This window comes from Elephas maximus, chromosome 11 (assembly GCF_024166365.1).
Source record: "Elephas maximus indicus isolate mEleMax1 chromosome 11, mEleMax1 primary haplotype, whole genome shotgun sequence".
Classification (NCBI taxonomy): Eukaryota; Metazoa; Chordata; class Mammalia; order Proboscidea; family Elephantidae; genus Elephas; species Elephas maximus.
Window position 1 is genome coordinate 91203808 of NC_064829.1, and position 72089 is coordinate 91275896.

At 39.1% G+C, this 72089-nt stretch overlaps 1 long non-coding RNA gene across 1 annotated transcript; it reads right to left on the reverse strand.

The window, feature by feature from the left end:
* Nucleotides 1-18995: 18995 nt before the first annotated feature.
* Nucleotides 18996-53674, reverse strand: LOC126085636 (uncharacterized). Its single transcript, XR_007519317.1, has 3 exons — nucleotides 53581-53674; nucleotides 31149-31319; nucleotides 18996-19080 (listed from the first exon to the last, which is right to left on the reverse strand). It is a non-coding gene; the product is annotated as an uncharacterized LOC126085636 (long non-coding RNA).
* Between the last annotated feature and the right edge of the window lie 18415 nt (nucleotides 53675-72089).

A 72089-nucleotide genomic window follows, 5' to 3' on the forward strand; every position in this document is an offset into this window, starting at 1 on the left:
GCTTAACTACACTTGCATTTTTTATGGCAAATTGGACAAAAGATCTTTTTTATTGTACTTTAGATGAAGGTTTACAGAACAAACTGGTTTCTCATTAAACAATTAGTACACATATTGTTTTATGACATTGGTTAACAACCCCACGACATGCCAACACTCACCCTTCTCAACCCCGGTTTCCCTATAACCAGGTTTCCTGACCCTTCTGCCTTCTAGTCCTTGCCCCTGGGCTGGTATGCCCCTTTAGTCTAGTTTTGTTTTATGGGCCTGTCTAATCTTTGGCTAAAGGGTGAACCTCAGGAGTGATCTCATTACTGAGCTAAAAGGGTGTCCAGAGGGCATACTCTCAGAGTTTCTCCAGTCTCTGTCAGGCTAGTAAGTCTGGTCTTTCTTTGTGAGTTAGAATTTTGTTCTATATTTTTCTCCAGCTCTGCCTGGGACCCTCTATTGTGATCAGAGCAGTCAATGGTGGTAGCCAGGTACCATCTAGTTGTACTGGACTCAGTCTGGTGGAGGCCGTGGTAGTTGTGGTTCATTAGTCCTTTGGACTAATCTTTCCCTTGTATGTTTAGTTTTCTTCATTCTCCCTTTAAAGGGGCACACCAGCCCTGGGGCAGGGACTGGAAGGCAGGAGGGAACAGGAAAGCTATTAATAGGGAACCCAGGGTTGAGAAGGAGAGTATTGACATGTTGTGGGTTTGTTAACCAATGTCATAGGACGTTGTTTGACAAGAAACTAGTTTGTTATGTAAACCTTTATCTAAAGTACAATAAAAAAAATTATGCCAATTGAGCTAGATGTTCCCCAAGACCATGGTCCCCACAGCCCTCAGCCCAGCAATTCGGTCCCTCAGGGAGTTTGGATGTGTCTATGGAGCTTCCATGACCTTGCTTTGTACAAGTTGTGCTGGCTTCCCCCAATATTGAGTACTGTCTTACCCTTCACCAAAGTTACCGCTTATTTATTGTCTATTCAGTGTTTTTCCATTCCCTCCCGCTGCCCCCGTAACTATCAAAGATTGATTCTTTTTGTGTGTCAACCTTTTCATGATATTTTATACTAGTGGTCTCATACATTTTTTGTCCTTTTGTGATTGACTTATTTCACTCAGCATAATGCCCTCCAGATTCATCCATGTTATGAGATGCTTCACAGATTCATCGTTGTTCTTTATCGTTGCGTAATACTCCATTGTGTGTATACACCACAACTTGTTTATCCATTCATCTGTTGATGGGCATCTAGGTTGTTTCTATCTTTTTGCTATTGTGAACAATGCTGCAATGAACATGAGTGTGCATGTCTATCCTTGTGACGACTCTTATTTGTCTAGGAGGATTTCATTTTACTTGGATCCACAATCAACACCCACGGAAGCAGCAGTCAAGAAATCAAATGACGCATTGCATTGGGCAAATCTGCTGCGAAAGACCTCTTTAAAGTGTTGAAAAGCAAAGATGTCACCTTGAAGACTAGGGTGTGTCTGACCAAGGCCATGGTGTTTTCAATGGCCTCCTGTGTGTGTGAAAGCTGGACAATGAATAAGGAAGACCAAAGAAGAATTGACGCCTTTCAGTTGTTGTGTTGGAGAAGAATATTGACTATACCATAGACTGCCAAAAGAATGAACAAATCTGTCTTGGAAGGAGTATAACCAAAATTCTCCTTAGAAGCAAGGATGGCGAGACTATATTTTACCTACTTTGGACATGTTGTCAGGAGGGATCAGTCCCTAGAGAAGGACATCACACTTGGTAAAGTAGAGGGTCAGAAAAAAAGAGGAAGACTCTCAATGAGATGGATTGACACTGTGGCTGCAACAATGGGCTTAAGCATAGCAAGGATTGTGAAGATGGCACAGGACCCGACAATGTTTCATTCTGTAGTACATAGGGTCACTCTGAGTTGGAACCAGCTTGATGGCACCTAACAACAACATATGACTATTTCTAGCTGTCTTTTTTTTTTTTTTTTTAAGGAAGCACCACATCGTTTTCCAAAATGGTTGTATCATTTTGCATTCCCACCAGCAGTGCATAACATTTCCAATCTCCCCACAGCCTCTCCAACATTTCTTTTTTTCTGTTTTGTTTTTTTTTCATATTCCTGCCAGTAATGCCAGGGTGATATGGTATCTCATTGTGGTTTTCATTTACATTTCTCTAATGGCTAGAGATCGCAAGCATTTCCTCATGTGTCTGTTACCAGCTTTAATGTCTTCTTTGATGAAGGGTCTGTTCATTTCCTTTGCCCATTTTTTATTTGGATTATTTGTCTTTTTGTTGTAGAGGCATTGGATTTTCCTGAAGATTTTAGAGATTAGACCTTTGTCTGATTTTTAATAGCCAAAAACTTTTTCCAATATGTAGGTTCTCTTTTTACCCTTTTGGTGAATTCTGTTGATGAACATAAGTGTTTAATTTTTAGAAGATCCCAATTATATAGCTTATCTTCTGGAGTTTCTGTGTTGTTGGTTATGGTTTGTATCCCGTTAATACTGCGTATTAGGGCCTCTAGCATTGATCCTATTTTTTCTTCTATGATCTTCATAGATTTGGTTTTATATTTAGGCCTTTGATCCATTTTAAATTAGTTTTTGTGTATGGTATGAAGTATGTATGGGTCCTGTTTCATTTTTTCTGCTGATGGACATCCAGCTTTGCCAGCACCATTTGCTGAAAAGACTGTCTTTTCCCCATTTGATGGACTTTGGGCCCTTATAAAAGATCGGGTGACCACACGTGGATGGATTTAAATCTGGGTTCTCAGTTCTGTTCCATTGGTCAATGTGTCTGTCATTGTACCAGTACCAGGCAGTTTTGACTACCATAGCTGTATAGTAGGTTCTGAGGTCAAGTAGTGTGAGTCCTCCTACTTTATCCTTCTTCCTCAATAGTACTTTACTTATCGGGGGCTTCTTCCCTTTCCAAATAAAGTTAATGATAAGTTTTTCCATCTCTTTAAAGAATGTTGTTGGTATTTGGACCAGTATTGCCTTGTATTTGTAAATTGCTTTGAGTAGAATTGTCATTTTCACAATGTTGAGTCTATCTATTATGGGCATGGTACGTTTTTCCATTTATGTAGATCTCTTGGAAACCGTGATGGGGCTGTGGTTAAGTGCTACGGCTGCTAACTGAAAGGTTGGCAGTTTAAATACACCAGGCGGTCCTTGGAAACTCTATGGGGCAGTTCTACTCTGTCCTATAGGGTCACTATGAGTAAGAATCGACTCAATGGCAACGGGTTTGGGTTTTTTTTTTTTTTTGTAGATGTCTTTTGGTTTCTTGCAGTAGTGTTTTGTAGTTTTCTTCATATAGGTCTTTTACATCCCTGGTTAGATTTATTCCTGCATTTTTTTTAGGGGCTATTATAAATGTTATTGTTTTCCTGATTTCCTTTTCATTGTTCTCTTTATTGGTGTTTAGTAATCCAACTAATTTTTTTATGTTTATCTTATATCCTGTTATTCTGCTGGATCTTTCTATTAGTTCCAATAGTTTTCTCATGAAGTCTTTTGGGTTTTCTATGTATAATATCTTAACACCCATAAATAGGGACAGTTTAACTTCTTCATTACCAAATTCAGATGCCCTTTATTTCTTTTTCTTGCCTTATTGCTCTAGCTAGGACTTCCAGCACAATGTTAAATAGGAGTGGTGATAAAGGGCATCCTTGTCTTGTTCCTGTTCTCAAGGGGAATGTTTTCAGCCTCTCTCCATTAAGAATGATGTTGGCCATTGGTTTTGCATAGATGCCCTTTATTATGTTGAGGAATTTCCCTTCTATACCTATTTTATTGAGAGTTTTTATCAGGAGTGGGTGTTGGACTTTGTCAAATGCCTTTTCTGCATCTATTGAGATGATCATGTGATTCTTTTCTTTCCTTTTATTTATGTAATGGATTATGTTGATTGGTTTTCTAATGTCGAACCATTCTTGAATACCTGTTATGGATCCTACTTGGTTGTGGTATATTATTTTTTTGATATGATACTGAATTATATTGGCTAGAATTTTGTTGAGAATTTTTGCAACTGGGTTTTTATTATGAAAGGTATTGGTCTGTAACTTTCTTTTTTTGAGGCGTCTATTTTTTTTTTGGAAACCCTGGTGGCATAGTGGTTAAGTGCTATGGCTGCTAACCAAGAAGCCAGTAGTTCGAATCTACCGGGTGCTCCTTGGAAACTCTATGGGGAAGTTCTACTCTGTCCTATAGGGTCGCTGTGAGTTGGTTTGGCTTATACCTGGTTTTAGTATCAGGGTTATACTAGCTTCATAGAATGAATTCAGAAGTATTTCTTCCTCTTCTATGTTCTTAAATAGTTTGAGTACTACTGATGTAAGCTCTTCTCTGAATGTTGGTAGAATTCTCCAGCAAAGTCATCTGGGCCAGGGCTGTTTTTGTTGGGAGTTTTTTTTGTTTGTTTTTTTTTTACCTTTTGAATCTCTTCTCTTGTTATAGGTCTGTTCAGATTTTCAACATCATTTTATGTTAGTTTGGGTAAGTAGTGTGTTTCTAGAAATTTGTCCATTTCCCCTAGGTTTTCAAATTTGTTGGAGTATAGCTCTTCATAATACTCCGTTATAATCCTTTTTTCTTCATTTAGATCTGTTGTAATGTCCCCCATTTCATTTATATGCATCCTCTCCTGTTTTTCTTTTGTGAGTTTGGCCAGTGGTTTGTTGATTTGGTTGATTCTTTTAAAGAACCAGTTTTTGGTTTTGTTGATTCTTTCTATCGTTTCTCTATTCTCCATTTATTTCTGCTCTGATCTTTATTATTTCCTTTTTCTGTTGGCTGTGGGCTTCTTTTGCTGTTCCTTTCTATTTGTTCAAGTTGTATAGCTAATGTTTTGATTTTGTCTCTTTCTTCTTTTTTGATGTGTGCATCTATTGCTATAAATTGACCTCTGAGGACTGCCTTTGCTGAGTCTCAAAGGTTTTGGTATGATGTGTTTTCATTCTCATTTGATTCTAGGAACTTTTTTTGTCCCATCTCTGATTTCTTCTATTACCCAGTGGTTTTTATGCAAGGTGTTATTAACTTTTCATGTAATTGATTTTTTTTTCCCTTGCTCTTCTTGTTGTTAATTTCTACTTTGATGGTGTTGTGATCAGAGAAGATACTTTGTATTATCTCAGTGTTTTGGATTTTGTTGAGAATTCCTCTGTGGCCTAAGACGTGGTCTATTCTGGAGAACATTCTACGTGTGCTGGAAAAGAATGTCTACTTTGCACCTGTTGGATGGAATGTTCTATATATGTCTATGAGGACAAGTTGGTTGATTGTGCCCTTTAGCTTTTCTGTGTCTTTGCTGAGTTTCTTTCTTGATGTTCTGTCCTTTACCGAAAGAGGTGTGTTGAAGTCTCCTACTATTATTGTGGAACTGTCAATTTCTCTTTTCAGTGCTTTTAGAGTTTGTTTTATGTTTGGGTGTGTAGATGTTTATTAAAGTTATGTCTTCATGATGGATCGTCACTTTAATCATTATATAGTGCCCTTCTTTATCTTTTATGGTGGATTTTGTTTTAAAGTTTATTTTATCTGAGATTAATATTGCTACCCCTGCTATTTTTGGTAGCTGTTTGCTTGATATATTTTTTTTCCATCCTTTGATTTTTAATAAATGTATGTCTTTGTTTCTAAGGTGTGTCTCTTGTAGACAGCATATTGATGGGTCCTGTTTTTTTTTTTTTTTCTTTTTTTTTTTATCCATTCTGTCACTGTCTTTTTATGGGTGCATTTAGGCCATTTATGTTCATCATAATTACTGATAGGTGTGAGTTTATTGCTCTTATTTTGTAGTGCTTTTTTTGTGGTGCTAACATTTTTCTTGTTCCTCTTACTCTCCTGTGTGGAATTCCTTTTGTTTGTGGATTTTTTTTCTTTTGTTTTGTTTTTGTAGATTTTGTTTTTACTGAGACTTTATGTTTTTCTTCTTTATTTTGATGAGGAGGTTTGTTAACTTTCTTTGTGGTTATCTTGAAATTTACGTTTATCTCCATAGGTTTGAACCAGTCTATTATTACTTGGTATCACCTTGCCTTCCTCTCCATTGGAAAGTTCTATACCTGCACTGTTTGTTACCTCTTTTGTTCTGACGTTGTTGTCATTTACAGATTAACCTCTGTGGTTTCCTGTTGTAATTCTTTTGGTTTTGGACAGTCCTTTAGAGTTCATTTCTTAGCTTAGTATCTGCCTAGTACGATCTTGCATCCTAGATTTAGGCTGTGGTCTGATGTTTGTTCTCAAAGTGAAGGACTCCCTTTAATAATTCTTGTAAGTTTGGTTTGTTTTTGTACATATTCCCTTAATTCCTGTTTATCTGGAAATGTCCTCATTTCACCGTCATATTCGAACAAGAGTTTTGTATGAAATACTATTCTTGGTTGGCAATTTTTTTCTTTCAAGGTTTAAATATGTTGTCCCATTGCCTTCTTGCCTGCATGGTTTCTGCCAAATAATCTGAGCTTAGTCTTATTGTTTTCCTTCTGTCTGTGACTTTTTGGAAACCCTAGTGGTGTAGTGATTAAGTGCTATGGCTGCTAACCCAAGGGTTGGCAGTTCAAATCCACCAGGCGCCCCTTGGAAACTCTATGGGGCAGTTCTACTCTGTCCTACAGGGTCGCTATGAGTTGAAATCGGGTTTTTTTTTTGTTCTTTTTTTGTTTTTTGGTTTATGTGACTTTTCATTTTTCTCTAGCTGCTCTCAGGATTCTTTCTTTGGTTTTAACAAGTGCGATTATGATATGCCTTGGTGATTTTCTTTTGGGGTCTATCCTATATGCGGTTTTTTGAGATTCTTGGATGGTCAGCTTTTCATCTTACATGATATTAGGGAAGTTTTCTGTCAGCAATTCTTCAATGATCCTCTCCGTGTTTTCTGTTTTCTTCCCCTGTTCTGGAACTCCAATCACTCGTAAATTTTTGCTTTCAATTGCATCCCACATAATTTTCAGGATTTCTTCATTTTTCTTTGTTCTTTTTTCTGACTTTTCCTCAAACAAAGTTGTATCCAAGTGTTTGTCTTCAATTTCGCTGTTCATGTCTTTCATTGCTTCAAACCTGTTCCTCAGCCCTTCTACAACACTGTCCACTTCTGAAATCTTGTTGTTTATCTTTTGGATTTCTAACTGTTGTTTTTGTACGATTTTCAGTCATGAATTTATTTTGGTTTTTTGTTCCTGTATTATTTTCCTGAATTCTTTCATCTTTTTGTCCGTACTTTCCAAGAATTTGTCTGTCTTTTCCGTGAATTTCTCTATTTTTTCCTCATTTTTATCTGTTTTTTGCTTCGACTCTTGGATAGCTCTGAATATTAGAGATTTGAATTCCCTATCAGGTGGTTCTAGTGCCTTTTCTTCTACTGGAAATTCATTTGGTGTTTTATTTTGGGTGCCTATTTTTTTTTTTTTTAATGTTTTGATATAGTCTGCTGTCTTTGGGATATTCAGTAATTATTTTCTTCATTTTTTTATTATAGATTTGTTTATTTTGTCCTGCTTTTTGTTTTATTTGGTTATATCTGAGCAGGCAGGCTGTGTGTTCTTTGTTGTTTACTCATCTGACAGCACCATATTTTTCACCTCCTTGCCCAGTAGGGAGGGCCGGTCGCTCACCTATGGTGCAGCAGGGCAGGTCCAGCTGAAGGGGAGGGGCTGGGGTGGTTTGTTTATGGCATATACTAGGGCCGACAGGGTGGGTCAGAAGTCAGTGCAGGGTAGGTTTCAGTAGACAGTGCCTGTGCTGCTTGGGGGTGTGATGTTCACTGCACAGTGCAGGTAGGCAAGAAGAAGGCGAGACACTGTGATGTGTGGAGCTAAGATGGGTATGAGAAAGAAGAGAGAAAGGGGAGAGAAACAGGGGCCAAAATAAAAACAGAAAAAGTGCTAAGAGAGCTTGCCGTTGGAGTGAAGAGACAAGAAACTGAGAAATGGATAAAAATGAAAATAAATAAATAAATATTAGAAAAAAAGAAAAGCCTCCCAGGGATCCCACTGTTGAGGCTTTATAGACCAGGGAAGTGGCTCCCAGGCTGCACAGTACAGCCAGGCTAGAAGGGGCAGAGATGTCACACAGTGCCAGGTACTCAGGAGACAGGAAAAGAAGGTAAGTGTGTAGAGCGACAAAAAACAGAAATGAAGAAAGACAAAAAGAAAAAAAAAAGGAAATGCCACCAGGGATTCCAAGAATGCGGCTGCGCAAACCGGGGTAGTGGCTCCCAAGTTGAACAGTACAGCCTGGCTAGAAGAGGTTCCCAAGCTGAGGAAAGAAAAAGAAAACTAACAAACAGAACAAAACAAAAGGCCCTGGGATCCCACCAACATGGCAGTGCAGAGCTGGGAGGCAGTTCTCCAGCCAAGCAGCGCTTCACAGCCTTTCAAGAAGATGCAGAGATGGCACACTGAGGCAAACATTTGAGAGAAAGAAGGGAGAGGAAGTGAGAGGCAGGGAAGAAACCAAAAGAAGCGGGGAAAAAAGCGACACCAGCAACAAAAAAATAGCACTGAGGGAGCCAGCCTGTGTGGCCGGGGTGAGTCCAAGTGGCACAGAATTGGAGCCAGTGCCTGCCAGCCAAGAGACTGCAGCCAGCAGGAAGAAGCAGAGGCCAAGTTGGGGGCAAAAGGATGGGGGAATGGGAAAGTATATATCACTGGTTACTGGGTCCTCTGTTTCCTGCTGGGAGCTCCATGAAGCTGCTTTCCCATATTGCCTGTCCACCAGTCTCCGACAGGAGTCCAACATGGCGAATCCATCCTGTGTTAGTTGATAGGGGAACTGTGTTCATCTCTCTCCTTGCTCTCCATTCTCTATCAGTTTCTTATTCCATTCTGTTCTTGGCTGAATTCTTCATCTCTTCATTTAATGCTTAGGGTTCCAGGATTGACATTTGTCTCTATTTTACTTAGTTTTTCAGGTCTTTGCTGTGGAGGGACAACATAGTCCCTATCTATAGCGCCACGTTGGCTCTGCCTTTTTTTTTTTTTTTTTTTAACATTAATGCAATGCGATTAACATAGCCAGAACCCCCGTTGAAAGTTGAGTGCAGATCATAGGCAGATGGTTCAAATTTATTTTGGAAAACAAGTTGTAAAAATTTATGTAGGCATTTCCACCACATTTAAAAAATCAAGGAAATCCAATCCTAACAAATCACTGTTAATTTTAAAGTAAGAAAATTTGAAATAATTAGGAATAGATAGAAATATTGAAAGAATAGTACCAAGACTCTCACTTTCCCATTACTCAGGTACCCCAGCTCTTCACATGTTACCTCATTTGCTCCATCACCTTTGTTCTCCATCTGGTATTCCCATTATTGTTAGTCATTTTCTGGGCCACCTGAGAGCAGGCTGCTTGACATGGTATACACCATCCCTACATTCTCCAGTGAAATTTTCCCTACAACAATTACATTCTCCTACTAAACAACTGTATTGTCCTTCAAATCAGACAACCAAAATTAATAAAACATGGAGGCTCAATTCACAGATCCTGTTCAAATTTTAAAACTGACACATAATGTATCATTTTCCTTTCATGTCCAGGGTCCCCATTCAGAGACATGTACTGCATTTAATTCTCAAAACTCTTCATTCTCCACTCTCAAACTTCTTCCATCACTTTTTGACTTTATGTTCTCGAACTTCTACGTTCTGTACAAGATCTTCCAAATGGTTTTGTCTGATATTTCCTCATAACTAGACCTAGTTCCTGCTTTTTGGTCAGGAAGACCCCAGAGATGATGCTGCGCTCTTCTTAGTGTGGGATAGTAAGAACCACACTGTGTCTACCTGTCCCATCACTTGTCAGGCTAACTTGGATAACCTCATTGTGTTGGCATCTGCCAAGTCTCTCCACATTAAATTTACCATTGCATCTTTATAATGTATTAGTACTTCATGGGGAGATACTCTGAGATGATGTTACTATGCTGTTCATTATATTCCCTAATCAGCGTTAACGTCTATTGGCGATTTTCATCTGAATCAACCAACCCCAGGGTGGTTGCCTAATGGCGGCCCTCAACTTTGATTAGTTGGCAACTACCTTCCATTATTCCCATTTATTTATTTGTTCTTATTATTAAATAAGTACATATCATAAAATGGCTGCATTCTAATACAATCTTTATTTATTTTCATAGTCACGTTGTCCCAGATTTGGCCAGTAGCAAACCTGTAAGTCTCCCGTATTCTTATACAAGATTTCCCAGGCTCATCTAGTACCAAGCCACATGCAGGCTTGGTATCAGCCATTTCACCAAGGACCCTGATTTCTTCCAGTGGAGATAAGTACGTGGAAAGAGCTTGAGCTGCATATAATGATGTCAGGATTGGCAAAAAGCTTGGAGAGGAGGTTTGTCTGACCTCTGCCTCATAGGAATCAGCATTGAGCTGTTGATCTTGATTCTTCTTCACCCCAGTAAAGTTAGATGAGGTCAGATACCTCTGCCATGCCATTTTTACACTGACAAAATAAGATAAAAATGAAGATTCCATTAAAAAAAAAAAAAAGCAGTATCCTTTGACTGGATTTCAACTCTTGGCAATCCCCTGTTTTCCAGAGTACGATTGTACTCCATATTGTTTTCAAGGCTAGTTTTTCAGAAGGAGATAACCAGGCTTTACTTCCTGGGTGTCAAGATAAACTTGAACCTTCAACCTTCTTTTGGCAGCTGAGCACTTAAGTAGTAAAGGGGGGCACAATTTGCCATCTCCTTGAACAGCACACTCCAACGAAAGTGCAATGCAAGGCATATTTATAATTTCAAATTTTCAAATAAGCGTATTAAACAAGAAAACAAAAAAGTGATATAAATTTTAATATATTTTAACGCAATATATAAAAATGTCATTATTCCTGCATGTGGCATCAGTCACATTTCACATGCCCAATAGCCACATTGGATGGCATAGGTATAGATCATTTCCATCACACAACTTTCCACTAGACAGTGCTGTGCAGGCTATCCCAGGCTGTAGTTTGATAGATGAAAGTAATAAAAGATTCCGCTTCCTTAGGCAGAGTATTGAAAATCATTACTGCTAAATGCAGAATCAACATGTGACAAATTACACACATATTTTCATGTATACGGTTGTTACTCAATATCAGTTTAGTTATGGATGTCTACAGTCTCCATCTTGCTATCTCCTAGCCACACTTTCTAACACTTGAGTTTTTTGTGGGGGTGGGGCTTGGTAATAAATGTATTGAGGACTCACCTCTCTTTGAATCATCTCTGGCTGCCTGGTGTTTACACAGTGAGCTCAGTTCTCGTTCTAAATGGCCCCACAATGGGCTTTCATTGGAAGTTTTTCTCCTCTCACCCTGCCATACCTCTTTAATGCAATATTATTTTGATTTGAGTAAGGCAAAATAGAATGTTATACCCCGATGTAACATTTCCTAGGTAACTGGAACATGTTATGTGGCTTCCAGGTGTTCTCAACCGAAACCATTATGCCCCACAGAAGACATAATTGACAATGCCTGGAGATATTTTTTGCTTGTTTACATTAGGGGATTTGGAGGCTACTGTCATCTAGTGGCTGGAATACGGGGAGCCCAGTAAGCATTTTACAAGACGAAGGAGAGACTTGCACAATGAGAATCAGTTATAAATCTCCTGGAATCTGATTTCCAAGGTCCATGGAGTTGGGGCAACCTACCAGGCCGTTGCCCTAAAGTGACTTTTAGAACTCTGAGCCTAGAGTAGGCTAATTTCCTAAAAGTGATCTTTAAGTCAAACAGTAGAATTGCTAGTTAGTAAAGACCTTTTTGCCTTGGACTTTGTGCTCTTTTGAAGAATTCAGTCAGTTTCAGGAAACAGAAACTCCAGGGTTGGACTGAAACCTGTGTTTTAGGGTAAATTGTTTTTATGAAAACTCTGTTCTGCCCCTTCTCCGTGACAATGTGGGTAAGGTGTGGTAACAGAATTTTTTTTTAAGTTTTTTCATCTTTGGAACATTTTTGACTCTCTAGTCATGGCATAGTGGTTAAAGTGAGCGACTGGTAACCAAAAGTTCAGTGCTTCAAAACCACCGGCTGCGCTGCAGGAGAAAGACGTGGCAGCCTGCTTCCACAGAGATTTACAGACTTCAAAACCCTGTGCGGTCACTATGAATTAGAGCCAACTTCATGGCAGTGGATTTGGTTTGGGTTAGTCAAAATGTTACCCCAACTTGCAAATCAAATATTGGATAAACTTCAATCAACTGCTATTATTGGCTTAATGTGATTTTTGTTTTAACAACAAGATTGTCCTGTCCAAAAGGTCAATAATGTCCAGCTTCAGAAGCCCCAGCAGACAGCATGTCTTTTAGGTTTACTGAGGAGAAATGGGGATTCCTTCTAGTCTCTTTCAACCAAATATTAAACAGTCAATTGCTCTCCAGATGGAATGTAGTCACAAATTATGTTGGTGAACAAAGAATACAAATCTTTTCTTTTTTACGTCAGAAAAAGAAATGATACTTTCTGCAAAGTCTCTCAAAACTCACTCAGTGGACACAATCATCTCTCCCAAAATACTTTTGTTAATGATGGAAAATATAAGGAAAAATACATATTGAGAAGAAGAGGTTTCCATTCTCCCTGTTGAAAAAAAGGGAAGAGGCTCACCTCCCGACCTGTTCTTTCCGAATTCACTTTAGGTAACCTGTCATTAATATAAAGGAAATAAAAGTAAAGTGTTATAATGAAATGTGCAAAGGCCTGGAAAACCAAAAGGGAAGAACACGCTCAGAGTTTCTCAAGTTGAAAGAACTGAAGAAAAAAGTCAAGCATCGAATTACAATATTGAAGGATCCTACAGGGAACATATTATAAACGACGGAGGAAGAACCAAAAGAAGATGGAAGAAATACACAGAGTTACTGTACCAAAAAGAATTGGTCGACATTCACACATTTCAGGAGGTAGTGTATGATCACGAACTGATGGTAGTGAAAGAAGAAGTCCAAGCTGCACTGAAGGCATTTGCTAAAAAACAAAGTTCCAGAAATTGACGGAATACCAACTGAGATGTTTCAACAAATGGATGGAGCTCTAGAAGCACTCACTTTTTATGACAAGAAATTTGGAAGACAGCTACCTGGCCAACCAACTGAAAGAGATTTATATTTATGCCTATTCCAAAGAAAGGTGATCCAAGAGAATGCAGAAATTATTGAACAATATCATTAACATCTCACACAAGTAAAATTTTACTAAAGATTTTTCAAAAGGGTTGCAGCAATACATCAACAGGGAACTGCCAGAAATTCAAGCCAAATTCAGAAGGGGACATGAAACAAGGGGTATCATCGCTGATATCAGATGGATCATGTCTGAAAGCAGAGTACACCAGAAAGATGTTTACCAGTGTTTTATTGACTATGCAAAGGCATTTGACTGCATGGATCATAACAAATTATGGATAAAATTGTAAAGAATGGGAATTTTGGAACACTTAATTGTGCTCGTGAGGAACCTGACCAAGAAGTAGTTGTTGGAAAAGAACAAGGGTATACTGTGTGGTTTAAAGTCAAGAAATGTGTGCGTCAGGTTGTATCCTTTCACCATACTTATTCAATGTGTATGCTGAGCAAATAATCCAAAAAGCTGGACTCTATGAAGAAGAATGGGGCATCAGGATTGGAGGAAGATTCATTAACAACCTGTGTCATGCAGATGACACTATCTTGCTTGCTGAAAGTGAAGTGGACTTGAAGCACTTACTGATGAAGATCAAAGACCACAGCCTTCAGTGTGGATTACACCTCAACATAAAGAAAACAAAAAACCTCACAACTGGACCAATAAGCAACATCATGTTAAGTGAGAAAAGACTGAAGTTGTCAAGGATTTCATTTTACTTGGATCAATAATCAACACCCTTGTAAACCAAACCAAACCCATTGCCGTCGAGTAAATTCTGACTCATAGCAACCCTATAGGACAGAGTAGAATTACCCCATAGGGTTTCAAAGGACTGCCTGGTGTATTTGAACTGCTGACCTTTTGGTTAGCAGCCATAGCTCTAACCACTACACCACCAGGGCTTCCTATGTAAACAGCAGTCAAGAAATCAAGGACGCATTGCATTGGGCAACTCTGCTGCAAAAGACCTCTTCAAACAGTTAAAAAGCAAAGACGTCACTTTGAGGACTAAGGTGTGCCTGACCCAAGCCAAGGTGCTTCAATCACCTCATATGCATGTGAAAGCTGGACAATGAATAAGGAAGACCAAAGAATTGATGCCTTTGAATTATGGTGTTGGGGGAGAATATTGAATATACCATGAACTGCCAGAACGAACAAATCTGTCTTGGAAAAAGGACAGCCAGAATTCTCATTTGAACCAAGGATGAGGAGACTACATTTCACACCTTGTTATTGGGAGGGACCAGTCCCTGAAGAAGGATTTCATGCTTGGTAAAGTAGCGGTTCAGAGAAAAAGAGGAAGACCCTCAATGAAATGGATTGACACAGTGGCTGTGGCAATGGGCTCAAGCATAACGATTGTGAGGATGGTGCAGGGCCAGGAAGTATTTCCTTCTGTTGTACATAAAGTCACTATCAATCAGAACAGATTCAACAGCACCTAACAACAACAGCAACAACTTGTCGTTGTAAATTGTTTCTGTCTCTTAGAAAAGTATGCAAATATAAGGTGTTAACTCAAGAAGCTGGCAGCCACCTCTTTAAAGAGTAATTTCAGATCATCTTTCCCTACATCCCAGTTTCCTGGAAGGTGATTAGCATAACCTTATTTCCATTGTCGTCAAGTCGATTCAGACTCATAGCAAACCTATAGGACACAGTAGAACTTCCCCACAGGGTTTCCAAGGAGTAGTTTTTGGATTCGAACTGCTGACCTTTTGATTAGCAGCCGAGCTCTAAACCACTACACCACCAGGGCTCCCAGAATAACCTCAGCCATTCTGAAATAAAGGACTAGAAAATTAGTAATTTTACCTTGAAAACATGAATGCAATGTGTTGTATCCACTTTGGCATAGAAATGACCAGATTCCTTTCTGTCTGTGCAATCTCTTTAGTGAATTGCCTGTGATGTATCACATTCTGGTTTAATGCTTATTCAATCATAAAATTTTTATCTCTGTTTTATTTTTGTGGAGATTTTCACCGTTAGGAGTTTTGTTTTTATTTCCCCAACATAAGAATGTATTTTCATAGGTTTATTAAACAAACTAGAACTGATCCTGAGATCTTCTGAAGCTGAAATCACCTTTTCTTTTAACTTTTTCTAAATGTTTAACAAAAATAAAGACATCAAAAACTGCAATCAAGCATATGCTGTGTGTTTTATCCAAGCCCTAATCTCATATATACACAAAAATTCATACCTAGCAGCTAATTTCACTCATTTTTTTCATCTCCTGTTATCTTAATAGAGTTTATGTGTTGAAACTCCATTGGTGGTTTGGCAAAATTTAAACCCTGTGCATTTATAGCAGATTTGACGATATACCACATAGGCACATGCAACCACTGTCAATAATTATTAGCATTGCCTGCTTCCTATTTTTCTTTTTCCATTTGCTTATCTCAAGTTTGGAAACATTTGGGAGTGCACCAGTACAATTTATATAATAAAAATTGGTATCTCTATATCTGAAAAAAGAAATAAAGACTAATTTGTATATAATCTTAATATTTCCCCTTCTTCGTGCCAGACCACAGCTCAGATAAATTTTCTTTGTTTTATTCTTTGTACGATTCAAGATCAGTTTTGCTATCTTCAATTACAGTATATGATTGTGTTAGATAACCCTAGAGGATCAGGGAAGTATACCAAGAGCCAAAAACCAAACCAGTGGCGGTAGAGTCAAATACGACTCATGGAGGCCCCATATGCACAGAGTAGAACTGTGCTCCATGGGGTTTTCAAGGCTGTGGCCTTTCTGAAGCAGATGACCTTGCCTTGATTCCGAGGAGTCTCTTGGGTGGATAGAACTGCCAACATTTCAGTTAGTACTCAAGTGTTTAACTTCTGTGCCACCCAGAAACTCCCAGTGAAGTATAGGATGGATGAAAATCAAGAGATAGAAAGAACGCAGAATGATTTTGTCCTGGAGGATATTATCTTAAAATAATGAAATGTTGAAGTTTGTCATGCATAAACTCATTTAGTTTATCACAAGGTAGTCATGGTAAGGCACTCAAGTAAGACCTCAAGACGGTCATTAAGCATTGGGAAATCAGAATTTACAATTAAAATGATAGTTGAAATGTTTCAGTCCAAATCTTTAGACTTCAGGCTTTTACCTTTAACAAGTGGTCTTGGAGAGGAGACCTGACCACCACTTGAACTCAGAGGTGGTCCCCACAGCTAAAGCCTGAGATCAGTTGTAGGGAGGAGTATCTCAGCAGGCTTCTCAGCTTTCAGAGGAAGAGTCAGAGAGACCCTTTGCTTCTGTCTTCTTAAAAAATAAACAGAAACCCACCGATTTATATACCCTGTGTGCTGTCATGTTCAACTGTAATTGGCATGTTTTATTGCCAGTTAAAGAACTGTTGTTGTATAACATATTTACATTATGTTAATTTATATTATGTTTTATTGCCAGTTAGGACATTTTTGTATGACATATTTATGTTCTTGTTTACTACATATGTTTCAAGACTGAGTTAATTCATTAAAAACTATAAGAATTGTTTAGTTATTTCATTTAAAATTTATTAGAATTGCTAATTTATAGACATTTGATTGCTGTTACTTTCTGTTATTTCAGAGTACAGGTGCACAGCCCAATTTAGGGAAATTATTTATGACCTACTTCTATTATCTTATTTAGATCTTAGAACAACTTTCTAAGAACTTGTAATTAATGGATAGAGAGCATTATACAAATATACATTTCTATTTCCAAATTAAGAAGTTCTCTATTTAGAACTTTACATTATAAGTGAGTTATACATAAGTGTTAAGCAGCATTATACCAACATCATAACAGTGTAAAAAGCATTATTGAAGTATACATAATAGTGACTTACATATGTGTGTTAAGAACATTACAGAATCAGATGTGATCTGACAACATATAGAAAACATTCATAATAGATTCCAAAGTCCTCATTTAAATTGTGTAACAATTCAATAGTAATTATTAGCTGTTTAGTTTTCTCCTGATACATTTTGTATTTAATATACAAAATCAAGGCCATAGTCCCACCTCTCACCCAAGGTTGTTTCTTTAAAGGAAAAGCAAGACCACACAAATCTAAGTAAAAATAGAAACCAGTTGTTTTACAAGTGTTTACAAATTGTCTTAGCAGAACAATACAAAGAAGTGATTTGTCTTGAGACAAAAGGAAAAGTTTCTCCAGGAAGTTTGAGGGTGTTTTAGTTTTGCGGAGTTTTGCCAGGTAGATCAGGCTTAAAGGTGCCAGGCAGAAGGAAGGGCTGAACATTTACCTATGAATTTGAACTGCTATATTTTTTAATAATCTCTGAGCACTGGCAGTCAGGACAGCATTAGGTTATAAGAGACAGAAATGTTTACTAAATACATACAAATACATAATGTACAATCAAAAAATGCACAGAGAAATAGTTACGGTTTCTACATCAACCCTATACAAACAACTATGGCCTCAGGTGTCCCAGGTTCCTGGTGAACAACACTTTTCTGCATGGAGGTCTAGAGCAAAGAGAAGCCAGGTAGGTGTTTCCTTATGGTCAATTCCTGAGCAAAAAAACATGAGAGAAGGGGCCTCCCACAGGAGAAGAATGCAGAACTGTGGTTGTGTAGAACACTGGGCAACACAGGTGCTAATCCTACCTTGCACTGAGTAGCCCCACCCATTCTCCTGCTGGGCCAGAGAGAAGAGAATGTGTGTTGCAGAGTGCCTCAGAGAGGGACCTGAAGAGTGCCTCAGAGAGGGACCTAAGTGTCTTAGATATCTAGTGCTTCTAGAACAGAAATACCACAAGCGGATGGCTTTAACAAACAGAAGTTTTATTCTCTCACAGTCTAGTAGGCTAGAAGTCCAAATTCAGAGTGCCAGCTCCAGGGGAAGGCTTTCTCTCTCTGTTGGCTCTGGAGAAAGGTCCTTGTCATCAATCTTCCCTTGGTCTAGAAGCTCTTCTGCCCAGGAACCCTGGATACAAAGGACGCGCTCTGCTTTTGGCGCTGCTTTCTTGGTGGTATAAGGTCCCAGTCTCTCTGCTTGGAGCCCTGATAGTGCAGTTGTTAAGAGCTACGGAGTGCCACGACTGCTAACCAAAAGGTCTGCAGTTAGAACCCAACAGCTGCTCCTTGGAAATCCTGTAGGGCAATTCTCCTCTGTACTATAGGGTCTCTATCAGTCGGAATCTACTCAACAGCAACAGGTTTGGTTCTTTTGGTTGTCTGTCTGCTAACTTCTCTCTTTTACATCTCAAAAGTGATTGGCTTAAAACACAATCTAATCTTGTAGATTGAGTCTTCCCTCATTAACATAACTGCTACCAATCCCGCCTCATTAACATCATAGAGGTAGGATTTACAACACATAGGAAAATCACATCAGATGGCAAAATGGTAGACAATCACACAATACTGGGAATCATGGCCTAGCCAAATTGATACACATATTTTTGAGGGACACAATTCAGTCCATGACAGTAACGTTCACTGCAAATCCCTGAGTCCAGAGCACATTGATCAGATATAAGGAGGGATGATGTCTCTTTGGAATCTGTGACAAGTCTTGGACCGGTAGGGCTGCTGGGCTCCTGGTTGATATAAAAAAGAGTCTAGTCATCTTTTCAGGCCTAACAGCTTTAGGATTAGGGATGAAAATTTGTGGACAAATAGATGGGCAGAGTTTGGATGAGGAGTTTAAAAATCTGAAGCAGAAAATATGATCCAGTGACATATATGCATATACATGCAGACAGAAACACACTCTATGGTATAATGACAAACACATTTCCTTCTTCTAATCGCATTGAAGTATGATGCAGTTGACTCACCATTTCTTCAAACATTTTCTGGATGTATTCTGTATGGTGTGAGATAACTGCTCCTATTTTTATCTCCTTATGTGAATGGGGAAGAGCCCCTCTCTTCTTCTTCAGCCTGAGGTAGCAAGGGGAGAGGAATAATTTTCATTGAGATGAACTCCAGTTAATTTCCAAATTTGACAAAGCACTGTGACTACTGGAATACAACTAATCCATTTTTCCATTTTAAGATTTTATGATTCTTCCCTCACCTCTCTGACACAGGTAGGGAATCAACACAAGGAAATAAATGATGTTAATAAGAACAAGTTTCTATCCGGAACAAACGAAAACTTACTTTGTTCCAGCTATCGTGATCTGCAGTTCATAAGAAATCCATATTGAATGCTCAGTGGCCTTAAAACCTATGTTCTATCTAACCCATGCTTTACTTTTTAAATGAGAAAACAGTGGTACCATTTCCCCAAGCTAAAAAGTAGTGGTCTTCACAAAGTGAGAGCTTCTGACTCTTGGAAGCTGCGCTCTTAACCTGCTTTCCTTCCTCTAATCCAAGGCCCAATATTATTTCCACATTACAGTTAATCCAGTCAAGCTTTTGAGAAGTTAAGGGTGTGTCCTGGTATCTCAGCCTCTGTGAGTGGGATTTAGGACCGAGACCCAGATCTGATGAATCCAAAGCTGACCCTATTAAACACATCTCTGCTGCTTCCTGTGTTCTCTCTACATGGTAGATTCTAAAGATGTCTCAATTTTCCTGAAAGACTTGTGTCATGGATTGAATTATGTCCCTCCAAAAATGTGTGTATCAACTTGGTGTTAGGCCATGATTCCAAGTATTCTGTGGCTGTCCTCCAGTTTGTGATTGTAATTTTATGTTAAGAGGATTAGGGTAGAATTGTAACACCCTTACCAGGAAATATCCCTGATCCAATGTAAAGGGAGTTTCCCTGGGGTGTGGCCTGTGCCACGTTTTATCTCTCAAGAGATAAAAGGAAAGGGAAGCAACCAGAAAGTTGGGGACCTCATACCACCAAGAGCACAGCACCAGGAGCAGAGTGTGTCCTTTGGACCTGAGGTTCCTGCACTGAGATGCTCCCAGACCAAGGGAACATTGATGCATTACAAGGACTTCCTTCAGAGCCAACAGAGAGGGAAAGCCTTCCCCTGGATCCAGTGCACTAAATCCAGACTTCCAGTCTACTGGACTGTGAGAGAATAAACTTCTGTTTGTTGAAGCCATACGCTTGTGGTATTTCTGTTATGGCAGCACTAGATGACTAAGACAGTGTGATATTTTAGTAACCCTCCACTTTTCCTTTCTGCACGCGACAGTGAATTCTGGATCCTACAGGAAGAATTAAAGACCTTTGCCTCTGGGAGAAGTCACATCTTCAACCAGAGTAAGTCAATCTTTCTGTTGTATTCCACACAATCTTGTTAATTACTTATAAAAACCCTGATCTACCTTTATTTTAGTGTGACCCCCATGTGTGCTATGGGTGACTTTGAGCTCAGGTACCTACCATGATTCATGTCTGTAAAATCCAGAACCAAACAGTGAGACAAAATGTAAGCACCCAAAACCTAATGAAGAATTAAAACAATTTTTCTGTGTACTGAGTCTAATGATCGGGTTTAATTTTAATGTGTATGTAGAATGTCCAGAAACCACTCAGTAAAAGCTGCCCAGCTTTGACTTCTCAGCATTAGAAGTTAAAATCTGGAGATTACTGAGATTTAGACTTCCTTGACCACTGAGAATATTTTCTGTACCGAACAGATATCCAAGGACATTTTCTGGTCATTTTGTATATAATCAGAGGACTACTGATTTTTTGGGAATCCAGTCACTCTGCTGAGTAATACTTTCCTGAGTTCAATAAAGACGATACTTGATTATGTTGCAATTGTATTAAGATTACTCAAATAATCTAATTTGAATACTGTTTTCCCTTTTTCCATCACATTTTCTTGGGTTAACGTATCATAACAGGCACAATGATCATGATCTCTAATGCTGGCGCTTTGCATCCTTGTCTTTGAATCTTTCACTTATTCACTGACTCAGCCCTTGTTAATTTAGCACCTATTATGAGTCAACCATATTGGTGAAAATGACAGGCAGGGCTGCTGAGTTCAAGGATCCTATATTCTGGTTGAGGCTCAAATAAATTAAAAATAAATAAATATATACACGAAATAATAATTGTAGAATGTAAACACGATGTCAGGGTTGTATTCTCCAGGTTGAGCCCCTCCTGTGGAATATGGCAGCGTCTACCTATTCCTGAGAAGAAAAGGCTGAAAATCCTTTTTTGAGCTTGGACAACTGGGAAGACACCCAGTGTCTTTACCCACTTAGTCCTGCCTTTCACTCCATGTCTTTTCACAACCACACCTTAATAAGCATTGGGCAAGTGGCAGTGACAATTGTATTTCTATTTCAGATCGGGGTTGGGACTGTGGCCAATATCATTCTCTTCTTCCATAATATTTCACCAACCTTGCTTGGCCGCAGACTGAAACTGACACACATGATTCTCGCCCACATGGCTGTGGCCAACTCCTTAGTTCTCTACACTGGGATACCCTATATGATGGTTGCTTTTGACTGGAGGAACCCCCTGTCCAGTGCTGAATGCAAACTGTTCCTTTTTATCCAACGAGTGGCTCAAAACACCATTCGGTGCTCCACCTGCGTCCTGAGCACCTATCAGGCTATCACTCTCAGCCCCATGACGGAAGGGTGTAGAATGCTCAGAGGAGGGGCCCCCAAGGTTATTGGTCCTTCTTCTTGTACCTGCTGGATGTTCAGTGTCTTGATGAATGTCTATTTACCTATGAAAATCACTGGTCCACAGGACATGTACAATGATGCTCACACACAAGGCAAGTGGTTCTGCTCATACTCGAGACCCAGCGCAGGCTTTGTCATGTTGAAGTCAGTCCCTGATGCCATGTTTATTGGCCTCATGGTCTGGGCCAGTGTCTCCATGGTCCGTCTTCTGCAGAGACACCACCAGAGGGTGCAGCATGTTCACACCACTAATTACTCCCACAAATGTTCCCCTGAGACCACAGCCACCCACACCATCCTGATGCTGGTGGTCACCTTAGTCAAATTTTACACACTAAATTCTATTTTTGGTTTTTATATCACTGCCTTTTTGGATTTTTGTCTCTGGTTAATACATGTTGCTCACATTTTGGTTTCATGTTTTTCTACTCTTAGTCCCTTACTGCTGACCCTCAGGGATCCTAGAGCTCCTAGGTTCTGCTCAAAAAGCGTTGAAAATTACTGGTGAAAGGCTAAATATATAGACTACATCTAAAAAAAAATTTGTAATTATTCTATTCAGTGGTCATGTACTAAGCACCGATTTTTTACATGAAATTCCACAGTGATCCTGGGAGGTCAATTTGATGCTGGGGCTTCATTTGGGGATCTGACAGTCTATTGAAGAAATGATGAGCTCATCAAAGATCCACATTATTCATAAAAAAAAAAAAAAACTAGTTTTCCCCTCTACCAGTGCCACCGTATAGAAGAAATCTCCTTTCTTCCAGGAGTATCCGTATAAGGAATTTTCATAAACTTTACCTCGATGTTGGTACAGCTAATGCCTGACATTCGTTGGCGCAGATTAACTTTTACTCCACAGCAGGGGAAGGTTTCATTTCACAGATGAAGATAAGAACCCTGGAAAATGGAGAATGTGTTTTTCTAGAATAGTGTGTGTGTTTACTTCATTCGCATTTCTCTCAAAATGCTGAGGCATCATACAGAAAAACAATAGTGTCCAATGCACCCCTCACCTGAAACTAGAAGTATCCTTTACCTGGTTCACATTCAATGAATTATGTTGATTAGACAGATGAAGAGATTTTAGGAAGCTTGGAGAAGCTACCATTCATAGATTTCTCATTTCAGTTTTTACTTTTCATCATTAAAGAACAGAAACCAGGGTCTTTGGTTTCTATCTGCTTTTTCCCTTTTGTCCCCTTTAGATTGGCCTGTTTTTTGTTTTGTTTTGGTTGGCTTGTGGTTTGGGGGTTTTTCTATTTCTTGTATTTTCTTTGTTTCAAGCTAAAACAATTTTTATTAGTATTGTAGTAGCCGTCATAGCATTCATCCATTACATATTACATTCTATTTAGAATTACTGTCTTCCACTTCACAGAATACATCAGAATCTTAAATCGTATAATTTCATATGCTTCCTCCAATGATTTGTGCTACTAATGTCGTCTCTTTTAAATCTATGTTTGTCTATAGCCTAAAATAAATGTTATTAATTTTTCTTTCATGAGTCAAGTGTCCTTTACAGGAATTAAGAAATGAAATGAAATTGTAGAGTGCACATTTATTCACATGTATGTCATGTCTAGTGCTCATTATTGAAAAAAACGATGACCTCCAGTATCTTTTCCCTTCACTATGAAGGATTTTCCATTGCTTCTCTTGCAGTGCAGGCCCTCTGTTGTTGAATTATCTCAGCTTTTGCAGCATTCCCTCCCTTATCTGTGGCTTTGCTTTCCCCAATTTCAGTTACCTGTGGTCCAAAAATATAAAAAATGGAAAATTCCAGAAATAAACAATTTATAAGTTTTAAATTGCAACCCCTTCTGCGTAGCATGATGAAATCTCCTGCCTTCCCTCTCCATCTCGCTCAGGACGTGAATCATCTCTTCCTCCAGTGTTTCCACGCTGTACACACTACCTGCCTGTTAGTCACTTAGTAGCTATACTGATTATCAGACCCACTGTCACAGTAACACAGTGCTTGTGTTCAAGTAACCTTTATTGTACTTAATAATGGCCTCAAAGTGTGACAGTAGTGATGCTGGCAATTTAGATATGCCAAAGAGATGTTGCAAAGTTTCTTAATAAAATGTTTTGGGAGAGACCACATTTGCATAACTTTTATTACAGTATATTGTTATAATTGTTCTATTTTATTGTTAGTTATAGCTGTTAATCTCTTATGTGCCTAATTTGTAAATTAGACTTTATCATGGGTATGTCTGTATAGGAAAAAAACTTAGCATATATAGGGGTCGGTACCATCTGCAGTTTTAGGCACCCACTGGAGATCTTGGAACTTATCCCACATGGGTAACGGAGGACTACTGTATATATTTTAAAATAGATAAACTTCACTTGAAACCGAGCACCTTCAGGCAGGAAGCTTACAGGTGGAGTGGGGTGCCTCTGGGCGCTCATCGGCAGAACTAGAAGAGCTTTGTAACACTTGCCCGAGCAGGGCAGAGGCCAGGCCGAGGGGCCAAGGGGCCGAGGGACCGAGGGGCTGAGGGGCCAAGGGCCAGGGAGAGACCTGCCTGTGGATGCAGCTGATAAGGGCTGTCCTGATCAGAAGAACTGTATCCTGAGCGTTCCTTATCCTCAGTTGTAACCTGTTACTTTCTAATAAACTCCATAATCGTGAGTATTATCTGTAAGTTCTGTGTGGCCATTGCAACAAAATATCATACTCAGCAGAAAAGTAGAAAGTGCCATGAGAGGGACAGATGATGTCAAAATTGGTAAAAAAGGGCTGGCAAAAGGAGGTATGTCTGACCTCCGCTTCATAGGAACCAGTCTTGGGCTGCTGATCTTATTTCTCCTTCTCCCTTGTGAAGTTAGAGGAGAATAGGCGCCTCCTCCTCCATTCATACAGGTGGTTTTGCGCACCAGGGGATACCTGACTGTGTCTGGAGACATTTTTGATTGTCATGACTCGGTAGGAGTGCTACTGGCATCTAGTGGGTAGAGGCTAGGGAGGCTGCTCAACATCCTACAATGCACAGGGCAACCTCCCAAGACAAAGAATGACCCAGCCCAAATGTCATTTGTGCCAAGATTGGCCAACCCTGTAATAGACAAAGGAGTCTCTGGGTGATGCAAGTGGTTAAGTTCTTGACTATTCGCCGAAAGGTTGGCAGTTTGAATCCACCCAGCTATGCCGCCAAAGGCAGGCCTGGTGATCTATTTCTGAAAAGTCACAGCCTTGAAAATACTGTGGAGCGGTTCCAGCCTGCAACAGATGGAGTCACCATGAGTTAGAGTCGACTTGATGGAAACTAACAACAACATAATAGACTAGCCTTGCTTTGATGTCACACACCACCAAGGGAATCAATGTCCACTCGCCCAAGAGTCAGCAGGGCACAGTCCAGGTGGCTCATGCCTCACACAGCACCACCATCCTGTCATGATCCAAGGTGTTCCAGTCTTCCTCAGTGTTTTGCAAGCAGTGAGAACACAGAGAGGTCCTCACAGTAGGCAGTGGTAAGCCTACACCTTTCCAGCCTGTGATAGGGAAATTCAGCAGAGATATGGCCCCAGTTTTGGGCAGGCTGCCACCCACTCCCACCCCCTGCCCTCTACCCACCCCCACTCCCGTGCACCTCAGTAGAAGACTCTGCAGTCTAAACCAGTTGTCCTCATGGAGCAATTGTGCCCCCTGGGGGACATTCGGCAATATCTGGACACATTTGTCACACCTAGAGGTGGTGCTACTGGCATCTTATGGGTGAGGTTAGAGATGCTGCTAAATATCCTACAATGCATAGGACCCCCCCGCCACCTCCACCACCACCACAAAAACTATCTGGTCTCAAATGTCAATAGTGCTGAGGTTGAGAAACCTTGGTACAGTGAGACCGCACTTTAAATACTGGCGTATCCCAGGCAGTTCTTGTTTTTAAACCTACTTCCCTTTAGCTTTATCCATCCTCCAGCTTTTCCTGCTCTTGAAATAGGGAACTTTCTGCACTCAGCTGCTAACCCACCCAGAGCCTCAATGAAAGAAAGGTGAGAGATCTGCTTCTGTGAAGATTACAGCCAAGAAAACCCTTTGGAGTAGTTCTACTATGTAACACATGGGACCACCATGATCTAGAATTGACTCGAAAGCAACTGACAATAACAACAACCCCATAAAGATGATCCATGGATACTTACCCAAGATTCTGTAATTTACAGTTAGGATGCTTCAACCCTACACATAACTGCTTGATGCCAATATCTAGTATTTCATTGTTCCCAAGTTCCAGGGTCTTTAGTTTTTTTTGTTGCTAATAAGAACAAAGAAAATGTCCTTACATCAGCTAGAAGCAAGGAAACAACTCACCAACCTGGAGGGGGAAATACACACATACACACACACACACACACACACACACACTCATGAGGTCCAAACTCAATGGCTTACTTTATTTTTATTTATTCTTATGAAGCAAGAAGCAATAGATTATGATGATGGGGAAGATGCAATTTCTCATTTTGCTCAGAATGAAAGCAAATTTCTTACAATGACCTACAGGACTCTAAAAACTCTGTTCCTTCCACCCCCCCCGCCCCCACCCCTGCATTACCTGTATTCTTTAGCTACCCCACTCTGCTCCAAGCACTTGGGACTCAGCTTACTCCCCATCTCTGGGCCTATCTGCTCTGTTTGCTCTCCCTGCTTGAAATGGTCCTTTTCCAGACCTCAGCAGGACTATTCCTTCACCCTCTCAAATCTCTGCACAGATTTCACTTTCTCAGCAAGGTCTATTCTGACTAGTCAATATAGGATGTCCCCAGTCCCTCCCCAGCTCTTAGACTAATGATTCCCCATAGTGCTTTCACCTTCTATTGCAGACACACACACACAGGCATATGTATTTATATATATATATGTATACACTATATGTATATGCATCTACATATATGTGTGTGCGTATACATACTGTATGTGTTTATATGTGTGCGTGTTGTATGCATGTGTGAGTATACATGTCATAAGTGCACATGTATACATATTGTGTGTGTATGCATGTACATGTTGTATGTGTATATGTGTGCATGCTGTGGGTATGTACAAGCATATATCATATATGTATATATTATACATGTATAGATGTATTTATTATGTGAGCGTTATGTACATATTATATGTGTGGACATGTATATAAGCATATATGCTTGTGTATGTGTATAGGAAATTCTGGGTGGTGGAAATGGTTAAGCACTCAACTATGAGCCAAAAGGTTGGCAGTTTGTACCCACTCAGAGGTGCCTCAGAAGACAGGCCTGGTGATGTGCTTCTGAAAGGTCACAGCCTTGACAACCTTATAGAACAGTTCTGCTCTGCAAACATCAGGTCTCCATGAGTCAGGGTCGACTCTACAGCTGGAGTCTTGTGGGTAGAGTCCAGGAATGTGGCCAAACATTTTATAACGCACAAAACAGCCACTCACAACAAAGAAAATCTAGGCCAAAATGTCAATAGTGCTAAGATTGAGAAATCCTGAAATCCACACATATATACACATACGAAGGAGTCCTGGTGGTGCAATGGTTAAGCGTTCAGCTGCTAACCCAAAAGTCAGTGGTTTGAACTCACCAGCAGCTCCATGGAAGAAAAAACCTCAAGATCTGCTCCCATAAAGATTACAGCCTAGGAAACCCTATGAGGCAGTTCTATTCTGTCCTGTCGTTGTTAGGTGCCGTCATATTGGTTCTGACTCATAGCAACCCTATGTACAACAGAATGACATCACTGGGTCCTGCGCCATACTCACAATTGTTGTTATGTTTGACCCCATTGTTGCAGCCAGTGTCAATCCATTTTTTCAGGGTCTTCCTCTTTTTAGCTGGCCCTCTACTTTGTCCTACAGGGTCACTATGAGTCAGAATCAACTCAACAGCACAAAACAACATACACAAACTCACAACCTCACACACATACGGAAATGTGTGGTACCTGTGTATGTACATATGTACACATATTTACATGTATATACAAACATGTATGTGCATGCGCATGCATGCAGTGTACATGTAGAACATAGTATTACGTGTGTACCTCTGTATACACACCCAGACGGATAGATACACACACACATATACATATGAATGACACTCTGTAAAGTAGAATTGATGGGGACAGAAACGTTGGAATGTTTTACCAATTTGTCATCTCCACCCACATGAGTTGCCAGTGCCTAGTAGAAGGAATGAATGATTCTCATGTCTCCTACTATCACACATTGAGTGTTTATTACAAGCCAACCAGTGATAATAGCTCTTTATGTGCATTATTCTAGCTAGTCACCTCAATTCTCTAAGGTCAGGATTTGAAAATGATTATCCTCAGCTTGCACTTGTGCGGAGGTGAGCCACCTGCCCAAGTTCACGCAGTCAAGAAATGGCACTCAAGTGCTCTACTTCAGGTTTTTCTGATGCCAGAGACTCAACTGCACAGTAGCATGGTAGCAAGGCTACCCCGTCCTAACAGTTCTTTAGTTGAAACACAAGATAGACACAGCAATCCCACTCCTTACTAAATACCCAGAAGAAATGAAGGCAGAAACACACAAAAAAAGAAAAAAAAACTGTACACCAATGTTCACTGCAGCACTATTCATGATAATCAAAAGGTGGGAACAACCAAAATGTCCATCAACAGATGAACGGATAAACAAAATGTGGTCTATACACATAATGAGATACTACTCATCCGTAAAGAGAAATGCAGTCCTCATACATGCCACAGCATGGATGAACCTTGAAAACATCATGCTGAGCAAAATAAAGTCAGTTGCAAAAGGACAAATTTTGTACCATGTCATTTACATGAAATAAGCAAATATATAGAAACCAAAGATTATTAGTGGCTATTTTTTTACCAGGGATGGGAAGGAAGGGGAGACGGAGGAGTTTTTGCTTGGGGGCATTGAGTTTATGTTAATGGTGGTCGAATGATTTGAAAAAGGATAGTGAGAATGGATGCACAGCTTGAAGAATATAAAAAAAATGTCACTGAATTGTACGTGTAGAAATTGTTGAGATGGCATACTTTTTTACATATACTTTCACCACACACACACACACACACACAAAAGACACAACACAGCATGCCCACTGAACATACTCAGATGAACTAGATAAACATTTAGCTTATTTTCTTCCCCACTTCCTGATTTCTTCCCCACTTCCTGTTTTCCTCCCCACTTCCTGTTTTCTTCCGCACTTCCTGTTTTCTTCTCCACAATGCCAAAATCCAAAAAGTAAACCCTGATGTCAAAGCAGATCACGGCCAGACATACCCCAACCCCTGCATATGACATTTTGGGCTCTTCAAGTCTTCGCATAAAGAATTCACTCCATTATCTTACAGGATGTTTGACAGATAGAGAAGTGTCAGGGATTGGCTACACAAAAGAACTTGAGATATGTAGTCACAGGAGATGGAGAACAGACAACAGTAATTTAATCTGCAATGATGCACACACACACACACACATCAGCATTTTTTTGCCTTTATACGGAAATATTCTCTAGAAGCCACATGCAATCATTTTCAAGCTGTGCCTTATAATCTCCTGACCCAGATTCCTCCTCTCATCATTTGGTCACTTGAGAAAATAAAAAGATTAAAATTTCTAGCAGCTGAAAAAACATGGAATAAATAATGTGGATTGCATTGGAGAATTCCTGATACACGTTCCAACTCAGATCACCCCAGGCTAGGTGACCTTGGACAAAAATCACCCAGTCTTGTGTACTTATAGTTTAATGAGATGTGTTGGGCAACATCCTATTTAAGATAACTTTCATTTTTTTAAGTATTACTTAAAAGTAATGTAAAAAAAACAAAAACAAAACAGTTGCCATCAAATTAACTCTGGCTCGTGGCCACCCCACGTGAATCAGAGTAGAACAGTGTGATCCATCGGGTTTTCAATGGCTGATTGTTCAGAAGTAGATCACTGGGCCTTTCTTCTAAGGCAACTTTTGGTGTACTCAAACCTCCAACCTTTGTGTTAGTAGCTGAGCATGTTAACCATTTCTGCCACCCAGGGACTCCAAAATTAATTTAGTGATTATGAAATAAATTCTTGTATACTTACCATTGAAAGGAAACTGTGGTGGCATAGTGGTTATGAGTTATGTCTGCTAATCAAAAGGTCAGCAGTTCAAATCCACCAGGCATTCCTTGAAAACTCTATGGGGCAGTCACATAGTGACTCAACGGCAAAGGGTTTGGTTTTTTTGTTTTTATCACTGATAATTTGGAAAATAAAGGAAGTATAAGAGATAAGTCACAAAGCAGCAGCTAAAGGCTGAATATAGCTCCTGGGTATGGTTCCTTTAGCTGATATCATGTTTTATATATACATATACATATATTTATGTATATGATTTTTTAAATTACCAGTCAACATTTTAAAACCAAAATATTTCACATGCAATTCTATACTTATAACTAACAAAAGGAATCTGTAGATTCCCCTATGGATCACAGTAGTCCCATCCTCAACAGACCATGGGGATGACGCAGTACCAGGCAGCATTTGGTTCTGTTGTGCATGGGGTCATTATGAGTTAGGGACCAACTCAACAGCAGCTGACGACAATTAGATGTGCGGCATCTAAAGGCTAGTCTCGCATCTCCTAAATTCAACTTCATGGCATCTCCATGGAGCAAGTGTTTGTATCAGAACTTTGAATTGGCTAGAACTGGTTCAGTCATGGCCCACGAAGTGAAACCAGAACAGATTTGAATTTTTACAATTTGGATGATCTGGAACGATAACCAGAACCAGAAAAATTACAGGTTGAACCCCTGGGATAGGGGACTCAGAGGAGGCATAGTGGGCCTTTTCAGGAAACCTGATGTGTGAAATTGAATTATCCCCAGGACTGTGGAGAGTGACACACACTCAAAGTGGTGTGGCCAGCCACCATCTTTGAGCGGGGCAGCAGTTTCCACATCTGCTCAAATTCCAAGAAGCCAGAGGCTTGGTTGCTATGCAACATGTAGGCTGCCCTTGTTTTCTAAAATGGATATTAGCATTCTAGCAGGGCTTCAACCTGTAATTTTTCCCATTCTGGTTATCGTTCTGGTTCACCCAAATTTTAAAATTCAGATCTGTTCCAGTTTCTCTTTCTCAGCCATGACTGAACCAGGAAAAACCAGTTAGAAGCTCTGGTTTGTACTGGCTCCATTTTACTGTTGTGGCAGCTGACATATGGAGAGACGACTCAAGTTCGTCTGACTACAGAGCCTGTGCTTTTGAACTCAGTGTTCTGCCGTCTCCCTCAGCGAGCATTTGATGGCCTGGATCATTGACGGAGCTGCGTACACACTTCTGCATTCTCCCCCAGAGAATGCTTTCCCCAGACAGACTTACACCAGTGTCTCCAGGGCACAGTTGGGATGCTTCAGGGCATCACACAGCACCATTGTTCCTTTGTCATTCTGGGAATTTTCTACAAGTGAGAGATACTTCAGCTTATTGTTGCAGATGAGGACAGAGGCAATATCTTCACAAGCTTCATCTGTGATGTCACATTTTCCCAGCCTACATGGGAGATACAAGTCGTAGGATCAGATCAAATGATTTAGAAGGCTTATGCAGGGTTGGGTACTCCTGCTTTTAATTCTGCACCCACCAATCCACCCTCTACATCCTGGACTTTTCATAATATTCAGGGACTATGTATATGCTGCAAAAGGCCTTTTTTAAAAGTCTTAAAAGTAAAGATGTCACTTTGATGACTAAGGTGCTCCTGACCCATGCCATGATTTTTTCAATTGCCTCACATGCATGCAAACAGCTAGATAATAAAAAGAAAGAGAGAAGAGTTGATGTGTTTGAACTGTGGTGTTGGTGAAGAATATTGAATATACGATAGACTGCCACAAAAATGAACAAATGGTCCTAGAAGAACTGCAACCAGAATGTTCCTTAGAAGTAAGGATGGCAAGACTTCAGCTCACTTACATCACAAAAGACCAATTGCTAGAAAAGGACATCATGTTTGGTAGAGGGTCAGAGATAATGAGGGAAACCCTCCATGAGATGAATTGATACAATAGCCACAACAATAGACTCAAACATATTAACAATCATGTGGAGGGCACAGGACAGGCCACCATTTTGTTCTGCTTCATATAAGCTTACCATAAGTCGAAGTTTACAAAGATCCTGAAATTTGGTCTCAGGGTTTTGGACTTCCATTCTGAGGACAGAAGTTGGCACAAGAAAATAACTTGGGAAAGTCATGTTGTGTCATTAATTGACACAAAATACTATCTCTCAAGAGTAACAAGCTGTGTAGTAGAAAACTAGACGACTGCATCACTTAAATAAACCCCATATGCTTTAATTTCTTTCTACTTTGATTAGTTTTGACAGGGACATATAGGGAGGAAGAAAACAAGAAGGAAACCAGGTTGGTTGCAAAGTATTCATTTAAATTGTGTAACAATAGTAAATTTTCACTGTCTACTTTTTGCCCGATACTTCTAGTATTTAATAATCAAAATCAAGAATCTCAAGTAAGGCTGTCTCATTAAAGAAAACTTAAGACCACACAAATGTAAGTAAAAATAGTGACCAGTGCTTTTAGAAGTGTTTACAAACTGTCCTAGGAGAACAATATAAATGATTTGTCTAGAGAAAAAGCAAAGGTTCAAAAGGTTCCTCCAGAAAGGAACTGATCAGGGACTTGGGTTTCGTAGAGTTGCTCTGGGCTAATCAGGTTTATAGGTTTCCAGAAGAAGGCTGAACGTTCACCTTTGAGTTTAAACTGCTATCACTTTTAATAATCTTGTGAGGAGCTGGTAGTCAGGATGTCCTTAGGTATCAAGAGACAGGAACGTTCACTAAACCGAGTAGGGACAGGGTCAGACCAATCCTAGACTCTGGAGGGCATTCCAGAAAGAGTCCAGGAGTCCAGAGCAGACCTTTGTAAATCTCGACATAGCGCCCACTGGGGATAACTGTGAGATAACCGGAAGCACTTTTGTTACTACTTTATGAATCAAATGTTGTTAAATATGTCTGCAATAGCCACTAAAAACTAAAACCTGGGCTTTTTATATCTGAAAAATAAAAACCAAAGAAAGTTGGAAAATGTTTAACAAAAAAATCTCAAATTTTGTTGAAGGTTCTGTAATGGAGACAATTTATATATAATTTATGAACAGATGTTAACCCACTGCCAGAGAGTGGATTCCGACTCATAGTGACCCTATAGGACAGAGTAGAACAGTTCCATAGGGCTTCCAAGGAGTGGCTGGTGGATTCGAACTGCCAACCTTTTGGTTAGCAGCCATAGCATTTAACCACTGCACCACCAGTGCTCCTGAATAGATGTTATGATCTCCCTCTTTTTGTTTGTTTATTTATTTATCTAGAATGTGGGTATTTCCAACAGAATTAGAAACAGTACTGAGAGATTCAGCTACTCCTTTTGTTTCCTAGGCTCTCCCTCGATTCACCTCTGCCTCCATTACTGGGAAGTGGACCTGGAAACAAGCAAAGAATGGGATCTAGGTGTTTGCAAAGAATCTGTTAATCAACAAGGAACTAGTCTACTATCTTCAGAACCTGGCTTCTGGACTGTTCGTGTGAGGAATGGGAAGATTTACTGTCATGGATTGAATTGTGTCCCCCCAAAATTATGTGTAAACTTTGTTAGGCCATGATTCCCAGTATTTTATGATTGTCCTCCATTTTGTGATTGTAATTTTCCTATGTGTTGTAAATATTAATCTCTGCCTGTGGTTAGTGAGGCAAGATTAGGTTACGTTAAAGAAGATTAGGGTGGGATTGTAACACCCTTACTAAAATCACATCCCTGATCCAGTGTAAAGGGAGCTTCCTTCCCTGGGGTGTGACCTGCACCACCTTTTATCTTACAAGAGGTCAAAGGACAAGGAAGCTAGCAGCGAGTAGGGGATCTCATACCACCAAGAAAGAAGGCAGCGCCAGGAGCAGAGCGCATCCTTTGGCCTCGGGATTCCTGCGTGAAGAAGCTCCTTGTTCAGGAGAAGGTTGATGACAAGGACCTCCCTCCAGCCAGAGCTGACAGAGAGAGAAAGCCTTCCCCTGGAACAGACACCCTGAATTTGCACTTCTAGCCTACTGGACTGTGAGAGAATAAACTTCTGTTTGTTAAAGCCATCCACATGTGGTATTTCTGTTAAAGTAGCACTAGATGACTAAGACATTTTCTAAGCCAGAGCAATGCCTTTGACTACCTTTTGGATGAACTGTGGTTATACCAAGTAGAAATTTTCCTGCATAAAGATATTTAAAAAAATTTTTTATGACATTAGTGATAGATCCCATATCTTTACATTCACCAAAATTTCTGCTGTGGTGCATTGCGCCCATTTTTTGCTCCTGGAAATCCAAGTTTACAATGATGAAGTCTTCCTGAGTGTCTCAGCTGTTCATGGATCTGGGCACTGCTGGTCCTGCAGTGTATCACAAGTGAGGCAAATAGAACTTTGACCACAAAAACATCTCTAGAAAATTCCTTTGTGCTCATAGCTTAAAAGTTTTCTGCTTGGCACACATATGATACAGAGTTATAGCAGAAAAATACGGAACATTTCAAGAGTCACAAATATAAATGAAGTCAGTTAATTAGGACAAATTACAATTATTATGTATTCTGTTTATCTTCTTTGGGTCCTATATTTATATTCCTATTCTAGTAACTATCTCCTCCCTTTTAGCTCAATTTCCAAATATTTTCCTGTTAATTTTCTGTAACACCAACTTAATGTGTTATAGAGGTTATATATTAAATGTATCTTTGGATTTACCCAAAATATTATATGCTTTTCTAAATAATAAGGAAAAAAACAGTAAAAATATATATGGAATTAAAGACCTATTGCTACAAAAAGCAAAAACTATGGATTTAAAATCCTGGGAGAGACCAGACTTCAGATCAAATGGTGATGCTCAATATGAACCAATCATGGGGTCAACAAGATTTTGGAAACACGAAAGAGCATTGAAGAGAATGCTCATTAGAAATAAAGAAAAGGGAGCCCTTGACACACTTTTAAGTTACACTTCCACCATTGATGGAACTTAGCTTCTAAACTTGGATTCTTCCATAGCGAGCACAGAAAACTTTCTGTCCTAGCTGTTGGGCTGCTCATTAGGATCTTCTCATTAATGGCCAAGAGTTGTCCTTAATCACCACTGGTGGCTCTTGTTGACTTGACATAAAAATTTCTCCTCATTGGAGATGACCCAGACTCCCTATGAAGACACTGTCAATTGTCCAACAGGTGATACAATACTGGAATCTCTGTGGGGAGACCAGGTCCAGGATCCATATAACTATAACTATGGCCTCAGGTGTCCTGGGCTTATCCTGAATGACACTTCCCTGCAAAGAGCTCTGGAGCAAAGAACAGCCACGTGAGTGCTTCTTTAGGTTTAAACTCAGGGCAAGAACAAGACAGAGGGGTGTCCAACAGGACAGGGACACAGAGTGGTGTTGTGTAGAACATTGGCAGGAGAGGGCCTAACCTGCCTCATCACAAGCAACTCCATCCATGCTCTGACCAGGCCAAAGAGGGGAAGATGTATGCTGGGGAATCTCTCAGGGTGGGACCAAATGTGGAGGTCCCTGAAAAAACCTATGCTCTACACTTTGAATCTGAGAGAGAAAGAGAGGGAGGCAGTGTCTATAGAATCTCTGTCCAGCCTTGGACACCAAAGCAACTGAGCTGTTCACTCCTGTCGTAAGGAGTCTGCTCATTTCCTTAGACCTAACAGATTGAGGCTTGGGTGTGGACATAAGGGGACAAATAGATGTGCAGTGTGTGGCATAGAACTCAAATATCCAAACATAATGCAAAGTTCATTGACACACTCACACTGATATGTTTAAACTGAAATAGAGGGACAGCTAGCCTATGGTATAATAACCACACCAAGTTTTCCGTTCTCAAATCCCACTGCAATACGGTGTAATCTTCTTAGTATTTCTCCAAAATTTTTTGGATCATTTTCTGTGTGTTTTCTGGCTTCTGCATGTGAGTATTGGTCATATTTGTATCTCCCTCTGTAAGGAGCCCAGGTGGTGCAGTGGTTAAAGTCCTCAGCTGCTAACCAAAATGTCGGTGGTTCTAACCCACTATCTGCTCCTCAGGAGAAAGATGTGGTAGCCTCCTTCGTAAAGATTTACTCCAGATCAAATTGGAAACCCTATGGGGCGGTTCTACCCTGTCCTATAGGGTCGCTGTGAGTTGGAATTGACTCCAGGAGAATGGATTTTTGAGGTTTTCTGTTTGTTTGTTTTTTGTATGTGAGTGGGAACGGGCCCACCTTTCCTTCTTAACTTGAGGCAGAAAGGGGAGGGAAAATCATTAGTGAGATGAACTCTAGTTAATCCCATGTTTGAGGAAATAGTGTCACTGCTGGAATATAATTGATCTCTTCTTCCATTTTTTACATATTATTCTTCTTCTTATACATCCCTGGCTTTAAGTCATCAAAACAAGGGAAGAAATCATCTCTACATTAACAATACTTCCTACTTACACTAAAAAAAAAAACTAAATTTGTTCCAGTTACTATGATCAAAAAGCAACATGAAATTCACATTGTATGTTCAAACCACATTATGATTTATGATCTGTTTTAATTCATTCATTTTTATGTGAGAAAACAGTGGTACATAGTGAATAATAAAATTCCCAGGTGACACTAAGCTAAAAAGGGATGATCTCGACATCAAATCAGAGCTTTCTGGCTCCAGACAACTTGTGCTTTTTCCTCTAACCAGGAGTCCTGGTTTTATCCCAGTGTTACAAATGAGGTGACCAAGGTTCTGAGAGGTCAAGGCCGTGTTCTAATGTCTCAGCACAGATGAGTGGGAGTCAGAACCTGAGCCCAGATCTGGTGAATCCCTTCTAGTGCTGCTTCCTGTGTTGTCTACATAGTAGTTTCATAAGTTGGACCCAATTTTCCTGAAGAACAAGGTATTCTGGTAACTCTGCACTTCAGTTTTGAATTGACTTCCCTCTTTGCACCTGATGTCAGCTTCTGTATCCTACAGGAATAATTAAGGAAATTTCCTTAGTGAAAATTTCCTCCAGGAAAATTTCCACCTCTAACCAGAATATGTCAATCTTTGCATTGTACCCACAGAGCCTTGTTGCTCACTCAGACTGCCCCAATCAAACTTCATTTTAAGGTGACCCCCATGAGTGTTATGGATGACTTTGAGCTCAAGGACCTAGCCTAATACTCATTTGTCAATTCCAGAAGAAAGCAATGAGTAAGACAAAGTGTAGGCTCTCAAAACGTAGTGAAGAATTAATACAATCTGACTATGGCCTGGGTTTAATAATCAGTGTGTTTAATTTTTGGTGTGGATGAAGAAGGGGTAGAGATCAATTAAGAAAAGCTGTCCATAATCTGATTTCTCAGCGTTACAAGTTAAGATTGAGGAAATTATGGAGAATTATAATAGTTTGCCACTGGGAATCTTCTCTATACTGAGTAGTATATCTGAGAACATTGGAAGGTTGCCTTGTGTATTCATTCAGAGGGCAGTTGATTATTTTCCAATTTCATTAAATTACTTAATCTTCTAATTTGCACATTATTTTCAGTTTTTGCATCTCATTTTTGTAGGTTAACACACTATTATGGCAGGCAGGATGATCATAATCTGTAACAGTGGGCAGTGCATCCCCACCTTTGCGTTTTTCACTTATTTACTGACTGGGTACTCATTTTTTGCACCTATTATGTGTCAACCACATTCAACAAAACTAACAAGGCTCCCAAGTCCAGGGACCTTACATTCTGGTGAGGAGTCAGAATATAAATGGAAATAAAAATAAACACAAAATAATAATTGTGAGATTCAAATTGATTTGGGGTATGTTCTCCAACTTGAGCCCTTCATGTGGAATATAAAACCATCTCTACATTCAAGAGAAGACAGGATTCTTGACGGCTTTCCAAGGTTGGATAGCCAAGAAGGCTGCCGATGACTGCACTGCAGCAGCCCTGATTTTCCCTCAAGGGGACTCTGGTACCTCTCCATATCTTTTCAGATCCACGCTCTAAGAATCACTGGGCAAGTGGAACTGAAAAACATCTTTCGTTTCAGGCTGTAAATAGGACTTTGGCCAATGTCCTCTTCTTCCATAATGTCTTTCCAGTCATGACTGGGCACAGGATGAGGCCACACACACCAATCTTGTCCACATGGCCGTGGCCAATTCCTTGGTTCTTCTCTCTACTGGGGTTCCCTACACAATGGCAGCTTTTGGTCTTAGGAACCTCCTGTCTAGCCTCGGTGTAAACTTGTCTATTACATCCACTGATTGACTCACAGCACCACCCTGTGCTCCATCTGTGTCCTCAGCACCTATCAGGCTATCACCCTCAACACCATGAAAGCTGTGTGGGCAATGATGTGAGGGACAGCCCCCAGGCCATTAGTCCTTCTTGTTGTACCTGCTGTCTATTCAGTGTCTTGATAAATATCTATACTCCTTTGACAGTTACTGGTCCACAGGACATACACAATGACACCCCAGGCAAGTGGTTCTGCTCATCCTTGGGTTCCAGTGCAACCATGGTCTTTGTTTCTACAGCCACCGATGCCACGTTTATTGGCATCACGGTCTGGGCCAGTGGCTACATGGTGCTTCTCCTGCACAGACACCACGGGAGAATGCGGCATATTTACATCTCCAACCGCTCCCACAAATGTCCGCCTGAGGTCGGAACCACCCACACCATCCTGATGCTGGTGGACATCTTTGTTGCCTTTTATATGCTGAATTCTACTTCTATTTCTCATATGACTGCTTTTTTAGACACTTGTCTATGGTTGATGTATGCCTCTCATATTTTGATTTCAAGTTAGCCCCTTACTGCTGATCCCCAGGGATCCTAGAGCTCCTAGATTCTGCTCCTGAATTGTTGGAACTCACTGCTTCTATAGTCTCCATGATTATTCAGTGACCATTTACCAACAACCAACCAGTGATCATTTTTAATGTAAAATTCCACTGTGATTTTAGGAGGTCAATTTTTTACTGGTGCTGCCCTGGGGGATATGACAGTCTATTGATGAAAATGTGAGCTTATAAAAATCCATAACATTATGGAGGAAACTAGCTTCCTCCTCCACCAGTGCCACTGCATAAAGGAAGCTCCTTTCTTTTAAGAGTATCCTCATAAACAGTTTCTATAAACTTTATCTTAATGTGGAGATGGCTGTCATTCATTAGTGTAGAATTCAGTATTGGTCCAGATCAGTTTTACTCCAGAGTGCCTGAAGATTTTACTTTCTAGATGAAGATAAGAAACCTGGCAGATGGAGAATGTCTTCTCTCCAGTATCGTGTGTCTTTATTTCATTTACATTTCTTTCAAAATGCTCTTGTGTCATACAGGAAAGTAAAGGTGACCAGTGAATCTTCCTCCAGGAACCTTGCAGATTTACTTTAACTGGTTACAGTACAATGAATTACTTAATGTTACCTTCCAGCCACGGTCTTTGTGACTCACTCAGTGATTGGGTGGGACTATATGAATAAGATATATGAAACTGTGAGAGTTGAGATTATGTGTCAACTTGACTAGACCATGATCCCCAGTATTGTGTGGTTGTCCTCCATTTTATGTGTTGTGAATCCTGACCTCCACATGTTGATGAGGCAGGATTGGTGTGGAGTGTGTCTTGGATCACATTCCTACAGAAGGGCATGACTCAAGTCCCACCCTTACTCAAGTTATACCCTTTTTTAAAGGGTGACCTGCATCTAAGGTATATGCATGGATGCCCTGGCAGGGCTTTCCTTCGCTTTATCTGGATTCCACATCTAGTTCGTGCTTGTCTTAATTCTGCTTCTTGGGACTTGTGCCAGAGGCCTGCTGTCTGACCTACCAATTCTGGGATTCACTGGCCTCCACAGCCCAATGCGCTGGTGACCTATTTTCTGACCTAATTCTCTGACTACCCTTGACCCATGAATTTGGGACTTGCCAGCCTCTACAACCACATGAATCATTTCCTTGATACAGTTTGTGAGTTCTGTGAGGCATTGCAGAGAATTAGAGAATCCAAAGACAAAAGGGAGAGTACTGAGAGGAAGAGAAGTAGTTGATGTTAGAGATGATGGAGTGGCACAGCAGTTTGGAAAACTGGAACATTTGGGATATCTTTAACCTCCACCTCATAGGAACCAGCTTTGTGCTGAGGTTTATAGAAGAAATTATTCATTTACTGGTTGATCCTCAATCAATATGCTTGATTAGATGAATGAAGAAATATTAGGGAGGTTGGAGAAGCTGCCATTCATCCATTTCTCATTTGGATTCTGACTTTTCACCATTAAAGAACAGAAACCAGGGACTTGGTTTCTGTTTGTCTTATCTCCTTTTTTTCTCCTTTATCTCCTTTTGCCTTCCTTAAGGTGAGTCTGATTTTTTTATTCCTCTTATTTTTATAGCTTTAAGGTATAACAATTTTTTATTAGTTTTTGTCATAGTCATATTGTGTATTTCCCTAACAAATTTTGTTCTACATATATCATTGCTATTGACTACTTTTGACAGAATGTATCAGAACCCTTGAAAAGTATAATTTGATATTCTTTCTCCAGTGATTTATGCTATTATTTTTATATAATTTAAATCTACACATAATATAACGTATAATATATGCTATTAGTTTTGCTTTGCTGAGTGAGGTATCCTTTACAGACATTAAGATATGAGAAGAAATTGTAGATTACACCTTTATTCACATGTTTCTCATTTCTAGTGCTCCTTAATATTTATTGTAAAAAGTTGACCTTGGGTATCATTTGCCTTCAGTAGGAATGATTTCCTTTGGCTTTTCTTGTAGTGTAAGCCCTCTGTTGTTGAATTATCTCAGCTTTTTTATCTTAAAAATTGCTTAACTTTGCATGTATTTTTTTCTAAAATTGGACAAAATGTCCTTATTTTTTAAATGGCAATACTGTTTGTGGTTAAAATAGCCAGAATGCAATTGAAAATTGGATGAAGATGTGAACAGATGGTGTAAATTTGTTTAGGAAGAGTAAATTGTAAAAATTTATATAAGTATTCCCACTTCATTTTTAAAAATCAAAGAAATACAATGCTAGCAAGTCATTGTTAATGCTTGAAATAAGTGATTTGAAATAATTTCAAATATACAGAAATATTGCAAGAATAGTACAAAGAGCCCCATATCCTCCTGACCCAAGTACCTAAATTTGTAATATATTACCTTGTTTGCTCCATCCCCTGTGTTCTGTATCTACTAATCATTATCAGTAGTCTTTCTCTGAACTACTCTAGAGCAGGCTGTTTGTTGACATAGTGCACACCTGTGTGAGTTTTTATACAACAAAGACACTCTTCTACATAACAACCACACCACCAGTTGCCAACAAGTTGACTCCGACTCATGGCACCATCATGTGTGTAGAGTAGAACTTTTCTCCACTGGTTTCAGTGTTGATTATTCAGAAGTACATCCCCAGACCTCTATTCCAAGGTGAGCCTGGGGTGACTTGAACCTCCAACCTCCAAGCACATAATCATTTGCACCACCCAGGGAAGCAATATGTATGTATGTATATAAATATATATGTTTATATATCCACATTGCTGTCAAGTCGGTTCCAACTCACAGCAACCCTTTAGGACAGACTAGAATTGCCACACAAGGTTTCAAAGGCTGTAATCTTTATGGAAGTACACTGCCACATCTTTCTCCAGTGGAGCTGCTAGTGGGTTCGAACTGCTGACTTTTCAGTTAGCAGCTGAGCACTTAACAACTGCACCATCAGGCTCATATATATGTTGTTGTTGTTGTTAGGTGCTGTTGAGTCAGTTCCAACTCATAGGGACCCTGTACAACAGAACAAAACACTGCGCAGGAAACTTTTTTGAAGATTTTTCTTTTAATAATTCTTTTTTTTTTTAAGTTGTATTCTAAGGGAAATAACAAAACTATAAAAATATTTTTTATATTTGATACAATAACTAATAACAAGAAAAAAATGTCTTAACTGGCTAACTGAATGTATTGGACAAGGTGGTGAAAGGTATGGTGAGAAGTAAGCTGAGAGGCCACATTCCCAGTACACGCCAACACACTAGTGGGCTTCCTCTGGATTTTTTTTTTTTTTTCTCAATTTCCTGTCTCTCTCTAGCATCCTTCCCTTCTTTTCTCCTGAACATCTGGCAACATATGCCATTGCTGCTCCTTCTAGATGGGGTATGCAGTGCCCTGTGACTGGGGAACCACCTCCCAGCTCTGCACCACTAGACCAGTGGGCTTCCTCTGGATATCTTTTTTTTCTTTCTTTCTCTCTTCTTTTCTTTTCATAGTTCCTTGTCTCTCTCGACCTTCCTTCCTTGCCCTTCTTCTGAATACCTGGACCGTGTGCCATCTCTGCTCCTTCTTGACCAGCTGTGCAGTGCCACTCAGTTGGGGATCTGCTTCCACTGGGCTCCCTTGGGGCATTTTTCTTCTCTTTCTTCTTCTCTTTTTTTTTTCATGGTTTCTTGTCTCCCTCTACTTCCCTTCCTTGTCTGTCCCCTGAACACCTGTTACCATGTGCCATCTCCACTCCTTCCGGAAGGGCTGTGCAGTGCCACTCAGCTAGGGACCAGCTTCCCGTGAGCTCCTTTAGGGCACTTTTTTTTTCTTTCCTCTTTTTTTTTTTTTTCCTACCCTTGGTTTCTTATCTCTCTCTACCTCCCCTCCTTTCCTTCCTCCTAATCACCCGGCATCTTTTTTTTTTTTTTTTTTCCTCTCTGTTTCTTGTTTCTCTCTACATTTCTACCATTCCTTTCCCCTGACCAAGTAGCTGGATGTACCTTTCTCCTTTTTTTTAATCTAGTTTCTTATCTCTCTCTCCCTTCTTTCCATTTCATTCTCCTGCCCATCTAGCTATGTGTGCCATATCTGTCCCTTCTTGATCAGCTGTACCTCACCACCTGGCTAGAAAGCCACCAACACATGGCTTGCCTGGGTCTGTGCCACTCCAACATCAGGCTCCCTCAGCACTTTTGGGGGTTTTTTTGTGTTTATTTGTTTGTTTGGCTCCCATTTCTCTCTCCTCTATCTCTTTTTCCCATACCCACTTAGCTCTACACATCACAGCCTCTCCTCTCCTTCTTACCTGTCTGCACTGTTCACTAAACATTGAACCCACAAGCAGCACTGGCATGGTCTATCAGAACCTGCCCTGCACTGGCCCCTGGCCCCACCCTATCAGCCCCAGTACGTGCCACAAACAACCCATCCCAGCCACTCTTCTTCAGCTGGACCTGCCCTGTTGCACCATAGCTGAGTGATTGGACCTGCCCATTGAACATGGTAGTGAGAAGTATCGTGCCCATAAACAAGCAAACAACAAAGAACACACAGCCAACCTGCTCACACAGAACCAAATAAAACAAAAAATCAGGATGAAAAAAACAAATCTACAATTGATAAACAAAGAAAATAACTACTGAATATCCTGAAGACAGCAGACAATATCAAAACATACTAATACTAAAAAAAAAAAAAAAAAGGGACAGGATGGTTCCAGTAGGTGCCCAAAATAAAACACCAGATGACTTTCCAGTAGAAGAAAAGCACTGGAACTACCTAATAGTGAATTCACATCTCCAATATTCAGAGCTATTCAAGAGTTGAAAGAAAAAGCAGACAAAAATGAGGAAAAACTAGACAAAATCATGAAAAAGACAGACAAAACAATGGAAGAATGAATGCAGGAAAATAACACAGGAACAAAATATCAAAATAAATTCACAACTAGAAATCATACAAAAACAACAATTAGAAATCCAAAAGATAAACAACAAGATTTCAGGAATGGACAGTGTCATAGAAGCTCTGAGGAGCAACTTTGAAACAATGGAAGACAGGATCAGCGAAATTGAAGACAAATACTTGGATACCATTTTGTTTAAGGAAAAACCAGAAAAAAAGAATGAAGAAATCCTGAGAATTTGATTTGGGATACCATAAAAAAAAATTTTTTTTTTGAGTGATCAGAGTTCCAGAACAGGGGGAGAAAACAGAAAACACAGAGAGGATCATTGAAGAATTGCTGACAGAAACCTTCCCTAATATCAGGAAAGATGAAAACTGACCATCCAAGAAGCTCAACAAACTCTATATAGGATAAAAAAAAAAAAAAAAAAAAAAAAAAATCACCAAGGCATATCTTAATCACATTCAGTAAAACCAAAGACAAAGAAAAAATTCTGAGAGCAGCTCAAGAAAAACAAAAAGTCACATACAGAGGGGAAACAATAAGACTAAGGTGTGATTACTCCACAGAAACTATACAGGCAAGAAGGCAATGGGATGACATATATAAAATCAAGAGAGAAAAAAATTGCCAACCAAGAATAACATGTCCTGCCAAAGTCATTCAAATGTGATGGTGAAATTAGGACATTTTCAGACAAATAGAAATAAGAGAATATGCAAAAACCAAACAAAGCTTACGGGAATTATTAAAGGGAGTCCTTCACTTTGACAACAAAAAACATCAGATGACAGCCTGAATCTAGGACACAAGACTGCACCAGCCAGATACCAACCTAGGAAATGAACTCTCAAGGATTAATCAAAACCGGAAGATTTACAACAGGGAACCAGACAGGTTAATCTATAAATGACAACAACATCAGAACAATAAAAGAGGGAATAAATGGAGTAGGTATAGAACTTTCTAATGAAGAGGAAGACAATGCAATACCAAGTAATAAATGACTGGTTCAGACTTAGAAAGATATGGGTAAACTTCAAGGTAACCACAAAGAAAGTTAACAAACTTATTCATGAAAATAAAGAAGAAAAACGAAGTCTCAGTAAAAACAAAACCTACAAAACAAAAGAAATGAAAAAAATACACAAACAAAAGGAATCATCACAGGAGAGCAAGAAGAACAAAGAAAATATCAGCACCATAAAAAAAAACAAACTACAAAATGACAGCAATAAACTCACACCTGTCAATAATTACACAGAATGTAAATGGCCTAAATGCACCCATAAAGAGATGGATAAAAAAACAGGATCCGTCAATATGCTGTCTGCGAGAGACCCACATTGGAAACAAATGTATAAATTTATTAAAAATCAAAGATAGAAAAAATATATCAAGCAAACAGCTACCAAAAAGAGCAGGAGTGGCAATACTAGTCTCAGATAAAATAGACTTTAAAACAAAATCCACCATAAAAGACAAAAAAGGACATTATATGTTGATTAAAAGGATGATCCATCATGGAGACATAACCATAACAAATATCTACACACCCAATGACAGGGCCCCAAAATACATAATATAAACTCTAACAGTACTGAAAAGAGAAATTGACAGTTCCACAATAATAGTAGGAGATTCAACACAGCACTCTCAGTGAAGGGCATCCAAATTGGTAAGGAAGAAGTAAAATTGTCCCTATTTGTGAATGATATGATACTATAGATAGAAAACCCAAAAGACTCCATGAGAAATCTACTGGAACTAATAGATTCAGCAGAATAGCAGGACACAAGATAAGCATACAAAAATCAGTTGGATTCCCATACATCAGTAAAGAGAACTACGAAAAGGAAATCAGGGAAACAATACCATTTATAATAGCCCCTAGCAGTCTGGGGACCATGGTTTCAGGGGACATCTGTCAATAGGCATAACAAAGTTTAAGAAAATGTTCTGCATCCTACGTTGGGGAGTGGCATCTGGGGTCTTGAAAGCTAGCAAGCGGCCATCTAAGATACATCAATTGGCCCAACTCCACCTGGAGCAAAGGAGAATGAAGAACACCAAAGACACAAGGAAACTATGACTCCAAGAGACAGAAAATTCCACATAAGCCGGAGACTCCACCAGCCTGAGACCAGAAGAGCTAGATGGTGCCCAGCTACCACCAATGACCGTCATGACAGGGAACACAACAGAGAGTCACTGATGGAACAGGAGAAAAGTGGGGTGCTGAACTGAGATTCTAGTAAAAAGATCAGACTTAAAGGTCTGACTAAGACTGGAGGGACCCCAGAGGTCATGGCTCCCAGACTGTCTGTTAGCCTGAAACTAAAATCATTCCCAAAGCCAACTCCTCAGACAAAGATTAGACTGGACTATAAGACATAAAATGATACTGGTGAGGCATGTGCCTCTTAGCTCAAGTGGACACATGAGACTAAGTGAGCAGCTCCTGTTTGGAGGTGAGATGAGAAGGCAGAGGCGGACAGGAGATGGTTGAATGGACACAAGAAATACAGGGTGGAGAGGAGGAATGTGCTGTCACATTATAGGGAGAGCAAGTATGGTCACGCAACAATGTATGTGTAATTTTTTATATGAGAAAATGATGTGAATTGTAAACTTTCATTAAAAGCACACTAAAATGAACAAATAAATGTAATAGCCCCTAAAAAAAAAAAATACTTAGGAATAAATCTAACCAAGGATGTAAAAGACTTATGCAAAGAAAACTACAAAACACTACTGCAAGAAACCAAAAGAGATTTACATAAATGGAAAAACATACCATGCTCGTGGATAGGTAAGCTCAACATTGTGAAAATGACAATCCTACTCAAAGCAATCTGCAAATACAATGCAATCCAGATCCAAATACCAACAGCATTCTTTAAAGAGGTAGAAAAACTAATCACTAACTTTATATGGAAAGGGAAGAGGCCCTGGATAAGTAAATCACTATTGAAGAAGAAAAATAAAGTAGGAGAACTATACTAACTGACCTTGGAACCTACTATACAGCTACAGTAGTCAAAACACCCTGGTACTAGTACAATGACAGAAACATTGACCGGTGGAAGAGATTTGAGAACCCAGATGTAAATCCACACATCTACGGTCACCTGATATTTGACAAGGGCCCAAAGTCCATCAAATAGGGAGAAGTCAGTCTTTTTAACAAATGGTGCTGACAAAACTCGATGTCCATCCACAAAAAAATGAAACAGGACCCATACCTCACACCAAACACAAAAACGAATTCAAAATGATCAAAGGCCTAAATATAAAACCAAAAACTATAAAGATCATAGAAGGAAAAATAGGATCCACACTAGAGGCCATAATACACAGCGTTAACAGGATATAAACCATAAGTAACAACACACAAACTCCAGAAGATAAGCTAGACAAATGGAGTCTTCTAAAACTTAAACACTTATGCTCATCAAAAGATTATAAAGAGAACCTACAGACTGGGGAAAAAAAAAATTGGCTATGACAAATGTGTCAAAGACCTAATCTCTAAAATCTACAAGAAAATCCAACACCTCTACAACAAAAAGTCAAATAATCCAATTAAAAATGGGCGAAGGAAATGAATAGACACTTCACCAAAGACGACATTCGAGCAGCTGACAGACTCAGGAGGAAATGCTCGAGATCACTAGCCATTAGAGAAATACATATCGAAACCACAATGAGATACCATCACACCCCGGCATTACTGCCACAAATCAAAAAAACGGGAAATAAATACTGGAGAGGCTGCAGGAAGATTGGAACCCTTATGTACTGCTGGTAGGAATGCTAAAGGATACAACCATTTTGGAAAACAATATGGCACTTCCTTAGAAACTAGAAATAGAAATACCATATGATCCAGCAATCCTGCTCCTAGGAATATATATCCTAGAGAAATAAGAGCTGTCACATGAATAGATATATGCACACCCATGTTCACTGCAGCATTGTTCACAATAGCAAAAAGATGGAAACAACATAGTTGCCCATCAACAGACGAATGGATAAACTATGGTACATTCATACAATGGAGTACTACACAACAACAAAGAACAATGATGAATCTGTGAAGCATCTCACAACATGGATGAATCTGGAGGGCACTATGCTGAGTGAAATAAGTCAATCATGAAAGGACAAATACTGTATGAGACTACTACTATGAAAACGTTTACACACAAAAAGAAACAATCTTTAATGGTTACGAGGGAGTGGAGGGGTGGGGATGAAAAAACACTAAATAGACAATAAATAAGTGGTAACTTCGGTGAAGGGTAAGACAGTACATAATACTGGAGAAGCCAGCACAACTTGTACAAGGCAAGGTCATGGAAGCTCCATAGACACATCCAAACTCCCTGAGGGACGGAATTACTGGTCTGAGGAGACCATGGTCTCAGGGAACATCTAGCTCAATTGGCATAACATTTTCTTTATAAATAGAAATACCATATGATCCAGCAATCCTACTCCCAAGAATATATATCCTATAAAATAAAATATATATATATATATATATATTCTACATTCTGCTTTGGTGAGTAGCATCTGGGGTTTTAAAAGCTTGTGAGCAGTCATCTAAAATACCCCCGCTGGTCTCACCCTGTCAGGAGCAAGGGAGAATGAAGAAAACCAGACACAAGGGTAAGATTAGTTCAAAGAAGTAATGAACCACAACTACCACAGCCTCCACCAGACTGAGGCCAGTACAACTAGATAGTGCCTGGCTACCACCACCAACTGCTCTGACAGGGATCACAATAGATGGTCCCAGACAGAGCTGGGGACTTACTGGCCTGACAAAGACTGGAGAAACCCGGAGAATATGGCCCTTAAGCACCCTTTTAGCTCAGTAATGAAGTCACTCCTGAGGTTCACCCTTCAGCCAAAGATTAGACAGGCCCATAAAACAAAATGAGACTGAAGAGGTACACCTGCCTGGAGGCAAGGACTAGAAGGCCCAAGGGGACAGGAAAGGTGGTAAGAGGGCACCCAAGTTTGAGAAGGGAGAGTGTTGATATGTCATAGGTTTGGTAACCAGTGTCACAAAACAATATGTGTAATAACTGTTTATTGAGAAGCTAGCTTGTTCTGTAAACCTTCATCTAAAGTACAATAATAAAAAGAAGTTTCGATCCTAAATCCAAATCAAGAGACAGAATCTTCAAGATATAATCTAGATGATACTATGGTGATATTTGTCCATATTAATAATAAATCACTCAACAAAAAATGAAATTTTTGCTTGTGGTAACCTCTCTACATTGTCAGTAAAAATCCCACTTTCATCAGAATTAAATCACATCAGATTGATTAAAGAGAAGATGTGGGATGTCAAGAGGTAGAAGGAGGGTAAATATTGGACCCTCTCCAATAAAAGGCCCAGGTCAGTGGACTTCAGTCCATAACTGAGTGTCCCATGGAAACAGTTGGAGCCAGAGGAGAACCTAGGAGAAGTAAGTGCATTGTAATGTAGTTTCCTTTTTACTTCTCATACTTCCACAACAGACAAATAAGAGAGCGATATGTCTGGGAATGAAGTAATTTATTAATTCAGTACGCATCTGAAGCCAGCTTTATGCCAGGCTCAGTGGACATGACCTTAGATGTTGGCACAACCACCTCATCATTTCTGAGGACCTGAGAAGCATCCCATGTGGACATTTCATACAGAATCTTTTGAGCTTAGTAAGAGATTCAGTCAATCAATTTGTGTCCTGGACTCCCATCGGTTCACCTCTAGCTGCCATTACTGGAAGGTGGAAGTAGGGACAAGCAAACTTTGGGTACTGGGAGTTTACAGGGAATCTGTTAACCAACAAGGAAAGATCAAAGTGTCTCCAGAACTTGGCTTCTGGACTGCTGGCGTGAGGAAATGGGGAGGTTTACAATGTCTTTGACTACCCGCTGGGTGAACTCCAGTTACGCCAAGTGGGAATTTTCCTGGATATGGATATTGGAAACGTTTCCTTTGGTGACATTAGGGAGAGATCCCACATCTTCACATTCACCAAAACATTTGCTGCAGAGCCACTGCACCTATTTTTTGCACCTACAAATTTCGATAATGATGATCAAGTACTCCTGGCATCTCAGCTGTGATGAAGCTGGGCACTGCCAATCCTCCAGTGTGTCCTTAACGAGGCAAATGAACCATAACCACAAAAACATTTCTAGAAAATTTCTGTTTATAGCTTAACACTTCTCCTTGGTACACACACAGCACAAAGTCATAGCAGAAAAATATGGGACATTTCAGGAATCATAAACATAAATTTTTGTTGTTAGTTGCTGTGGAGTTGATTCCAACTCATGGCAACCTATGTGTGCAAAGTAGAACTACTCCATAGGGTTTTCAAAACTGTGACCTTTCAGAGCAGATCACCAGGCCTTACTTTGAGGCTTCTCTGGGTAGGTTTGAACCACCAACCTTTTGGTGAAGCAGGCCAGCATTTAATCATTTGCACCACCCAGCAACTCCTCACTTTAGCTGCTACAAAAATTAAATTAGTCTTGTTTTTGGATTATAGTCATGGTAACGTAAGAGGTGCTCACTCATTCTTTCCTTCTTGACTAACACATTAATAGAGAAACAAGACTTGGACATCTACTACCATTACTATTCCTTCAAAAGATCAGTAAAATTGATGAACCTCTTGCCAGATTTACCAAGAAAAATAGACAAGTCAAAACTCATCAATACCAGAAAGCACAAAGAACTTTACACCAGATCTACAGATATTTTAAAAAAACTGGGAATTTTATAAATTCACCGACAGTACTGTCAAAAAACAAAGACAATGAAGAAAAGAAGATTACAGACCAACAACTCTCATGAACACAGACACAAAAATCCTCAACAAGATATAGCAAATTGATTATAACAAGATAATGCATCCTGACCAAATGGAGTTTATGTTGTGAGTGCAAGGCTGGTTCAAAGTGAGAAAGCCCATTGGTGTAATTCACTATATCAACAGATTAAAGGAAAAAAATGATATATTGTGTAAACACATGCAGAAAAACATTTGACACAATTTAACATTGGTTAATGAAACAAACCTCAAGATTCTACTGCTGTCATTATGTTTCAATATGAAAGACTGAATGATTTCCCCCTAAGAACTGGCATGCAACAAGGATATCTGCTCTTTTGTGTGTGTGTGTGTGTGTGTTATATATTATGTTTTACTAAGTTATGACATAGTTCCTTACATGTGTTTTTCTTCAGTTGGAACAGTTTTGACCTCCAATGTCAAACATTATTTCTGGCTTCCTCATGTTGAATATGAAGCTTATATTTCATTATTACATGTGTGTTCAGGCTCTTATGATATTGTGTTTTTTTTCTTTTCCTTCTCTAACTGGGCTTTATATTCTTTTTTTCTCCCAATATTTTATTGTAATTCTGGTGAAAATGTACACAGTAAAACAGATTCCCATTCACAAATTTTACATACATTGCTCAGGGACATTGACTACATTCTTCACATTGCATCAACATTCTCATTATTTCTGTTCTGGTTGTTCTATTCCCATTAACCTGGTCTCATTGCCTACCAACCTTCTCATCTATACTTGAGCGTAATTGTTGACCATTTGGTCTCATATAGATGATTTTTTAAAAGAGCACAGAATTTATGGTGATACTCTTTATGAACTAACCTGTTATTTAGCTAAAAGGATACTTGAGGGGACAGTTTCAGTTCAAGGTTTAAAGAGTATCTCAGGGCAATCACCTCAGAGATTTCTCCAGTCTTAATGGATCCAGTTAGTCTGGATTTTTTGAGAATTTGAAGTTCTATTCCACATGTTTCTCCTTTTCTATCAGTATCCACCTATTGGGGCCCTGATGACAATATTCAGTAACGGTGGCCAGGCACCATCTAGTTCTTCTGGTCTCATAGTAGAGGAGGCCAAGGTTTGTGTAGACAATTACTCCTGTAGACTGGTTCCTTCTCTGAATTGTGGCTCCAGATGAGTAGAGACCAATAGTTGTATCGTAGACAGCCACTCACAAGCTTTTGAGGCCCCAGATGCTACTCAGCAAATTGGGAATGTAGTACATGAACTTTACAAACTATATTATGCCCATTGTTCGAGTTGCCCCATGAGACTATGAATCCAAGTCTTCAAACCAAGAAAGCTAATCCCTTGAGGTGATTGTTATGTCTAAGAAGTACTATTTTCTGAGACCTCTCGTTGTGTGTATATATATTTGTTTTTTTATATATATATATGATGGTTGTTGCAAAAGGATATACCCTTATTCAACAATATGTCAGTGGTTTTAGTCAGTAAATAAAATAAGAAAATGAAAAGGAAAGGCATACAGATTAGAAGAAAGAAAACTGTCTCCATTTTCAGATGTCATTATTGGAAAATTCCACAAAATCAGTTTTAAAAGCTGGCAGAACTAAAAAGTGACCTTAGCAAGGTCACCAGAAACAAGACCAATATTTAATAAATGAATTATATGTTTACATACTGGCAGTGAATAATTGGAAACTAACATTTTTAGATATTTCTATTTAGAGCAGTATTAAACACAACACAACCCACTGCACAGGGCATGAGCACCCAGTAAACATCCTATAATTGTTTGTTAACTGACTGAATGAGACCAGAGAGGGAAACAAGAGACAGGAGAAAGAAGTTTTTGTAGATGATGAGAAAAGGTGTAGCTGTCTTTTGACAGTAAAGGGAAGTTAGTAACTATTTCTAAACTGAGAACTACAATGGTGTCATTCACCACAACACCGAACATCCTTCTACATATTATAAACACTGTCAATTGGGATAACACTGAGAAGGCTGTTCCAGAATTGTTTTTATTTAACATATATTCACACAGAGCTTAGTATATGTCAGATGTTTTTCTAAAATCTTTACAAATGCGAACTCATTTAGGAGTCAAAACCCCCAGAGGAGGGTTCTATTATTTTCTCCACTTTAAAGAAGAAGACAATATCATTAATACCACACACAAGCAAAATTTTGCTGAAGATCATTCAATAACGGCTGCAGCAGTATACTGACAGGGAACTGCCAGAAAGTCAGGCCGGTTTCAAAAGAGGACGTGGAACTGGGGATATCATTGCTGATGTCAGATGGATCCTGGCTGAAAGCAGAGAATACCAGAAGGATGTTTACCTGTGTTTTATTGACTATGCGAAGGCATTCGACTGTGTGGATCAAATTATGGATAACATTGCAAAGAATGGGAATTCCAGAACACTTAATTGTGCTCACAAGGAACCTTTACATAAATCAAGAGGCAGTTGTTCGGACAGAACAAGGGGATACTGATTGATTTAAAGTCAGGAAAGGTGTGCGTCAGGGTTGTATCCTTTCACCATACCTATTCAATCCGTATGCTGAGCAAATAATATGAGAAGCTGGACTATATGAAGAAGAACGGGGCATCAGGATTGGAGGAAGACTTGTTAGCAACCTACATTGTGCAGATGACACGATCTTGCTTGCTGAAAGTGAAGAGGACTTGAAGCACTTACTAATGAAGATCAAAGACCACAGCCTTCAGTATGGATTACACCTCAACATAAAGAAAACGAAAATCCTCACAACCGGACCAGTGAGCAACATCATGTTAAACGGAGAAAAGATTGAAGTTGTCAAGGATTTCATTTTACTTGGATCCACAATCAACAGCCATGGAAGCAGCAGTCAAGAAATCAAAAGACGCATTGCATTGGGTAAATCTGCTGCAAAGGACCTCTTTAAAGTGTTGAAGAGCAAAGATGTTACCTTGAAGACTAAGGTGCTCCTGACCCAAGTCATGGTATTTTCAGTCGCATCATATGCATGTGAAAGCTGGACAATGAATAAGGAAGACCGAAGAAGAGTTGATACCTTTGAATTGTGGTGTTGGCGAAGAATATTGAATATACCCTGGACTGACAAAAGAACGAACAGATCTGTCTTGGAAGAAGTACAACCAGAATGCTCCTTAGAAGCAAGGATAGCGAGACTGCGTCTTACATACTCAGGAGGGATCAGTCCCTGGAGAAAGACATCATCCTTGGCAGAGTACAGGGCCAGCAGAAAAGAGGAAGACCCTCAGCGAGGTGGATTGACACAGTGGCTGCAACAATGAGCTCAAGCATAACAACAATTGTAAGTTTGGCGAAGGACCAGGCAGTGTTTCGTTCTGTTGTGCATAGGGTTGCTAAGAGTCAGAACCGACTCGAAGGCACCTAACAACAACAACAATGAAGAAGAAATTTGACCTCAGTGAGGTAACTCAGGCAGGTCCTGCAGGAGGAGGACATTCAAGTGAGAAGAGGAGGTGCCTGCACAGAATCAGCAAAATAACACAGATCCACATGACCAGCTCAGACTTTTTCACCAAATTACAGAAAGAAATGCTGAGAGTTCTGCCATCTGCTTCCACTGGGTCAGGGGATGGATGACAAACTTTGTCCACAAGCTTTACGGCAAGGCAGATGGAAGGATGTTCAGCACACAGGAAATACACAACAGATAGAGTTGACAAAAAAAAATGAATGTACAGCTACCATTGTATCAACAGAAGTGAACAATTAACCTTCTTTTTTTACAACTTTATAAGATATGTATTAAACTAAATTAAGACATGTATTACACATGATAAATCCATCTATTTTAAGTATTTTGATTCAATGTTCTTTGTTAAATATATCCATTCATGCAATCTTTATTCACCTGTTGATGGACTCTTGGGTTGTTTCCACCTTTTGACTATTGTGAATAATGCTGCAATGAGTATTGTTGAACAAGTATCTGAGTCCCTGTTTTAAATTCCTTTTGGTATACACCTAAGAGTGGAATTGCTGGGTCATGTGGTAATTCTATGTTTAATGTTTTGAGGTTCTACCAAACTGCCCTCCACAGCAGCTGCGCTGTTTTATGTTCCCATCAGAGATGTACAAGTGTTCCAATTTCTCTACATTCTTGGCAACCGTTGTTACTTTGTTTTTTCTGAAAATAGCCATTATAGTGAATATGAAGTGTCTTGTAACTTTGATTCGTATTTCTAATGACTGATGATGTTGAGAATCATTTCAAGTATTTATTGGTCCTTCGTATATCTTCTTTGAAGAAATTCCTATTCAAGTTTTGCCCATTTCTAAATTGGGGTGTCTTTGTTGTTCTGTTAGGCTGTTGTTCTATTAAGCTGTTCCTCATGCATCTTTCAGTTTGTAGTACTGTCGTGGCTTGCGTGTTGCTGTGATGCTGGAAGCTATGTCACTGGTATTTCAAACACCAGCAGAGTCACCCATGGTGGACCTGTTTCAGTGGTGCTTCCAGACTAAGAAAGGCTAGGAAGAAGGACCTGGTGGTCCATTTCTGAAAAATTGGCCAGTGAAAACCTTATGTATAGCACCAGAACATTGTCTGGTAAAGTGCAGGAAGATGAGTACCTCAGGTTAGAAGGCACTCAAAATATAACTGGGGAAGAGCTGCCTCCTCAAAGTAAAGTCAACCTTAATAACACAGATCGAGTAAAGCTTTCGGAACCTTCATCTGCTGAGGTGACACAACTCAAAATGTGACGAAACAGCTGCAAACATCCATTCATAATCAGGACATGGAATGTAAGAAGTATGAATATAGGAAAATTGGAAGTCATCAAAAATGAAATGAATCACATAAAGATTGATATCCTAGGCATTAGTGAGCTGAAAAGGACTGATATTGGACATTTTGAATCAGATAATCATATGGCATAGTATGCCAGGAATGACAAAGTGAAAAGGAATGGCATTGCATTCATCATCAAAAAGAACATTTCGAGATCTACTCTGAAGTACAATGCTGTCAGTGATAGGATAATACCCACACACTTACAAGGACGACCAGTTAATGTGACTATTATTCAAATTAAAGATGAGGAAATTGAAGATTTTTACCAACCTCTGCAGTTTGAAATTGATCAAACATGCAATCAAGAAGCATTGATAGTTACTGGTGATTGGAATGTAAAAGTTGGAAACAAAGAAGGATTGGTAGTTGGAAAATATGACTTTGGTGACAGGAATGATGCCAAGGATCACATGATAGAATTTTCCAAGACCAACGACTTCTTCATTGCAAATACCTTTTTTCAACAACATAAACAGTGACTATACATGTCAATCTCACAGGGTGGAAAACACCAGAATCAAAGCAACTACATCTGTGGAAAGAGACGATGGAAAATTTTAATATCATCGTCAGAACAGGGCAAGAGTCTGACTTCTGGACAGATCATCAGTTGCTCATATGCAAGTTCAAGTTGAAGCTGAAGAAAATTAGAGCAACTCTATGATAGCCAAAATACAAACTTGAGCATATCCCACCTGAATTTAGAGATCACCTCAAAAATAGACTTGACGCATTGAACACTAATGACCAAAACACAGATAAGCTGTGGAATGACATCAAGGACATCATACACAAAAAAAAGCAAGAAGTCATTAAAAAGAGAGGAAATAAAGAAAAGACCAAAATGGGTGTCAGAAGAGACTCTGAAACTGGCTCTTGAGCGTCAAGTAAATGGAAGAAATGATGAAGTGAAAGAGCTGAACAGAAGATTTCAAAGGGTAGTTCGAGAAGACAAGGTAAAATATTATATTGAAATGTGCAAAGGCTTGGAGTTAGAAAACTAAAAGTGAAGAACATGCTTGGCATTTCTCAAGCTAAAAGTACTGAAGAAAAAATTCAAGCCTTGAGTTGCAATATTGAAGGATTCTATGGGGAAAATATTAAAAAACTCAGGAAGCCTCATATGCATGCAAAAGCTGGACAATGAATAAGGAAGTTGGAAGAAGAATTGATGCCTTTGAGTTATGATGTTGGTGAAGAATTTTGAATATACCATGGACTGCCAAAATAATGAACAAATCTGTCTTAGAGGAAGTGCAGCCAGAACGCTCCTTAGAAGTGAGGATGGCTAGACTTCATCTCACATACTTTGGATATGTTTTCAGGAGGTACCCGTCCCTGGAGAAGGACATCATGCTTGGTAAAGTACAAAGTCGGCAAAAAAGAGAAAGACCTTCAATGAGATGGTTTGATAGAGTGGCTGCAACAATGGGCTCAAGCATAAAAATGATCATGAGGATGGCAAAGGACCAAGCAATGTTTCTTTCTGTTGTACATAGTGTTGCTATGAGTCAGAACTGACTAGACAGCATCTAACAACAACAGCAACTACAATTTTTAACAGAATGGGGCTGCATTGTGGTATCTGACAGTGTATTAATAAAACTATGGACTCATAAAAACCCATAACATTTTGGAGGAAACGAGTTTCCCCCTCTACCAGAGCCACTATGTAAAAAAAAAAAAGTGCTTCCTCTCAAAATATTTAAAGCTTTTCTATAAACTTTATCTCAGCTTGGATACCATTAATGCCTGACATATATTGGTACAGAACTCAGTATTGGTCCAGATAATTTTTTATTCCAAAGCAGGTGATTTTGCTTCATAGATGAAGAAAAGAAACCTGGAAGATGGAGAAAGTATTTTTGAACAGTATTATATGTTGTTATTTCACTCATTTTTTTCCAAAGTGGTGGGTGTAAAAAAATGGCGTCAAATGGATTCCTTCCTCTTTGCAGATTATCTTTACATGGTTGACTCCCAGTTAAGTTGGTTAAATAGGCAGATGAAAAAATGTTAGGGTTGGTGAAGAAACTGTCTTCTATCGATTCACAGGAGAAAGATGTAGCAGTCTGCTTTCCTAAAGATTTATGGCCTTGGAAACCCTATGGGGCAGTTCTATTCTGTCTGTCATGGATTGAATTATGTCCCCTAAAAATATCTGTCAATTTGGCTAAGCCATGATTCCCAGTATTGTGTGATTATCCTCCATTTTGTGATTTTCCTGTGTGTTCTAAATCCATCCTATCACTATGATGTTAATGAGATAGATTAGTGACAGTTGTGTTGATGAGATCTACAACACTGGGTTGTGCCTAAAGCCAATCTCTTTTGAGCTATAAAAGAGAGAGGTGAGCAAAGAGACAGGAGAACACCATACCACCAAGAAAACAGTATGGAAGCAGAGCACGTACTTCTGACCTGAGGTTCCTGTGTGGAGAAGCTCCTAAACCAAGTGAAGACTGATAACAAAGAACTTCCTTCAGGGCCAACAGAGAAAAACCTTCCCCTGGAACTGAAGCCCTGAATTTGGACTCCTAGCCTACTAGACCCTGAGAGAATAAATTTCTCTTTGTTGAAGACATCCATTTGTGGTATTTCTGTTATAGCAACACTAGATGATCAAGACGTTGTCCTACAAGGTCAGTATGAATTAGTCATTTATAATTTTACTGAACATTCTTGAAGAACGTTAATCTGGGGCTTTATTCTCTCTTTGTTCTATCTGTTTTCCTCCCTTGTTTCTCCTTTTGACTCTTTTTTTGGGAGAGTCTGGTACACTTTATATTCTTTTTTATTTTGTTTGATGACTTTAAGACATAAATATTTTTTATCTATGGCTTTTGTAGCCATCGTGCCCTGTATTCCTAATGTATTACATTCTACTTGTTGTTGTTATTAGTTGCCATAGTTTGCTCTGACTCATGGTGGCCTTATGTATAACGGAAAGAAACCTTTCCCCGTCCTGCACCATCTTCATGATTAGTGGTATGTTTGAGTCCATTGCTGAGGCTATTGTGTAGTGCCTTCCAACACAAGGTGTTTCAGGCTCATCTCATACCATAGTACATGCAGACTTGGTATCAGCCATTTCACCAAAAAGGATTGATATCTTTTATTGGTGATTGTTATGCAGAAAACATCCAGTATTAGATGCAAGATCTGGTATTAGCTATGTTCACTGCTATCAGTATGTCATTGATTCTGGGCCCTCTCAGCAGACACAGAGAAAACATTAATATTTTCTAATTTCTTATGGGTTAATAAAACTCTGATGTATGGTCTATATTAGAGTTAATTATTTTTCTCCTTTAATATTTTACAATGTGCAAACACAAGAGAAATTTTATTAATCACAATGACACTTTTTTTATAAAATAATATGATCCAAAAACCATTGTCATCGAGTCAATTCCGACTCATATTGACCCCATAGGACAAAGTAGAACTGCTCCCAATAGGATTTCCAAGGCGATAATCTTTACGGAAACAGACTGCCACGTCTTTCCCCCTCAAGCAGGTGGTGGGTTCGAACCACCAAAATTTCAGTTAGCAGCTAAGCACTTAACCACTGTACCACTAGGGCATCTTTAAAATAATATGATACATTATTTTATTTTACAGGTAGTTCCTGACCTACCACGAGGTTCCAGTTCAAAGACTCTGTCGTAAGTCAGTTCTAATGTACATCAAATACCTCTTTTTTTTTTTTAGTTTTCCTTATTATTGCCTTTTCTCATCCATATAGCTTAAAAAAAAAAAAAAAAAGACCACTGCCGTTGAGTTGATTCTGACTCATAGCGACCCTATAGGGCAGAGTAGAACTGCCCCATAGGGTTTCCAAGGCTGTAAATCTTTACAGAAGTGGACTGCTACATCTTTCTCCCATGGAGCAACTGGTGGGTTCCAACTCTGACCTTTTGGTTAGCAGCCTAGCATTTTAACCACTACACCACCACGGCTGTTCATCGGTACAGTATCTTTATAAAATCTGATCTTCTTTTGTCTTTGGGGGGTTGGGAGCATCTGAGAATGCTTACATTAGCAAATTACACACTGCAACATTGTATGCAGCACATATTACTAATGATAAGATGTATAAAAAAAGAGGACATCGTTAGTGCAGTACATCTTAGCTCAAATATGTCCTAAGTTGGAGTCTACCTGTATACGGATTCTCACACACACACACACACACACACCACACACACACCACACACACACACCACACACACACACACAAACATACACTCACTCATCTGTATCTTTCTGTACTTACCTAAAACTAAGGGTTTAACAAATACAGCAGCTCTACATATATACAAAACCAATAAAAACAAAAACAAGTTTTTTTTATTTCTATAAAAACACCAAAACAATAAAATATATGGTCTAATATCACAATATCAATTAAAATCTAAATACTTATTTTATATTAATACCTGTTTTAAATATCAAGAAACTCATCCATATAAATTTGTAAAGACAGAAAGCCAATAACAATACAATGTTTAAGTTTTTAAAAAACTAAAAATTTAAACACTCTAAAGCCTAAAAAATTTTCATAATAAATTATGATGAAAATACTTATTTATAAATTTAAAAAACATTCAATTTTAAAATTCTAAATCTATTTTTAAATTTAAATAGTAAAAAAAGTTATCGAAAAAGTCTTAACTCTGAAACCAAGAAAGTAAAATACAAAATATTTCCCAAAATTTTATAATTTTTTCCTAAATTCCCGTTAAACTATAGTTTTCTCCAAATTTATATTCAAAGTAAAAAGAAAAACAGGGAGCCCCAACAGTTTTTCTCTTAATTATCAACTAAAAATTTTATCAAATAAAAAACTCACAATAAGTGCTTATAACAAATATATTAATTAAAAGCCTACTCATTCCAAATTCTCAACTTAAAAAAAAAATACATTTTTTAAGTAACCAGGCATTTTTTACAAAAATATTTATTTTAGCAAAAATATATACTTCTATCAAGCAAAAAAAGTACGAACAATAAAAGTCTTCCTACATCAAATTAAATAACCTCATCTTATATAATAATGCATCCCAAAGAATACTATTACAAAAAAAAAAACCCTGAATAGCCAAGTAGCCCAAAAACTAAACAAACAAAAAAAAATAAGTCTACAAAAATTAAAAAAAAAAAAATCTTTACAGTTCAAAAAAAGCACAAAATAAAATTACAATATTAAAAAGTTATTAAAAATAATTTTAAAAACTAGGGCAGGGCCAAGATGGTGGAATAGTCAGATGCATCCTGTCCTCCCTCTTATAACAAAGACCAAAAAAAAAACAAGTGAATCAATTATGTGTTACAACCTAGGAGCCCTGAAGAGTCACACTGAGCAACAAAGGGAAGGAGAGACAATTCAGAAGCAGTGGAGAAGTGCTGGGTCGGCGCGGTGCATGAGGGCCGAGGCCAATAGCAGCATTTGGGATGTCTCACCTCGTCTGGTGTGACCAGGTGATAGCCAGTCTGCACACACATCTGGAGCTAGTGGGAGCAGCACCGGACCTGCATAAGTCAAATGCAAGCTTCTAACCTACTGTGCGGGGGCAAAATAACCCCTCCCCATCCCAGAGTTTCACAGTGGTGAAGTGCTTCCTTCCTCTCAGCCACCTGCCACCCTGCTGCACTCTGACATGATCCCACAGCCAGAAATTTAGGGCTTTCCATTCCCACACCACTCTTCCAGACACTTCACCTAGGTACCAGCATAAGGGTAACATGGACTTGCAGAGACCTTCACCCTTGCCCAGACCCCTGTGGGCCAATTCAACACCACACACCCTCATTAGCATAAAACAGCAGGGCATACACCTAAAGACCATTTTCAACTGCAGCAGCCAAGGGGGAGCTGCAGATTTGTAACATTTTACACCGTCATGCCCCCTAAGCAGGGCCTCACCCACTCACACCTGGGACCTGAGGGCTCCCACTCCATCTAGCCACCCATGACAGGAGTCTGAGGATAAGTGGTGCCTCCCAGTCCCTCCAGCTAATAGCCTGAGTACCCAAGAATCAGCTGCAATGCCCCCCCTCCCCCCACTGCATGATCCACACATACGCCCCTAATGCAGCCGGATACCTGTGCCTGCTCTGAACATCCCTATGCAGCCCTGCCCATCTAGGACTGTAGGTGAGGGTCTGCACCATACACTCAGTGACCAATGACCTGGACATCTGTGCCACACCCCCACAAGAAAAGTGAACAGACCCCTGGGCTCACATACCTAGTAGTTCCTTGACCACCTGAAGACAGGATGTGAGAGCTTCAAAGACACCAACAACCAAAGTAGCTCACATCCCCAACCTATTTGGGCATATCAAAACACAACAAAACAAAAACTTAGGACACAGTAAACAAACATAAAAAAAAATAATTATAATAACTTATTGATGCCTCAGAGACAACAGTCAATATCAAATCACATAAAGAAACAGGTCAACATGGCTCCAACAAGTGACCAAAATAAAGAACCAGGAAACCTTCCAGAGGAAGATAAAGTAATGGAAGTACCCAAGAAAGATTTCAAAAACCTAATATACAGAGCTTTCCAAGAGATCAGGAAGGAGATCAGGTAAAACTCAGACCAAGCCAAGGAACACACAGACAAAGAAATAGAGGAATTCAGGAAAACAATGCAAGAATAAAATGACAAAAAATAGAAGCCACAAAGAGACAGCAATTAGAAATCCAAAAAGTTAACAAAAAATTTCAGAATTAGACAACTCAATAGAAGGATAGGAGCAGAATTGAGACAATGGAAGTTAGAATTAGTGAGACTGAAAATAAGTCCCTTGACTCCAATTTATTTGAGGAAAAATCAGAAGAAAAAAAATGAAGACAGCCCAAGAATTACATGGGGCACTATCAAGAGGACAAGGCTATGAGTGATCAAATTACCAGAACAGGGGGAGATAACAGAAAACACAGAGAAAATTTTTGAAGATAGGCTGGCGGATAACTTCCCTGTTATCATGAAAGACAAGAAGATATCTATCCAAGAAGCTTAATGAACCCTATTCAGGGTAGACCCCCAAAAGAAAGTCACCAAGACATATTATAATCAAACCTGCCAAAACCAAGGACAAAGAATCTTGAGAGTGGCTAGGGATAAACGAAAAGTCACCCACAAAGGAGAACCAATAAGACTAAGCTCCGACTACTCAGCAGAAACCATGCAGACAAGAAGGCAATGGGATGACATATATAAAGCCTTGAGGGAAAAAAACTGCCAGCCAAGAATTATATATCCGGTAAACCTGTCTCTCAAATACAATGGCAAAATTAGATCATTTCCAGATAAAGAGAAGCTAAGGCAATTTGTAAAAACGAAACCAAAATTACAAGAAATATTAAAGGGAATCCTATGGTTAGAGAACCAATAATATCAAACAAAAATCCAAGACTGAAACACTGGACAGATCAACCAGTTATCAACCTAGATAGGGAATTCACAAAAACAAATCAAAACTAAGAGACTGAAAATAGGGAACCAGGGACATCGATATGTGAATGATGGCAATGTCAAAACAAAACAGAGAATAAAGTGTAGCCATAGGACTTCTATATGGAGAGGAAGTTTAGGTGATATCAAGAAATAAAAGATTGGTTTACACTCAGAAAAATAAAGATAAATTTCAAGGTAACCACAAAGGAAGCTAACAAAACTACCCATCAAAATAAAAAAGAAGAAAAACAAAGACTCAGCAAACACAAAATCAACAATAATGAAAAAGATGAAAAAAATTAAGTAAAGAAAAAGGACTCAGCACAGAAAATTAAGTGGAAGAAAAAAACTGTCAACACCACAAAAAAAAAAGCATCAAAATGACGGCAGTAAACTCATGCCTATCAATAATTACACTCAATGTAAATGGACTAAATGCACCAATAAAGAGAGAGAGTGACAGAACATATAAAAAAACATGATCCATCTATATGCTGCCTACAAGAGACACACCTTAGACACAAGACACAAACAAAATAAAACTCAAAGAATGGGAAAAAAATGTATCAAGCAAACAACAATCAAAAAAGAGCCAGAGTGGCAATATTAATTTCCAACAAAATAGACATTAAAGCAAAATCCACCACAAAGGATAAGAAAGGACACTATATAATGATTAAAGGGTCAATATATCAGGAGGACATAGCCATAATAAATACATATGCACCCAATGACAGGGCTCCAAAATACATAAGACAAACTCTAACAGCATTGAAAAGAGAAACAGACAACTCCACAATAATATAAGGCTTCAGCACATCATTTTCGCAGAAGGTCAGAACATGTAAAAAGAAACTCAGTAAAGACAAGGAAGATCTAAATGTCACAATCAATCAGCTTAACCTCATAAAAAAAAACACTCCACCCAACAGCTGCAAAGTACACTTTCTTTTCCAATGCACATGGAGCATTCTCCAGAATAAACCACATTTTAGGCCACAAAGCAAACCTTAACAGAATTCAGAACACTGAAATATTACAAAGCATCTTTTCTGGCCATAATGCCATAACAGTAGAACACAATAACAGAAACAGAAAAGGAAAAAAGTCAAATACATGAAAAATAAACAACACCTTGCTTAAAAACTACTAGGCTATAGAAGATATCAAAGACAGAATTAAAAAAATCACAAACTCAAATGAGAATGCAAACACATCTTACCAGAACATTTGGAACACAGCAAAAGCAGTGCTCAGAGGTCAATTTATAAAAATAAATGCACACATCAAAAAAGAAGAGAGGGCCAAAATCAAAACATTAACCCTACAACTCAAACAAATGGAGCAGCAAAAGAAGCCCTTCAGCACCAGAAAAAGGAAATAATAAAGATTAAAAAAAAAAATTTTTTTTTTAATCTTAGAGCAGAAATAAATAAAATAGAGAACAGAAAAACAATTGAAAGAGTCACCAAGACCAAAAGTTTGTTCTTCAAAAAGATTAACAAAAATCGACGAACTACTGCCCAAACTGACAACAGGAAAATAGGAAAGGAAAGAAATAACCTGAATGAGAAATGAGCTGGGTGATATCACAACAGACACAACTGAAATTAAAAGGATCATAACAGAATACTATGAAAAATTGTACTCCAACAAATTTGAAAACCTAGAGGAAGTGGACAAATTTCTTAGAAACACACTACTTACTTAAACTAACACAAACAGAGACAGAAAAACTAAATAAACCCTTAACAAAAGGAGACTGAAGAGGTAATGAAAAAGCTCTCAACAAAAAAAAAGCCCTGGCCGTGACAGGTTCCCTGGAGAATTCTACCAAACTTTCAGAGCAAAGTTAACATCACTACTACTAAAGGTATTTTAGAACATAGAAAAGGAAAGAATACTCCCAAACTCATTCTATGAAGCCAGCATAGCCCTGCACCAAAGCCAGGCAAACCCAGAACCCAGTGCCGTCGAGTCGATTCCGACTCATAGCGACCCTATGAGCCAGGCAAAGATACCACAAAAAAAAGAAAGTTACAGACCAATATCCCTCATCAGCATAGATGTGAAAATTCTCAACAAAATCTTAGCCAATAGAATTCAACAGCATATCAAAACAATAATTCATCATGACCAAGTGGGATTCCTACCAGGTATGCAGGGATGGTTCAACATTAGAAAATCAATCAATGTAATCCATCACACAAACAAAACAAAAGATAAGAACCCCATGTTCCTATCAATTGATGCAGAAAAGGCATTTGACAAAGTCCAATGCCGATTCCTGATAAAAACTCTCAGCAAAATAGGAATAGAAGGAAAATTGCTCAACATAATAAAGGGCATTTATACAAGGCCAACAACCAACATCATTCTAAATGGAGAGAGACTGAGAGAATTCCCCCTAAGAACAGGAATCAGACAAGGACGTCCTTTATCACCACTCTTATTCGACATTGTACTGGAGGTCCTAGCCAGGGCAATAAGACGAGAAAAAGAAATAAAGAGCATTCAAATTGGCAAGGAAGAAGTAAAGTATTCCTATTGGCAGATGGTATGATCTTATGCACAGAAAACGACAAAGAACCCAAAGAAAAGTACTGGAAGTAATAGAAGACTTCAGCAAAGTATCAGGATATGAGCTAAACATACAAAAATCAGTTGGATTCCTCTACACTAACAAAGAGAACTTCAAAAAGGAAATCACCAAATCATTCTCATTTATAATAGCCCCCAAGAAGATTAAAGTACTTAGGAATAAATCTAACCAGAGACATAAAAGCCTATACAAAGAAAACTACAAAACACTAGAGCAAGAAACCAAAAGAGACCTGCATAAGTGGAAAAGCATACCATGCACATTGAAGGAAGACTCAATATTGTGAAAATATTAATTCTACCCAAAGTGATCTACAGTTACAATGCAATCCTAATCCAAATTCCAAAGGCATTTTTCAAGGAGTTGGAAAAACATATCACCAACTTTATATGGAAAGGCCCTGGATAAGTAAAGCATCACTGAAGAAGGAGAACAAAGTGGGAGGCCTCACACTACCTGATTTCAGAACCTATTATACAACCACAGTAGTCAAAACATCCTGGTACAACAACAGACACAGAGACCAATGGAACAGAATTGAGAACCCAGATATAAGTCCATCCACCTAGGAGCAGCTAATATTTGACAAAGGCCCAATGTCTGTTAAATGGGGAAAAGACAGCCTCTTTAACAAATGATGCTGGCATAACTGGATATCCATCTGTAAAAAAAAAAAATGAAACAGGACCCATACTTCACACCATACACAAAAACTAACTCAAAATGGATTAAAGACATAAATATAATATCTAAAATGATGAAGATCATGAAGAAAAAATAGGGACAATGCTAGGGACCCTAATAAACAGTATGCAAACCATAACCAACAATGCACAAACACCAGAAGAGAAACTAGATAACTAAAAAAGAAAGAGCTCCTAAAAATCAAATACTTATGCTCATCAAAGTACTTCACCAAAAGAGTAAAAAGAGAACCTACAGACTGGGAAAAAATTTTCGGTTACAGCGTATTCAAATAGGGTCTAATCTCTAAAATCTACAAGACACTGCAGCACCTCAACAACAAAAATACAAATAATACAATTGAAAAATGGGCAAAGTGTGTGAACAGACATTTCACCAAAGAAGACATTCAGGCGGCTAACAGACACATGAGAAAATGCTCACCACCATTACAGAAATGCAAATCAAAACTACAATGAGATACTATCTCTCCCTACAAGGCTGGCACTAATCCAAAAAGCACAAAATAATAAATGTTGGAGAGGTTGTGAAGAGACTGGAACACTTATGCACTGCTGGTGGGAATGTAAAATGGTACAACCTCTTTGGAAAACAATTTGACACTTCCTTTAAAAACTAGAAATAGAAATACCTTAGGTTCCAGCAATCCCACTCCTAGGGATACACCAAGAAAAATAAGAGCCCTCACACGAATAGGCATATGCACACCCATGTTCACTGCAGCACTATTGACAATAGAAAACAACCCAAATGTCCATCAAATAGACAAATGGATAAACAAATTATGGTACATACACACAATGGAACACTGCAATTATAAAGAACAATGATGAATCCATGAAACATCTCACAACATGGATGAATCTGGAGGATGTTATGCTGAGTGAAATAAGTCAATTACAGAAGAACAAATATTGTATGAGATCACTATTATAAGAACTCTAGAAAAGGTTTAAACACAGAAAAAAGCATTCTTTGATGGTTACAAGGGTGGAAAGGGAGGGGGCGGGGAAATCACTAACTAGATGGTAGACAAGGATCAGCTTTGGTGAAGGAAAGGACAACACACAATACAGGGGAAGTCAGCACAACTGGACCAAAGCAAAAGCAAAGAAGTTGCCTGGACACATCCAAACACTTTGAGAGATAAAGTTGCTGGGGCTGGGGACTGGGGACTATAGTTTCAGGGGACATCTAGGTCAATTGGTCATATAGGTCAATATATAGATCAACTAGGTCAATAACATAGTTTATTAAGAACATATTTTACATCCCACTTTGGTGAGTGGCATCTAGGGACTTGAAAGCTTGTAAGCTCCATCTAAGATACATCAATTGGTCCCATCCCATTCAGAGCAAAGGAGAATGAAGAAAACCAAAGACACAAGGAAAATACTAGCCCAAAGGACTAAAAGACCCAGTGAATCAGAGACTCTACCAGCCTGAGACCAGAAGAACTAGATGGTGGCTGGCTACAACCAATGACCGCCCTGACAGAGAACTCAACAGAGAATCCCCATTGGAGCAGGAGAAAAATGTAGTATCAAACTCAAATTCACATGAAAAGGCCAGACTTAAGGGTCTGACAGAGGCTGGAGGAAGCCCCAAAACTATGGCCCCTGGATACACTGTTAAGCATTGTGGAATCATTCCCAGAGCCCACTCTTCAGACAAAGATTAGACAGGACTATAAACCAAAAAAAAATAACAAATGTGAGGAATGTGCTTCTTAGTTCAATCAGCTATAAGAGACCGAATGGGCAGCTCCTGTCCAAAAGCAGGATGAGAAAGCAGGAAGGGACAGGAACTGGAAATAGGACACAGGGTACCCAGCATGGAAAGCGAAAGTGTGCTGTCACATTGTGGGGATTGCAACTAATGTCACAAAAATATGTGTATAGAGGCAGGGCCAAGGTGGCGGAATACACAGATGCTTCCAGCAAACCCTCTTACAACAAAGACCCAAAAAAAAAAGTGAAATGAGTATATTTATGACAAGCTAGGAGCCCTGAACATCAAAGGCAGGGTTAGAAAACAAACTGAGGGGCAGGGGGAGGAAGGGACAGCTCAGAAGCAGAGAGGATTACCAGACCTGAATCACTGGGAGCCCTCAGGCACCATTCCTGGGAGTGGCTGCAGTAGGCTGGTACTAGCATTCAGCCCCAGTTTCCTCAAGGAGAAGCAGCCAGCCACACAGCCTACTCACACCCCTGGAACCAGAGAAGAATGGCGCTCTTGGCAAAACCTAAGTATTTGCATATATTTTACCATGCCCCTCCTCCCCCAGCTCCCAAGCCAGCTTAAGCAGCTGATATCCCTGGGCCTGAGATAGGCCCTGTTGAGTGCCTAGAGCCATCCTCCCAGCCTTGGAGAAGGAATAAATTCACAATCGGGGGAAAAGATAATCTGCCAGCTCCACTAGCCGGGCGAGCTCAGGACAAAAGCAGCTCCTGTCCAGGCATAAATGGTCCATGGACTTTGAGAGCCTTCCCCCTCTGCCTGGACCTGTGTGGGCCTATTTCAGGAGAATAGGCCCTTGTTGGCAGACTACAACTGTTTCAGTTGTGCAGTGGAGAGGTGGGTGTTTGATATTTGACATTACTTTACCTATTAAACAGGTTCCTCACCTACCCACATCAGGGCCCTAAGGACTGGTAGCTCTGCTCAGCTCACCCAGACACCCATGACAGGGGTCCAAGGATAACTGGTACCTCCCAGTCCTTACAACCAAAAACATTGGCTGCCCATGGTCCACCTGCAGAACCCACCCACCTGTACGTTTTAGGGAACAGGGACACGCTTTCCTCAGGGACACTCAGGGGACAATTCTCAGCCCCCAGCCTTATTCAGAGTGTGACCCCCTGCTGCAACCAGATACCAGTACCTACACCAATCATCCCTACCCTTGTGAGACTATAGTACAGACACTGCACCACACACTTGATGATCAGCCACCCGGAAACCTGAGCTGAATTCATACAAGAAAAGTGAATGGATCCCTAGACTGATATACTTGATAACACCTCCAGCCGTCTGGGGACAGGACGTCAGAGCTCCACAGACAAAAATAATCAAGCTAGCTCACTCAAGCAACCCATTTGGGCATATCAAAACAAAGCAAGAAGCTAAGACACAGTAAGCAAACATAAAATAAACTAATACAATAACTTATAGATGGCTCAGAGACAACAGTCAATATCAAGTCACATAAAGAAACAGACTACGATTGCCTCAACAAGCTCTCAAAACAAAGAATCAAGGGATATTCTAGATGAAAGTGCCTTCCTGGAATTACCAGAGGCAGAATACAAAAGATTAATATACAGAACCCTTCAAGACATCGAGAAGGACATCAGGCAATACACAGAACAAGCCAAGGAACACACAGGTAAAGCAGTTGAAAAAATTAAAAAGATTATTCAGGAACATAATGAAAAATTTAATAAGCTGGAAAAATCCACAGACAACAATCAGAAATTCGGAAGATCAACAATAAAATTACAGAAGTAGACAACTCAATACAAATTCAGAGGAGCAGACTTAAGCAAGTGGAAGGAAGAATTTCTGAATGTGAAGATAAAGCACTCAGCACCAATATATTTGAAGAAAAATCAGATAAAAGAGTTTAAAAAAATGAAGAAACCCTAAGACTCATGTGGGACGCTATCAAGAGAAATAACCTACGAGTGATTGGAGTACCAGAACAGGGAGGGATAACAGAAAATACAGGAAGAGTTGTTGAAGATTTCTTGGCAGAAAACTTCCCCGATATTGTGAAAGATGAGAAGATATCTATCAAAGATGCTCAACGAACTCCATAAAAGGAAGTCACCAAGACATATTATAATCAAACTTGCCAAACCAAAGATAAAGAGAGGATTTTAAGAGCAGGTAGGGATAAACAAAAAGATACCTCCAAAGGAGAGTCAATAAGAATAAGCTCAGACTACTCGGCAGAAACCATGCAGGCAAGAGGGCAGTGGGATGCCTTATATAAAAAATTGAAAGAAAAAAATTGCCAGCCAAGAGTCATATATCCAGCAAAACTGTCTCTCAAATATGAAGGGGAAATTAGGACATTTCCAGATAAACAGAAGTTTAGGGAATTTGTAAAAACCAAACCAAAACCACAAGAAATACTAAAGGGAGTTCTTTGGTTAGAAAATCAATAATATCAGATATCAACCCAATAATATCAGGCAGAACACTGGGCAGAGCAATTAGAAGTCAACCCAGACAGGGAAATCACAAAAATAAATCAAGATTAACAAAAATGCTCAAAACAGGGAAACAGTAATGTTATTATGTAAAAGAAGACAACATTAAAACAATAAAGAGGGACTAAGAAATGTAGTCATAGCTCTTTCATATGAAGAGGAAGACTACATGATACAAAGAAATAAAAGCTAGGTTTCAATTTAGAAAAATAGGGGTAAATAATAAGGTAACCACAAAGGAGGCAAACTATCCTACACATCAAGATAAAATACAAGAAAAAAATAGAGACTCAGCAGAAATAAAATCACCAACAACGAATATGAGGCAAGGGCAATACATAATCTACTCGGCACATAAAATTAAGTGGGAAAAAGAAACTGTCAACAACACGCAAAAAAAAGACATCAAAATGACAGCACTAAATTCATACCCATCCATAATTACTCTGAATGTAAATGGACTAAATGCACCAATAAAGAGACAGAGAGTGGCAGAATGGATTAAAAAACATGATCCATCTATATGCTGCCTACAAGAGACACACCTTAGACTTTGAGACACAAACAAACTAAAACTCAAAGGATAGAAAAAAAATATCAAGCAAACAACAATCAAAAAAGAGCAGGAGTGGCAATATTAATTTCTGACAAAATAGACTTTAAAGTTAAATCCATCAGAAAGGATAAGGAAGGACACTATATAATGATTAAAGGGACAATACACCAAGAAGATATAACCATATTAAATATTTATGCACCCAATGACAGGGCTGCAAGATACATAAAACAAACTCTATCAGCATTGAAAAGTGAGATAGACAGCTCCACTATAATAGTAGGAGACTTCAACACACCACTTTCAGTGAAAGACAGGACATCCAGAAAGAAGCTCAATAAAGACACAGAACAGCTAAATGCCATAATAAACCAACTTGGCCTCACAGACATATACAGAACACTCCACCCAACAGCAGCCAAGTATACCTTCATTTCCAACGCACATGGAACATTCTCTAGAACAGACCACATATTAGGTCATAAAGCAAGCCTTAGTAGAATCCAAAACATTGAAATATTACAAAGCATCTTCTCTGACCATAAGGCCATAAAAGTAGAAATCAATAACAGAAAAGGCAGGGAAAAGAAATTAAACACTTGGAAACTGAACAATACCCTGCTCAAAAAAGACTGGGTTATAGAAGACATTAAGAACGGAATAAAGAAATTCATAGAATCCAATGAGAATGAAAACACTTCCTATCAGAACCTTTGGAACACAGCAAAAGCAGTGCTCAGAGGTCAATTGATATCAATAAATGCACACATACAAAAAGAATAAAGAGCCAAAATCAAAGAATTATCTCTACAACTTGAACAAATAGAAAGAGAGCAACAAAAGAAACCCTCAGACAGCAGAAGAAAGCAAATAATAAAAATCAGAGCAGAATTAAATGAAATAGAGAACAGAAAAAACAATTGAAAGAATTAACAAAACCAAAAGCTGGTTCTTTGAAAAAAATCAACAAAATTCATAAACCATTGGCCAAACTGACAGAAGAAAAACAGGAGAGGAAGCGAATAACCCAAATAAGAAGTGAGATAGGCGATATTACAACAGACCCAACTGAAATTAAAAGAATCATATCAGATCACTATGAAAAATGGTACTCTAACAAATTTGAAAACCTAGAAGAAATGGATGAATTTCTAGAAACACACGGCCTACCTAAACTACCGCAAACAGAGGTAGAACAACTAAATAGACTCATAACGAAAGAAGAGATTGGAAAGGTAATCAAAAAACTCCCAATAACAACAACAACAAAAAAAAACCCTGGCCCGGAAGGCTTCACTGCAGAATTCTAC